The 72,089-nt window shown below is 36.8% G+C and overlaps 1 protein-coding gene across 1 annotated transcript; it reads right to left on the reverse strand.

Moving 5' to 3' along the window:
* Positions 1 to 27,369: 27,369 nt before the first annotated feature.
* On the reverse strand, positions 27,370 to 43,710 carry ANXA1 (annexin A1). Its single transcript, XM_066181312.1, has 13 exons — positions 43,611 to 43,710; positions 39,977 to 40,055; positions 37,707 to 37,800; positions 36,819 to 36,913; positions 35,986 to 36,099; positions 35,328 to 35,418; positions 34,275 to 34,354; positions 33,283 to 33,339; positions 31,793 to 31,886; positions 31,153 to 31,248; positions 30,106 to 30,164; positions 29,114 to 29,236; positions 27,370 to 27,738 (listed from the first exon to the last, which is right to left on the reverse strand). The coding sequence occupies exons 2-13, from the start codon at positions 40,040 to 40,042 to the stop codon at positions 27,679 to 27,681; spliced, it is 1,029 nt and encodes a 342-aa protein (XP_066037409.1). The 5' UTR covers positions 40,043 to 40,055; positions 43,611 to 43,710; the 3' UTR covers positions 27,370 to 27,678.
* Positions 43,711 to 72,089: the final 28,379 nt, after the last annotated feature.

Below are 72,089 nucleotides of genomic sequence, written 5' to 3' on the forward strand. Positions count from 1 at the left end.
AACCTAACCTCCATTAGGGTTTTATTTTTCTAAAGTTTCAATTGCCACGATTTTCAGCATCTCAAGTAACTAGTAATGCTACTGGTATAACAGGTCAAAGACATCTCAGGAAAAACAACCAGAGTCTATCTCGAGAAAATTTTATGGGAAATGTAATGAGAATTTTGTAATTCTGTAGGTGAGCAGGTCACCTTTGGAGACATTTTCTTTAACACTACAAAAGAGAACTTTATTCCTGCATCTTATATGGCTACCAGTGGGATCCTGAAAATAGACTGAATTCAAATATATTAATAAACTGTATAAATAATAACTATAACCAAACTTAAAATTTTAAAACTGGTTGTAGAAGTGCTTTTTTACTGTTTTCTTTTACAGAGCTAAAGGGGAAGAAAATAAAATTATAGACAAAAAAAGATAATGGGCTTATAACCATTATGCAAGTTATCCCTATCTGTGGCAGAATTTGTAACACCTTCTGAAGTCCTGAGATGCTGTGTTTAAACTGGAATGCTTCCTCCAGGCTTTTGTCAGCACTGCTTACATCTTCGAATATCATTTTGACTCCACACAACAGTGTTGTAGTTCATATACTTCTCTGCACTTTTAAATACACAATCCAAGAAAGACAGCTGTCAGAATTGTTGAAAGAAGATCTAGCATTTAAACCAGATCTTTGGAAATAATCAAGATATGAGGAATGCCACTCTGCTTCTCATACTCAGCTTCTACAAAGAGATGAATACTTTAGGGATTAAGTCCCTATGGTTATATCATCAGTACACTTCCAGATTTCACTCCTTTACTGCTTTACATTCTCTTTTGTAACTTTAGAGAGACTAAAAACTTTAATGCCACAAATCATATGAGTATTCTATTTATCTTAAGCAGCATTTTTAAATAATCCACTTTTTATATTTTTCATCAGTACCATTTGATGCCCAAAAGTATTTATTTGAAGTTAAAACATTATCAGATACCTACTGTCCCTCTGTAGTACCTCAGGGGGAATTCAAAACCAGACAGCTTAGATCTCTGCACTTCAAAGAATTTCCCCTGAAACCTTGTTTACAGCCTAAGCTAAAAAAACAAGGTCCCTTTCACCTTTTGTACTACCATTAAACACATTAAAGCACAACACACTGAACAATTCTTCCACAACATACAGACAAATGCCACCATAGTCTAAAATTGGTCAATTGCTTTCCTTTTAGCATGCTAATTTACCACTGCAGAAACCTAATACTGGAGAGACAAGAATGTTTTACAGTAATTTCTGCCCCATACCCTGCTGCTACGTTATTTCACAGCTCCACAGAACTCTAATATATGATACAGTGAGATCTATATTGTAATTAAAAATTCCTTCAAAATAGAAATTTTAAGAATTTTCTTCCTTGGCCTCATGCCTGGACCATCTCAAAGAGATTTATAGCAGTTAATGAAACCTTTTATTGGTCACATCTTTCTTTTAAGTTGTCCTTTTGTTTTATTGTAGTAAAGGTTATGGCTGAATTTAACAGCACATCCTAATTATGTTCCAATAACTTTAACCAGAAAATGAAAAGTTCATACATAAATATATACACTGTACCCCTCCCACCATGTGTGCCAACTCTCCAAAAGCCAGCTACACTTGTAACTATTTGTAGTGGGTTGACTTTGGGTGGCTTTCAGATCCCCACCCAGGTGCTTTCTCTCTAACTCTCCCTAACCCTGAGAAGACACTAGGATGTACAAGCTCATTGGTTGAGATAAAGGGAATCTAATAATGAATTACATGGAATTAAATCAAACCCAGGAAATTTAGTCTCAACTTCCTGTCATCAGTCAGATTTTCAACCACTTCCTGGGCAGCAGAGCCTCATTGTGCATAGGAGTTGCTTGGGATAACAAACATTATAAACTTCAAATTCTTCCTCTTCTTCCTTCCTTCCTTCCCTCCAGCTTCTATTGTTGAGCATGATGTTGTATGGCATGGGAATACCTTTAGTCATTTGAGGCTCCTCCCAGACTCTTGTCCAGCCCCAGGCCTTCTAGTGGCAAAATAAGGGGTGTTTGGTGATCAGCCTTGATGCTGTGTGAGCACTGTGCAGCTACAGCTGAAACATCAGTAAGTGACCAGCACTGTACCTGACATGAAACGCAGCATCACATGGGCCCCTATGAGCAAAATTAGCCATCTTCCAACCAAACAGGTACACTACTGAACAGTATCATAAAGTATGTTACATTTCAGCAGCAGTTTGAAACCTGATGTTTTCTGTCTGCTTGTAACAATCCAAAATCATTCTGATGGATAAATGAGATTTTATACAGGTGTGTACAACTGGTGTAATTTACATGAACAATGAAGCTTGCAACCTTCTACAAGGTTCTAAAAACATGGTACACAAACTAAAAAAGATTGTTGGTTTTTCTTAATTTGATTCACAAGGCTAAAAAGTGGAAACTCACATCCAAAAGATCTCAAATGCATTCAGAAATTTCCCTTGCTGCCTCCACTTTTTCACAGCTAGTTTCTCAGTTGCAAATACAAAGATAATGTTATTGAACCGCTTTGTTTCAATAGTGTGTAAAGTCTTCATATATTTCACTGTACTTAAATTTAAATGACACTAAACCTTTAAAAAATCCATTCCATTAAATATTTCTGATTTTTTAAAATTATATAATTGACCCATCCCTAAAAACAATTTGTCTTCTACCAAGATGAATATCTGTTGAATTTATCTGGTTTCCTTATTTTGCAAGAATAATATTTTCACAGCCATCAAACCCTAGGGCCCTCTCAAGCACAGAAAAACTTGATTTGAAGTTAGAATAAATCTGTACCATTTCTCATTATCCAAAATATTTAATAGTTTATAATTTTATGTAAGAGTATAAAAAGAACTGTAAAGTGGAAATTAATGTATTCTATTAAGCAAAATAAAATGTAGCATCAGTAAAACATGTCATTCATTTATGGCAGATTCTCAAATCCTTTTCTCAATGTTTACAAATTTTTATGCAGATCACTGCCAAGTAAATAATCTCATAAATAATCTCTTCTGACTGCTCTAACATATAAAAATGAAGACAGTCTCCATGTCAATGTTTTTGGCTTATAGATTTGTATATATCTAATGTAATGTAATCAAGCACTTGTGGACAGTTATTTGTTTAGTTGTTCAGTTTTCCTAGAGGAAGCTCATTTGAAAATGACCTTTTTAAACCACCACTGAGATACTCTATCTTTCAAGTATATTGTTACTTATATATTAACATATATTATATGATGTCTAAATTATATTTCAATCCAAATGTCATATTTAAAAGTAACTTCTCTAGATACCTGCTTTGAATACTCAAAATTTTTCCTTTAACCATTCCATGAAAGATTCACTTTAAGACTTCCTTGAATAAATTTAATTTTCTGCCTCTATTAGCTTGTTTTGTTGTAGTCGGTTTGAGATTTTGTTTTGAGTTTGAGTGATTTTTTTACTGTTGTTTATTTATTTGTGAGGTTTCGTTTTTTAATTATTTTTTCCAGCCAAGAGGGATGTTTTTGTACCTGCAGTTATATACTAGGGGAATGATCAATAGGAATAATGGCTCCTTTGTCTAATTTAAATCACAAGGGAAGAAAGAAAGAAAATAAAAAAGGGTGTTTTTTTCTCAGATTAATTCATGAGAAGACAGCAGGTTTTTCTTGTCAGTCAGGAAGATCATTCTCACTAAAGAACAATATTAGTATTTAGTTTTGGTGAGGTGGAGGACATACCATGTGTTTCACTCTTAGTGGAATTAATTGAATGTCACATGCCACAGTTCAGGGTCTGTTGTCCCACAGCTTCTGAATTAATGACAATGAAAGATGTTTTGCACTTGGGAGAGCTGACACAAATTTGTAACTGAAGTTCTCACAAATGAGAAGCAAACAGGGGTTAATGTCTTGACCTCATGCATTCAACTGTGCTCTCAAACCAGAGAGTATTTTTCACCCACTTTGCAGCTATGAACTGCTGCTAATCTTTGATGAAACAGTGACATTTTACCAATCTCAATAACAACTGATAAGTGCCTCCCGTTGACAGTAGTACTGTGTTTTAATGAACAAATAAACAGCTTATGTACCATTCTTCTCAAGAAACCCCATTCACTGAGGCAGAGCACCAGCTCTCCCAGTGTTACTTGGGCTAATTGACTCACTGGATGAAGTTAAATCACACTATCCCCAGTGGGATGTATGTTTCCCAGTAATCAATAGCTCAACAAGATCCACATGGCAGGTAATTAAGTGGAAAGTAATTAATACCAATCAAATGTTTCATTAAGTTTGCCATTCCTTCACTCAGAAGTCACAGTGTACCATAAATAAGCCTCTGAAGAAAAGAATAAATATGCTCTGTTTCCTAACAAGCTAAATATTATTGCTAAATTCTTCACTGCTCTGTGCAACATTTCAAAGTAGCATCTCATACACACAAATGTCCTGATATTACATCCTAGAAGAGATTCTCAGCTCACACTCTCTTAAAGATTTGCCTGCTACCTGAAAAAAAAGGCAGTGCTTCAGTCCAAACCAAAGTAATTACATTAATTGTGGAGAGCATTTGGAGTACTCCTTTTTGCAGTACTATTTTACCTGTCATACAAGTGGGGGAAACGGTGTAAGAAAATGCAACATATTTCATGTTCTCAAAGAGAGCTGGAACAAAACAGTCAAAACCAATTACACTATGTGAGCAGGTGACTAGCTCCCATAGTCCATGCCCCCAGTATTTCTTTAGTGTTCCTTGAACACATTGGAAGAGGACTGATTGCAGTTTTCTATATAGAGTAAGACAGGGATAGATTTCTGCTTTAGAAAATGTCCTGAGTAAATTCTCACCTTGCCCAATGGTCAGCAAAGGTGGAAGCCACCACAGGAAAGGAATCTTTCCCTCATCACAGGATACCTCACTTCTTTCTCTTTTACCAGCCTATTTAGCTGCAGAGGCTAGACTGTTGTTAATATAATTGTTCTAGGACTATTCTGTCTCAGTGCTTCTTGGTTTATATACAGATGAGTGGAAACAATGAATTAGGGAAAAATATTGAATAAAAACCCAGGTGATCAACATATGAGAAGAATGACAACCCTAATGTTTTGCCTCAGCGAATGGGGTTTCTTGCCAAGAATGGTACATAAGCTGTTTATTTGTTCATTGAAACACAGTACTACAGTCAACAGGAGGCTCTTACCAGTTGTTATTGAGATTGGTAAAATGTTACTGCAGACTCCTCTCTGGACAAACCAACTTTTTTTTGTGGGACACAACTACCAGTTTGGATAGACCTTAGCATCTGGAGAGAGAGAGAGAGTCTCCTCTGTATAATAACAATTTACAGGTAGCCCATCCAACAGTGCTCTCAATTATGGAGTAAAATAGGGTGAAAATATGAAATGAAGGGGAAAAAAGCAGTTTCTTACTTTAGCAGTAAATACATTTAGGAATACATTCACAAGCAGCATTTGTAAGTGCAAACAAATTCCATACAAGAAGACACAGTATTCCCAGATTGCTTAGCGTTTCACTCCACATTTTTTCCTCATTAAAAGTCCACAATTTTGGCACTATTTTAACCTGTTACAAGTGTTTTCTCTCTTGCAGGGAGAAAACTGGAAATACCAAAGCCCCAGGTAGAATTTAATCTGGCTACTGCTGTAAAAGACCCAACTAATGTTTTTACAAATACACCAGCAACAAAAGGAGAGCTGAGGAGAATCTCCACCCTTCACTGGATGTAAACAGAAGCATAGTGATGAAGGATAAGGAGAAGCCTGAGATACCTAATGCCTTTTCCCCAGTCTTGAACAGCAAGACTAGTTGTCCTCCGGGCACTCAGCCCCTAAACTGGAAAACAGAGATAGGGAGAAAATGAAGCCCCCATAATCCAGGGTCAGCTATTTTGTCAGTGACCTGATACACCACTTAGACACACACAGACAAGTCTATAGTGTCAGGTGGCATCCACTCAATGGATACTGATGTAGTATCCAAAGTACTGATGGAGCTGATGGAATAATTCACCAAGCCATTTTCCATTTTTTACCAGCAGTCTTGACTAACTGGAGAGGTCCCTGTTCACTGAAAACTATCAGATGTGATGCCCATCTACAAGAAGGGCTGGAAGGAGGATCTGGGGAACTAGAGGCCTGTCAGCCTGACTAGTGCCAATGAAAATCATGGAGCAGATCACCTAAAATGCCATTACATGGCATTTGCAGGACAAACAGAGGAAGTCAGACTCAGACAGCACGGATTTAGGAAAGGCAGGTCTTCTTGATCAACCTGATCTTTCACTACAACAGGATGACCCATTTAGTCCATCTATATGGATGTTGTTTCCTTAGATTTTAGTAAAGTCTTTGACATCATTTCCCACAGGATTCTCCTGGCTTCCCATGTCTGCGACATGTGCACAGTTCACAGGCTGAAATACAGGCCCATAGAGTGACAGTGAATGGAGCTGCCTCCAACTGGCAGCCAGTGTCCCTCTGGTGGTGTTTCCCAGGGCTCAGTCCTGGCACCAGTCCTGCCTGACACCTGTGTCAACCGTCTGGACGAGGGGATGGAGTTCCCCTCAGTGAGTTTGCAGTGATGCCAAGCTGGGTGGGAGTGCTGATCTGCTGGATGGCAGGAGGGATCTACAGAGGGCCTGGACAAACTGGATTGATGGGAGGGTGTTGATGGTTTGAGGCTCACCAAGGCCAAGTGCTGGGTCCTGCCCCGGGTCACAACCGTTCCCTGCAGCATTGCAGACTGGGGAAAGAATGGCTGAAAGCCTGCCCAGTAGAAAGAGAGCTGGGGATGCTGGTCAACAACACTTGACTATGAGCCAGCATGTGCCCAGGTGGCCTAGAGGGCATGGGGCATCTTGGCTTAGATCAAAAAGAATGTGGCCAACAGGACCAGAGCAGTGACTGAACCCCTGTACTTGGCACTAGTAAGGCCACACCTCTAATCCTGTGTTCAGTTTTAGGACCCTCCCTGCAGTAAAGACCTTGAGGTGCTGAAGAGAGTCTATGGAAGGAGCTGGGAAAGGATCTGAGGAGTAAGTCAGACGAAGAGTGCTTGAAGTGTTGGAGGTGTTTAGCCTGAAGAAGAGGAGTCTCAGGGAAGACCTTATCCTTCTCCATGACTGCCTGAAAGGAGGATGAAGACAGATAGGGATCAGTCTCTTCTCCTGAGTAATGAGTGACAGGACAAGAGGAAATGGCCTCAAGTTCCACCAGGGGTATATTGGAAAATATTTCTTCTTTGAAAGGATGGACATTAGAGCAGGCTGTCCAAGAAAGACTTGTTATTACCATTCCTGGAAGTTTTCAAAAGGTGTTTGGATGTGGTACTTGGGGATATTGTTTAGTGGTAAACGAGGTAGTGCTGGGTTAGTGGTTGGACTCGATCTTACAGGCCTTTTTAAATCTTAATGATTCTATGATCCTGTGAACCCACTCTTTGCCAAAATGAGAAATTCTCTATGTTCAGAAGATTGAACTGGGGAAAGCACACACAAATATAAGGCCAAATCTAATGTCACTGTGTAAACATGCTCAGAACACAGTCCAGGTAAGAGGAATACTGTCTCTCATACAAGTACAAGAATTGGAAAATGCAAAAAATAATCACAACTGAAATAAATGGTAATAACACACCCTCTATTTTCTGTTAAAAATATAACTTATAATGTAAGTAAAATATGCTGCATGCCTGTACACCTATTTTAAATCCGTTGTGTCTTGTACACATATGTTGAGAATGCCCTAGTGCAGTCAAATCTACAGAGTAAGATTAACTGGATTTATGGGTAATATTACTATTCTGAACATTTCAGATTTCTTATAATCTCTAGATCTTCCTATACTAAGTACAAAGCATTTAGCTGAACAAAAAATCTGCTCTGATACATCCACACAGAGTTCTTGTTCACCGGTAGGGACAAGAAAGAACCACACTCACTCAGGTTCAGAGGTGAACAGAGAAAGAGAGTTTATTGTCATTTGGGATTTAAATAGGATTTGGAGTTGGATCAAGGATTGGTAGATGAGAGGAACGCCTTTCTGACCCAAGTGGTCAGTTCACCAGTCCATCACAGACTGGTATGAAAACAATCTACTTGTTTATGTTACATTCCTGAGAAACTCCACTAGAAATATGTAAACAGTCATCAGAAGGCTAAAGAATCAAAGTGACAAGTTCCCAGTAATTTCTGCACTGCTGACTTCAATGGCACTTGAATGTGTGTACTGGAGGGCAAAATACAGCTATTTATAGGCTATCATTCCCAGGAAAAATTAGCAGATTGGCTGTCCATTATACTCTCATCTATGGTATCTTTAATGCTTTCTGAATCATCTTCTCTCATTTAATCCAATTCAGAGCAAATGAGCCATAGTAAAAGATATCTTGTAATGAATTGATTTAGCAACAGAAAAACAGAAAATTATGTACTTATCAGCCAGGTTTGAAAGATGAAAATTACAAGTTTTTTCCCTTGTTTCTAAATAATGTTTTTTAGTCACCTTCCACAGATCCCTTGGAATTTCTCTTTTTAGTACAGAAGAATGTGTAGACTTTAACAAAAAGCAAGGCTTCCTCAACTTTGTAAAAATAGCAAAAAGGAAAAAAATCAAATCAATAATTTTCATCTATGCATATTCCTTCTTTTAGAAAGTTATGCAGCCACATGGATGGTCTGCTGCTTCATAATGCTTTTTTGTTACGTCTGTTTATTCCAAAAAAAAAAAAAAAAAAAAAAAAAAAAAAAAAAAAAAAAAGAGAGAGAGAGAGAGAGAGAGAGAAAGGGAAGATACATTCTGAGTTCCAGAATGAAAAAATAGGAAGCCTTTTTTCCTGTGTATAAAATTGTTTCCCACTTCATTTTCAGGCCAAGAGGATCTGATGATTTGCAATTTGAAATCAGAAAGGATGTGTGGGAAAACACCTCTCTATTTTCTGTCTCAGCTTTGTGAACAGAGTATGAGTCTGAACTAGGCTTCAGCGACATCAGACATGTAGTCCTTGAGGAAACAGGAAAAAGAAAATTTATCTTGGGCAAGAACATAGAGGTTCAGAAAAACATAGATATAAACAGTCTTGAAATAAGGCCGAAGTTCAGTTTAACCTGGATGAATTTATCCCTTTCCAACCTTTTTCAGATGCTTGTTCCTTCACCTTCCCCGTCTTCCCCATCTTCCCCATGACTGTTCTGGTAATAGTTGTGTTTGGAATTGTAACACCTTACTGAAACAGAAAAGATCTTGGTTAGGAGTTAGGCTATAGTCTTTAACAAATGCTATTTCTAGAATTCTGCTTATCTATAGGGAGTGGCACCACCAGAAACTTCATATTAAACATTCCTCAGTTTTCAAAGCCATACATTTTACCAGGCTGGAGAGCCTGATGAATAAAATTTTGGAGTTTGATGCTAGGGCATGCCTTCTAAGAACAGCAGGGCTGTGTTTGAAAACCTGCCTCCAGCAACTACAGCAGTGTGTGCCTTCTATAACTACTCAGTAAGGGAAGAGTTGCTAAGAAAATCATGGTCACACCTTCAATGTGAAAAATGGTCACTGGATAGCTGTAAAGCAGGTGCAGGAGAAACAGAGGAAATGTAAAACACCCTAGGCGAAAACCAAACAAAATAAAAACCAAAATACAAGTAAAGAAGTAGCACTACTAAAAAATATGAATGAAAATTGCAGAAGGAATTCTCTCTAAAATACTGCAGTTGCAGAGAAGGTGTTCATTTCAGCTCTGATTCCTCCATGAATCTCTTGGCACAGGTGAAATACCAGGTATTTAAGGACTGATTCTTCTGCCAGATTCTCACCAAGGCAAAAAAAAGTCACTTGAAAAATGCTGTTTTCAAGAACTAAACTTGTTTTCTCAGAAATAAATTGTTAATATCAGGTATTCCAGCTGTCACTAATGCTACGTAGACTGTTTAAATGACCTTTGCAACAGTTAACCTCCACCAAAAGCATCTTCATTCAATCAATTTTAGGATTCCTAAAAGGTGCACTTACATGGCAAAAGTTTTCTAGCACCTCATTAAACAGAACACTCTGTAAAAGTAATTTTAAATCCAGAAAATTTTTTCTGAAGTTGAATTTGTTGAATAACAAATATAATAAATACATATATATTACTGAAAATATTATGTTCCAAGATCATATCCTGATTGAAAAAAGAAGAAAATCATAAAAACATTTCTTTCCAGTGACAGAACTAACATTTTAGGCTCACTAATGTTTCAACCAGCAGAGCAAATCTTTGGTAGCAGTCCGGAAAAATAAAATTTCTTGTAAATTAAATTAAAAGGATGAACTGAAAAATGTGTGCTTTCACATTTTCGCAAAAGTCTCTTTCATCTTCTGTTTTAAATGTAAAGATAGTGCTCTACATAAATTACCTATATGCACACAGCAATTTTACTTTGTTTTTATTGACTGTGTTTCCACAGCAGCATTTCCAAATGAGGGAAAGCAAACTAGCAGAAAATGAGGCAAACAAGCCACACATGTGATTCTTCCCACCACACTGTTCAGGATGATCAAGCACAGGACATGCAAATGGTGTCAAGTGCTAGATTTGTTTGCCCTCTAAAAAAAATGAAAGGCAGGGAAGAGAACTGATGGCCGTACACAGATGCCTAATGAAGTGTTTACAACAAAGCTTGGAGTTTTGTTAGGAAATTCTGGACAAATCCTAGGAGAAACTTTTTCATCATGAGTAGGTTCAAGCAACAGAATAGATTACTCAGAGAAGATGTGAAAACACCTTCTTCACAGACCTTCAAAATTCAGCTGGGCATGGACATGAGCAAGGTATATTAACTGGGCCTCTATTGAGTTGGGTTTGGACTGAATACTCCCCTTGATCTCCCTTGGAAGCTAAAATATTTTTTGGTTGCAAATGTTTACATTAGCTATTCTCAGGCCTGAATAAAAGCTCCATTCCTAATCCTCCTTAGGGACTCCCTCTACAGACTACCAGCATAAAACAGGAATTAACTTAGTTTCACATACTTAGGATCTGGTTACAGCTTTTCATGTCTTTTCTCTTTAAGAAGGATACCACCCAAGTTGAAACTATATCTTCCCCAAATTATTATAAACCTACAATATTTTATAATTAAATCACATCCCCCCCCAGAAAAAAGAGCAAAATCCATACTTATTCTTAGTGAAATTTTCAAACCGTAAAACAGAGAAATATTAAGAAGTCATGCTGTGTTAGTGGAATATACGTGAAATGGAAGAATCTGACGAAAAAATCCTCCCTTGTCTTCATAATGTGGGAGTATGAAAAGGATTTTCTTCAAGGACAATGCACCTAAGTCAAACTAAGAGATATATTCTTTGCCCAGGTTCTTCATAGCTGTTTGAAGTAGCTCTTTTCAAGCCTCCTAAGTGAATTTTGGAGGAGAGGGAAAAAAAGGAAAAAAAAAAAAAAAAAAAAAAATCCACCATAAGATTTACTGCGTTCTGTTACCGTTTTGCAGAATGATCAGTGTTACCATGTTACAACATGCACCCTAAAAGCAGGAATAATAAATGTTCTATTAAATTTTGTCACAAAAACGGAGAAGTGGATGGGAATTATGCTGTATGGTTTTGGCTGGAATTATTTACTGAACTCTTATATTCTTCATTGCTATCCTCTAATTGCTTCAGCAGAGAAAAGCTAAAAACCCACAAAAATCCACTCTCATGTACAGGCATGAATGTATGTAGGGTACCTAAAGCTTGTCCTAAATTTTGTATGCTTACAAACCTAGACCAACAATCTTTGGTTTTCTGGGTTTTATTGCTGAAACATGTGTTTTCCTGTCCTCAGAATATCACATATTAATGTGCATCTGAATAAAGATAAAATAATATGCTCATGTACACAGGCAAAAGTATCTTCCTGGTGAAGAAAAAAAAATCACTGTTTTTCTGTAGGTATCAATGAAGTTCAAAAGATGCTGCAAGAATATGTCAGAGTGAAAAAAAAAGATTCTACCTTGTACTTTGGCTAGCATACAAGATGTTGTAAAGTTTTTCCCAGAATTACAAAGGTAATATTTTTAATCCAATTTGTGTTGATACATAAACAAGTCCCTGATGTACATTTCATGCACTACAGGAAAACAGCATCCCTTTCAAAAGTAGGTCTTCCTGTAGCCAGGCTTAAGCCATTGTAAGCTGTTAGATTTACATAGATGTTTCTTATAAGTTTATTTGTGTGAGTAAGGTGACCTGAAGCTTTAAAGAGCCTTCAAAGACCCTTTAAGTGATTCTTCCATGTTTGTCTACTATCTGCTATAGAGAAAGCAAAAATGTTTTGCTAATGTTTCCTGATGGGAAACTCTTATACAGTGAAAGACCTAAACTTACGTACCTTTTTTCTCCTCTTCCCCTTCACCTTCCCCTTTTCCATTGTCTTTTTTCTTTTTCTCTTTTTCTTCTTTTTTTTCTTTCTTTTTCTTTTTCAATGAGGGGTAAGGACAGCATTGCAAATTGGATTTTCTCAGTAACACTGAGTTCAACAGTGAGAGCAGCAGGAGGAAGAACAGTGGAATCAAATTGTATTTCAGTTTTTCTTCATGTTTTAGAAATCTGTGTGGGGTTTTACATGTTGGTTGTGGCCAATTTTCTCTTTCTCTGAGTTTCTCTTAGGCTCCTTAGTTGTCTTCCTGCCTAGTCACTGAGCTTTGGTGTAGATCTAAAATCAAAAGTTCTTTTTCCTTCTGTTCTTGCCCCTGACTACTTTCAATCAGATCAAAATATATACTGTCACACAGTAAAAAAATAGGAAAAGGTACAAAAGGACACAGGGAGAGAGAGAAAAAAAAAAATGAAAGAACTTCCTCTTTCCTTTAGATAGTTTCAGAAAGAAAAAAGCTCCGGAAAATATTATTTGGGGTTCTTCCCTTTATGAGAGTCTCTTACAGTAAGTGCTTATTTAATAGTGAGAAAGCATAACACAGTGTTTCTCTAGGATCTATGATCTGTCTTAGCTGCATGATTTTGCCTGTGTTTGTCTGATTTTTTCTATTCATGAACAGGAAATAATTTTGCTTGGGGGTTCATTCACATGTCAACTTTGATTTTATGCTGCAGTTGTACAATATAAGCCACAGCATGCAGAGTACAGGTAGTCATTTGTGCTCACTGAGAGGGGGGAGAGGAAGAATATGAGGATGAGAAAAAGGAGTTCATTTGGGGTTTAGGATTTTTTTTTTCAGGTGGTGGGGTTTTTTTTTGGGGGGGAGGGAAGGTGTTGATTGCTTCTTACTATTCAAACAGAAAGTAGCTGGATTCTTAAAATACATTGTAATTTTAAACGGGGAAAAGTAAATATAAGGCCAAGAACACTGCTACAAAGATCTCTGGCTCTTAATCACAATTTGAATGTTTAAAGATGAGCAAATGTGGAAAAAGTGAGGGAGACCACACAGGATCTCTGCAGAGGAGTCTAGCTTGGGAAAAACTTATGGTGGGAGAATAGAAGTAAATAAGGCTGATGCAATTCATTGCTTTGAACTGTAAAATTAAAAAGACCAAGCCACAGTTTAAAATTAAAATATCTAGCGGCCACAATGATCAGCTCCCTCCATCATAAATACCTCTTTTCTGCATTCACAACCCTCCTTCTTTTTAATACAATAGACTCAAACTTTCAATGTCAAGAAAAATATCCTCCTGCTGAGATATTCTTACTCTTAAAATTCTGTGTTATGTCACTAGTTTTGTTAATTGACTTTACTGTTAATGCAAGTCTGGAATTATTATTATCATTACTGTTATTATTATTACTACTATACTTTTAGTAAGCATTCTGAATATACACTTTTTGTTGTGGAAAAGAAACTGATAGGCAAACACTAATGACTACACTTTAGGATCACATTAAAATTTCCTCTTCTGTTTCTGCATGATAAGGCTTCCGTCTCCTCTTTAGCACCAACAGTAGTTGTTAATCTCTGTTAACATCCATACTAAGGATTCACAAAAAAACTTTTTTAAAAACCCCTTATTTTCATATAAGATGCTAAAATGTTTCTTTAGAAAAGCAAGTTTTATTAATTGAGTTTTGCATTCTTTGTAATTTCTACTCTCTTTCCCTTCCCAATAAAAATGCAGTAGAAAAGCACAATGTTTTATTATTTTCCTTTAACTAGTTTTAACTTCAGAAAAGAAATCTTAAGTTAAACCTAATTAAGAAAAAACCTGAAAGTGTTGGGTTTTGGTTATGCTTCTGCTTCCCCCACAGATGTACTTTTTATGTGAAGAAAACCAGTGATGGACACTGGAGGAGAACAGCAAAAAAGAAGTTGTGTGGAATTATGAAAAGAATTTAAAATATGAAAAACAGTTCCATTTGAAGAGACCCCTAATAAAACTAGACTCAGTCTTGAAGAGTAATACTGAAAACGTGTTTTCTAATTTTGCAGACAGTTTTTTTTCTAAAAGCTGCATATTTCTTATTGATTGTAGAAATGTTGTGGCCATCCCAATCCTCCACAATTGCAGACTGTTTAAATGAAAGCAGAAGCAACTAGATCAGAAATAGTCAGCAAGTTTATTTATGAGTTCTAGCAAGACCCATTAAAATATATGAAAAATGTCGTACATTATGATGTCAATGATGCCAAAATTTTTTCATTAATTTGCTTTTTTTCCCTGACATATCTAACAGATGAACTCTTTACAGGTAAGCCCTCTTCAGTTTCACTTTATTTCTCTTCATCATGATATGAATCATGGTTTGAATAAAGTGATGATCAAAAGTCAAAAACACACTTTGAAGCCACAACTGTAGATATTCAATAGGCTGAAAAGGTGCATTCAGGGGCAGACTGGCAACTTACAGTCTTCAAAAACTAGAATTTTTTTAAACTTTTTCTATAAAAAATAGATGTGAAAAATCTGCTGTAGTAAATAGTGGCTCAATGATATTGTAAATTTTCATGCTGGTTGCACCATCATACTCATGAAAACAAACTTAAAAAATCTGGTACCATTAGAACCAAATACTGTGTGCTAGGGACAACTGAAGATAAAGGCTAGTTTTACATCCCAGTTACACCCATTAGTTCTAGCAAGGAAAGAAAAATAAGAAAAATGGGATAGGAAAAGGATATGAGGAAGATGAAGAACAATCTTTTTTAGATTGCTCTTTAGTATTTCGTCTCAGCTATAAAATAATGTCAAATTTCAGCTGAAAAACCAGCATCCTGGAAGCAACCATACAAATAGCAGGAATTTCTAAATGCTCCTTTTGTAATGTTGTGTCATCTGGAGGTCAAAAGTGCCATTCTAGCATAGGCTTTGTTAAATGTTATTTACATAACAGCAGGAGACTCTTCTCCTAGGTTATGACAAGCTCCTACCATGAACAAACCAGCAATCCACACAATGGTCCTTAGAATGAAACAGTGCAAATCAAATAATTACTAGAATAGCATAGCAAAAGGCAGATAAATGCAGAAAACAGGGGGAAAGTGTGGTAAGAGAGGGCTTCCATCTAGTATTTAGGAAGGCTTTGGATTGCCTTAGCTGCAACTCTTAATGATTATTTTTGTAAACCTAAGAGTCATATAGACTGTATCATACAGATTTTGACAATTCACATAAAATAAAATGGCTCAAACTACCATTACAATCAACAGCTATTACAATCAACTGCAGGACATGGTAGGAAGATGCCGAAATGTCTTTTCTGCCAAGTTGTCATTCACTGAGGCTGACCTTGGACCATTTTATTCCCTTGCTGATTAGACCATCTCTTACTGCAGCCAGGACTCCAATTTAATGCACAAGAATAACACAGTAATTCTTTGTGCTGGGATTTTTTATTGTCTTGTCACTTTATGCTGAATTCTAACATTTTACCTATGTCAAGAATGCAGACAAAAGATGTTCAGTATGTTACAATAGATTTTTGGGTGCTGACTGACTACCACTGTCTTTGCTTATTTTATGTCACTGTAATTACAAGCTGGAAAAGGAAAGGGCAACCTTGGCTCTAAAGAGATGGGAACAGGGGCTTTCTTTCATAGGCACCTGAGAGAAACTGCAACTTCCCCCCCAGCCCCCTGTGCCCCTTATTGTCATATGGCAACCTGATGCTCCCTTGCTTTGCCAAGATTTCTTTGCTGTGTCTGAAAACAATGTAGTTGTGATAGGCTTACCTGTTACTGCCTGTTGTATTTTGCTACTGCCAGCTTCTGCCCTTCTGGTATTTTGTTTGCTTGCAAGTACTCTTCTCACCTTTATCCCTGCGAAAGCAGTAGTCCAAACACAGCTCAGGACAGCACAGTACGCTGTTCCCCTAAGCACCCTTCAGAAGAGTAATAACCAGATGAACTAAAGGCCACAACAGACTAGAATGTGGAGTCTAGTGCTTTTTTCTAGCAGCAGGGTTACACAAATGCAATTCTGTTGATGTCAGTGAGCTCAGAAGAAGTGGGAATAGAACTGTGAATTTCAGCTTTAAAAGGAGAGTTGGCTGTTTCACCTCTACAGACATTACATTGGAGATTCTTGTGCTTATTTATTGCAGATTAATTACCATTATGCCTTTGCATTGGATTAGAAAAAGCAGCTGGCTTGAAAGAGAGAATAATAATTTGAGATGATAAGAAAAGTCTGAGATCAGTATTTACTTTTTTAATTTTCTTTCCAATCAATTGTCAATCATTAAATATTCTGTAATTTTCAGGAGCATGTGCTTGTTTACCAATATGTTGCACACAATGTCTGAATATGTATCAGAAGTAGTTATGCTGACTTTCTTACTTCAATGCAAAATGAGGAAAAAAAGAGACAGATTACCTCAGAAAAGACTTGAACATCTTTCTAGGGGATAGGGAGATGGGGGAGTATTCATATCCAGAATAGAGCCAGACAAAGCAACATAGGTTTCTTACAATGCCAGTAGGAATGTTAGATATGTATATTCTATGGGTTTTATGGGCATCCATTTGTCTTAAGCTTTCCCTCAAGAATGCAGGAAAATTGAAAAATTATAGCGATCCCTTTCAGCAATTTTTATTTCCATTAGGTAATCTTTAAATTATTGTTCTTCTGAAAAGAAAAATCAAATTTAATGAGATACATTTCATAAGCAATGGTATTCAATATCACATTTTTGTTCTTTTGCTGTTTCTGTTTCTTAAAGACTATAGAACTAAGATTCTTGGCTAGAGGGACAAAATGCAATTAATTTGTATCATCATCCCTATTCATTGGCATCTGCTGAATGAGTTTTGGGAGTAGTCATATTTCTTCAGCACCAAAACATACAGCTCCATTAAAAAATTAGACAGCCATTGTCTCTGGAATGTATGTGGGCAACACAAATTAGCCTTTTAACTCTTATGCAACTTCTAGAGGATGACATTCTGGAAAGAGGGGGAATTTCAGAGTAAAGGCTGGGCACTCTAGGAGTGCAAAGAGGATTTAAGCAAAATTTCCCATGAGTCCAGAACAAGCATGAAAACACAGCCTCTGCTTTGGATATGGCTTCAAATTTATTCAGGATGTGCTCCAAAACTGTCAATGGAATTAGACACCAATTTGAAAAGGTAAGTGAAATCAGAAAGCAAAAGACATATCAACAGCTACTCTGGACTCTTCTCATCTCCTGCACCACCTGTGTCATTTGCCTCAGCATCAGTCCTTAGCTGTGTTACACAGTGTGTGGTGTCACTCTTCTATATTTTCTGGAATTGAGTGTGTCCTCATGCTTTTATGAATATTTCCAGCAAACTGAAAGCAACTATGCTTTCTACATCCCACAGCAAACAATGTGCTAAATGGCTTCATTACTCTAAACTGTGAGATGTTTTCAGGTGCAGACTTTGGAGACTAATGGGAGCCAAGGAGCTGGCAAGGCATCTGCAGGGGAACTCCAAGGACATTCCTATGTTAAATGAAGATTGACAGTAATTTTGGGGGTGCAATCTGTAATGTAACATCAATGGATAACTACTGTATGTGAGTACATGCTTAGATGTATTATTAAGACAACTTGATACTGTGTAGTTGAGCTGATCTTTTGCTTTTTTCTTGGATCTGTGTAGTTCAGTGTAGGAATACTATAAACCGTACTGTGAAAATATATTCTTGTAAAGTATTCACCGAACAGAATATGGTAATTTTAGTTCTGGTGAAGAATGATAATGCTTGTAAAAAGCCACATATAAAGAAAAGATACTTTTAATTTTGGTTAAAACATCATAAAATCAAGGTGTACCAGTGGATGAGTCCATGCTAAATACCAACAGCCTTGGGCTTGTATTTTTTTGTTGTTTTTTTGTTTGGTTGGTTGGTTTGTTTTGTTTTGTTGGTTTTTGGGGGGGTTTTTTTTGTTGTTGCTTTTTGGGGTTTTTTGTTTCGTTATGAAGCATTCTCTTGTGATCCATAGTGTTATTGTATTCCGTATCTATCTGTGCCCAAAAATTGTCACTATGTTTGTAAGACCCTACAGCCAAATCCCTTGTGCGTGTCTGGCGGTGCTAACATGGGTGTTTTAAAAATTGTCTCCCATGGGGAGCTTCTTTGCCATGTGATATTTGCTTCGTGTGCAGTTTGGTCTTTGCTCAGGCAAAGGTTATTTTCTTCCCTTTTCAGTTTTGGGGGTGTCCCTCATCTCAGAGAGGCTGCAGTAGGGGTCTCAGGCTGCCTTGGGGAGGATCCCGCAGGGGCCTGCCTGCAGTCGGGGCCCTGGCCAGCACAGTGCCGTGGCCCCACTGGGGACAGGGAGCACGGAGCGCTGGCCCAGTGGCTTCGCCTGCCGAGCTCATCCTGCGGGGAGCCCGCCAGCCCTGGATGAGCATTCTTGTCCCTGTGCCCTACAAGCCCGAGGCCGTCCCTGCTGGGCACGGTCTCAGGAAGGGCATTTCCAGCATTTCGTGTCTCTTTGTTGGCGTGGCAGATTGTGAGTTTGTGTTATTTCCCCTTTCCCCTCACCTGCTGGCATTCTGCTACTAAACTGTTATTTTTTCACTTGTATCTACTCATATCTCATTCATCATTGGTGGGAAGAGATTGGTTGGAAACAAGAGGGAGGTTAGTCATTTCAGACTGCCCACCTCTTTAAACTGTTTCAATCCATGACAGGCATTAAAAAATTTGCAGGGTCAAAAAGGCTTTTCACTTACTTGAAGATTGTTAGGTCTAATAATGTTTTTAATACTAAAAGGGGAGTATGTGGCAACAGGCTATTTGAGACTATAACATTATTCTAGGTTCGTAATTTAGGACTTCTTTTTGAACGGGGAGCATTCCTATATTTCTCTTTGGTTCTCTAGATTGAAAGCACTTATACTGACCTGTATCTCACAGGCTTTTTATCAAAGGTCAGGCTCATCACAGTGGGTCAGGCACACGTAACTTTTAGACCACATCACTTTAGTACTCCCTACAACATCCTCAAAAGGCTATTGAAACTCTGATGCTGGATGCAGCTGTCGTTCTATTAAGCTGTGGCAGCTGTAAATAGATCACACTACCTCCATCCTACTTATCTCCACCAGTAGTTCTAAGCATTGACTGTGAGTGCCATAATACGTGCAACTGGGATTCCTATTGTAAGTTGCAGGCACCATGAAGAAAAATCACCTATTCCACCAGTCCAGGGACCAGAAAATTAACATGGGACAGAGCAGACCTTCAGCCATATTCAAACTTTCTTTGTTTCTTGGTACATGAAACACAGTGCAACATCTGTTTCGAATTGGATCAAGCACTTAATTGTAATCATAGCAGCCTAAAAAATTAGTCAGTAGTCAAAGCGAGAGTAGACAGTTTAAATAAATCAAGAATGTTTGTAGTACATTCTATTTGCAGGTGTTTTCCAAGCAATCTCCATTGTGTGGCACCAAACAACTTAATTTCAGAATCAATTTTTTAATTTCTTAATGAATTCCTCTTAATTCAATGGGGAAAAATACACAAAAAATCAAACCAACAAACAAAAAATCCACAAAACCCCAAAAAGCCAAACCACTCCCCTCCCCACCCCAACATTTGGATGTTTGTCCAAAGATTACTGTAAAACAGATGACATTGGTTTCAACAATTGGGTTTTTTCCTTTTCTTTTTTTTTTTTATAAAATGACTGAGTCATTGCTGGAACTTTTAAACTGCAGTGGTTTGTTTTTTTTGCATTTCCAGATATCCAAAGAAAATATGAAAATTAAGCACTCTAGACTTTAAAAAATCCTGTGGACTATACAAAAATGGTGCAAACATAGAGAGCTTGTTTTCATGACCTCTTGTATCATAAACATACAAATCAAAAATGTTTTGTTGTGCCTTTGTATGGGGCAGCACAGAGTTCATGACTCAAGGAGAGCACATCCCAGTTATGAAGTACAATTGCTTCAATCTCTCTTATTGAATACAATGGGGGAAATGTAAGTAAAAATATTACTTCTTATACCCTGATTCACATATTTTGCAGAATAGACATTTCTGTGGTAGTTTTCGTACGATTTCTTAGGCCTGTGTGCATGTTTTGTAATGCAGCTTTTAACTTTGAGACCTAGACCCAACAATGGCAGCAGCTATCTTAAACATGAGGGGAGTGGAGGAAATAGGAGGGAAGAAGAGGAGAAGGGAAACAACCTCTTTTGTGAGACTGGCACAGACAGGGCAAAACTGTGTTGAGGTCAGCAGCACAGCAGGGCCTAGTTTAGTAGAAAGGGTAAAACTGCTGCTGTTTTTCTCCTGCTTCAGAGATTGCAGTGAATTTGCTTTGGCTGAGCAGGGAATGATGCTTAAGAAACCAGTGCACTTCATTATTAACTAAATTCTTCAGGGATTAATTTTCCTTTGAGTTCTAGAGTATCTCATGACAAAATTCCTGTAGCTTTGCTTCTGGATTTCCTTAAATACCTATCATCCTTCCACTGTGGTTTCTTGCATTGATGATCCACTTGGATTGCTGCCTGGACCAGACATTTCCCATGTGATGTCTGGACAAGCTATCATGATGTCTGAACAAGTTATCAAGGCTTCTGCACAAATCAACTGTGAACCATGTAGTCAAAGTGGCACATACAGATATACAAATGTTGATATAAGTGTATTTATAGCACAGCAGTCACTCTAGGGTCTGCATAAAGTCACAGAAGGACAACTGAGAACAGGACATGGGCTCAAAGGACAGGTGCACATGGGAGAACATGACACCCTATATTGCAGGTCTTTTGTATCTGCAGGGTATTCACTTTCATTCAGGTAGGAGTGTAGATGCCAGTCTTCTACCAGTCATTTGTGTATATAACAAAACTCATGTTAATAACAAATAAAACACTTTCACTAACAGTAAACTAAACCCAAAAATTCATGCATCTTTCCCAGTTCTTCAACATTCATAAATGTACATATATGAGTGCTTGTCAACAGTCAGCCATTATTATTCTTCTAAAACTGACACTTGGTTTATACTAAATATTTGTTTGCATTTATAGCTGCAAATGAATAGCAACATCAGATCCCTAGCTCCAGTACTTTTTCATTCACAGGGCGTGAATGAAGCATGGCAACCAGCAAAATGCATGATTCTCTCCACTGCCGTATCCATCTTTTCTGTCTCTTTCTTCCTATATGTACATTTTACAATTACACTCTAGAAAAGCATCTAAATGCAAGTACATGTGCCTGCAAACATACTTGTTTTAATCTTTGCAGAAGAAAATTATACAAAAAGTTTTGTATATACTTACACGTATACCTTATTTTTATTTATAATTTGTTGGATATTTTTATTCCATATGTTATTTGGGTTTTTTTAATTTCATAATTTTCCTAATTAAAATGACATTTGTAGCAAAATTTTACAGAGTGGTACTATCAACATATTTTTAAATATTACAGGTAACTAAAAAAACCCCACCTATTTAAAAGCAATATAAATAAAAGCAATGGGTAACTTTTTAGATGCATTTCCCATGAAAATGGTAAAATGGGATACACAACATTTATAGATGTAACTGAAAATAAAACCCCATAATTTATTTTGATTCAGTTCTACAAGCATTCCCTGATATATTGCCAAGTGGCCACTGAATTCAATAATCTAGACAGATTAGTAGAGGGCTCCTATTTTCAGGGATCCATCTGGTATTGTGGCAATTGCAGCTCATCAGATTATTGCTACGTCCCAGCTATGTAAAATGCATCAATGCTGCAAGAGAAACCTGTCCTGTACCACTCCAGTCACAATGTCAGGCCAATTGCTGGAAGCATATGTGTTAATTTATTTTCAATGGTCATTATTTATAATTAATTCATGAACAGTGATATAATGTTTAAATTTTACACTACCGTTTTGTATTGTGTCTAATGAAGAGGGTCTGACAAATTCAGAGACTGCGAAAAGACCTACATAATATTTTGAGGAAAGCCACATTACGAAGATTTGCTTTAAAAAATCCAAAACATCACTTACATGAACCAAATAATACCCAGCTGGGGAAGGGGAGGAGGAGGGGTGCAGGTAGGCCTGGGTTTGTGTTTGGGTGTGTGCGTTCTTCCTGCTGCAAGCATCAACAGCTACATCTAGTGGTTTTTAGGCAGTATGGACAATTTATCTACAGCCACACCACGTCTTAGAGAAGCATTTTGTATTTTGCATTAAAGAGAAAAGTTAAATTCTTCTCTGGTGTAGAACTTAGCAGCAGCACTCATGCTTCATTGAAAGTACCGTTTTTCCCCAGTTCGTTTTTTGCTAATAAATCTATGGAGACTGTAAGTTCTTTATCTTTGTAAGTTTTCAGTTGTATATTTGTAAGAGTATATATTTGTGTATATTTGTAAGAATATACTATATTTGTGTATTTTACATAATAGTAGGATAAATACGCATATAGATAAAATTATAAATTTCAAATCCTAAGATTTAAATTTTGTGGAGTGGAATTAAACAAGCTTAGGTAACTTGCCACAGGTTCATATCAGAGTACAATAAAAACACTTAACTATCACATTGTTTTTAGACCTAGATGAAACATAGACTAACAAAATCTTCAAGTTTCTAAAATATTAAGTATCCTGTTTTTCAGATACTCAGGAAACATTTGCCTTGACCAGTTAGAGGCAAACATCCTATATTTCAAACAATTCCACATAATAGTCATTTCAGATTTAAAAAAAAAAAAAAAAAAAAAAAAAAAAAAAAAAAAACCAAAAAAAAAACCACCCACACACAAACCTCCAGTCTTTTTTGAAGAACCGGATAGTGTTAGCAGGAATAATCAGCAATGTATGGTATTTATTAATATCCAGTTATTATTTGAAACAAGCAAGTATTTGGAGGTAATATTACCAATTCAGAAGTCAAAAGCATTCATTTGCCAAAAAACTCATGCTAACTGAAATGTTCAATACAAAGAAAAATCTTCTAATCATCTCCATAATTAACATATATGGCTCCACAAAGAGCAAAGAGCTTCACTGTAAAATGGCAGAAATAGCAGAAGAACCTTTACATTTCAACTGGACTACTTGAAGCCTGACATAACCTCCCAAGAAACTTCTAAGATATTTGTCAGTTTTTTAGCAGCCAGGTTCTAGAATAGGTTAGAGTATGGCAAGAGGTGGTTGTGGAAGAAAAAGAAAGTGTTGAAATTAAAAATTGATAAAACTGAGCAATAAGAAATTAAATTTTTTTCTTCATATATTAAATTACATCCATCAACTATTTTGAAAAATCAACTGGCATTTTTTTTATAGTGACCAGTTACCACTTAATGCAGATAAAAAGGAAGGACCAAGAAGAGTTTGAAAGAGAATAAGTTCAATTGCCAAGGTAAGTAATTTTTGCTAGTCACAAATGCATGTTATGCAATACTTACTAACTGCAAGTACTCAGGTGACCTCTGTTAGTATCACAGTATTTTATTGTTTAATATAAAGCTCTGGACAGCATAATCAAGGAACATACAAGATCTAATTTCTGCCTTTCTTTATTCAGACAATGCTAGAAATACTAGGATTCATTGATTTGTGAAGAATAGCATAGAAAACAATAACAAATATGGTAATGGGCAACTTGCCACCACTTTTGCAAATCTGAACTCCTTAGAAGCAGTGTTTAGCTTTTCTTTATTTGGTGTTTAGCTTTTCTATATTTCTGTACATCCCACTGAGTGAAGGAGGGACTTGAATAGGTTGCAAAACAAGACATTAAAAAATGTAATTTTTTAAAATTAAAAAAATTTAAAAGCCCAGATTTTAAAATAATTTTTTTGTCTACATTATTCCAGTGATTTGGAGCAAAATGGGCATACAATGAAAGCACATAGCAATTGATAGAATTGGGCACAGGCCACCTCTGGAATGGAGATGGAAAACCAGCCTAATTTCCCATAACAAATTTATGTCATTTTATCTTTACCCTAGATAGACACAGAGGACTGTTTAGCTGCATCACCTTGCCATAGCACCTTCTGTAGCGGTGTCTATTAGAAGGGTTTTGCCCAAATCTGCTGAATAAGAGGGACATACCTCATTATGCATGAGTCTTTCAAGTACAAGGTTTGTTGTGAGCACCCATACAAGCTTGCTACGGTTTTAGAGAGGTCTGGTGATGCCTTGGGTTTGGGGTTTGTTTTTTTTTCGTATTCTACACCGGTCTGTGTCAGTGCTTTGAGAAACTTCTCTTTGCCTCTCTCCTTGAGAATACATCAGCTAGCTCTTTTTTTTCTACTTGTTCTTTCTGAAACCAGTGTGAAAAAACGGACGCTGGAGCAGGGAGGGAAATAGAAAACCCCCATTTTCCATAATATGCTGAACTACTTTATCTCTCTTTATTATGACAGTTCGGAAACAGTGTCAGTATAAGACCTGCCTCTGTTTGAGACTGAATTTCTGTTGAAATCCCTTGTCCTTGTCCTCGATAGTCACGAGGTGGCACCAGAGCTTAAATTTTTCTGGAAATGCCATTTGGACGCTCGAAATCCTTTTTCTATCCCCCGTAAATCCATTATTTGTTTTGTGAGGGCAAAGAATCAGAAAAGCATTCTCAGTGAAAGAGAACCTGAAGAAACTGTCCAATGCATGCAGCAGATGGCTGACATAAAGTAATAATAAGTAAAATGTGACAAAAGTAGCATTTCCAGTGTATTTTATTAGATAGCCGTGGAAGAATTAGTGCTATTTGAAGGAATGGTTTTCTAATATATTTCTAAACTATTTCAAAGTTACCAGCCCTAAAGAAAGACTTTTCCCGGTGAAGTTACAGGGTGACTCATTCATTTACATATTTGTGTTGAAGCTGTGCCCTTGCAGAAGTTTTCTGCTAAGTACAAGTGTACAGCTTCTTTAAAAATCATATTTCAATCTTCTTTTGGCATTTCTTGTGACCCTTTTGTCTCCTCCTCTAACATCTATTTACAACAAAGCAAAGAAACCGTTCTCATGAATTTCACTATGGCCTTTACTGTAACATATTTATGGCATTCTCCTGACATTTCCTTTTGATTTCACCGCTCACCTCCCATCCACCACCTTTATTTAGCGGGATTGGCCATTCCACATCGAGTGGGTCACCATTCCTCACACGTTTGAATGAAATTTAAATTCTAATTCATGACTTTCCAATAAAATCATACCTTAGTGTCTTTGAAACATGACAGGCTACATTTCTTCTATTCCATATTCATACCTGATTAAAGGCTTCTTTATTTTTGTGGAGTGGTGTGAAATACCTGCCCCATCTCAGAGGAGGGATTATAAAATTCATAAATTGTGTTTCATTAAAATAGTGGTGAAAATTCCAGCACTGTGCCCCAGCAAGCCTTCCTCTGGAGTGTCTGACTAAGCACCAAGAAGTTCTTTACAGTACAACATTCTTGTAGTTGACTTTTTGATTTTGAGATAAGTTTAGAAAAACGTCTTTTTTATTTTGCCTTTTTTTTTTTTTTTCCTTATACTGGTCCTTAATACCTAATACTGGTTGGGAAAACATCTGTGGAAAAATTCTACATGTACTTCCTTCATACAAATCTCTGGACTTGAAGCTCAGCACAGAGAGAAGCATGCTACAGAATGGAGTCCTTAGGGACTTATTAAAACTCATTTGTAGTGATTTTATATGACATTTTCTCCTTTGATGCAAAAAATAGGTACAAAAAAGAAATCCAAATGATCTTTGATTACTCGTCTTCTGTGGTAATCTATTATATTAACAACAATGTGACTAAACCTAGTATATACAGACTTTCACTTACATTTCACTTCTGATGCTCCTATTAATTTGCATTGAAAACGAAGATTATTTGTACTGGTCCATTTAATTCTCTGTCTCACCCCTTTACTGTGCAGCATAGCTCTTCAAGACAAGGATTGTCTTTCTTAATGCCAGGAAATGATCTTTCCATTTATGTTAGCATACCTAAAAGTCTTTATTTTATTTTGTGGGGTTTTTTGTTTAGAAACTTCTCTTACTTCTACTCAGAACGTCATGGGGACTTCTGGCAGTGAAACAGATGGTGCTCTGTTTCACAAGCATTAACCTCAGTCCTATTTTTTGCAGTATGAAAGTTTCCACACTGTAATAATGGGCTGCAGGTTTCCATGGCAATAAATAGATAATAACATTTAAAACAATTGTGAAACATCCATATGAAAGAGCCATATGAATAGAATTCTTTAAAAAAACTTCTGTTTTTTTAAATATTTAAGGAAGTAGTTCCCTAACTGTACTGAAACTTGTGCCTCTCAGACAGAAGTGAATGCCTAGGGGGATTGAGCTGGCTTGCAGTAAAATTGTGACTTCTCCTTTATACAGCACTACACAAACCAATCCTTCCTCTTCAAAACAATCAGCATTTGCATTTTAGAAGTAGACAAAAATAGAATACAATCAAAACTACTACTTCAACTACTCTTGCCTCTAGCTAAGATGCATACATACAATACTTCAAAAATAGTGAGATGCTTTAAAGTTAGGAGAAGTGCTTCAAATTAGCAATCCACAGTAAACATTTCCTCTGTTGCATGGTCCTGCAAAGCCCCTGTAATCAGATAACAGCTGTTTTCAAATTAATAATATGTTTATCATCTCCTTTACTCTAAATAAAAACTCTTAATTGGTCCTTCAATCCCATTTTGAAGTTGAATAGTTAGGCTGAGCTCTTACAAAGGACACATTCCTGCTGAAACCCTCTTGCACTCTGCCAAAAAGAAATCTTTTCCAATCAGAGCTATACTTGATATTACTACATTCTTTCTTGATTAAGCTGTTTACTGATTTTTCCCTCACACACTGTACTCACATAACTTGAAATTAAATGCAGAATAGCAACAAAGGATATAAAAAGTTACACATGGGTGAATTTTATTTTTAAAAGTTTATTTGCTTAGCATGGAAAAAAACTTTACGATTTTCATAATTAATCATGTGAATAGAAACTTCAGGGCATTCTTTCACTTTGGAAAAATAATGGCAATCAGAAATATTGATGCCATTCAGAGTAAGGATATTGAAAAAAATACATTTGGGTTAAAGGTTTTAAACATAATACAGATGCACTAGGTGCTATTCCACAGAAACCTCTGTGTGTAAAGCCTGTGTTTTACATAGACATGCAAATATAAAGATATTCAGCAGTTGGGCTTGAGTGCATTTCAGGAGCACTGAAAACTTAGTTATCACTTCCGCATAAAGCCACCAGGATGGTTTCATAATCCCCTTTGAGTTCATCCTGTAAATTTAAGCATGAAAAACCCACAATTGTTAGAATAATGGTAAAATAAATCTCAAAAAACATTCAATATATATTGATCAAATATTAGTGCTCCATCTCTATAAATTAATTCCTTAATAAGACATCAGTTAGTCACAGACTGAGCTGGAACCAAGCACCCTCACTGAAGTTATTTGCATGAAATAAAGGCAAGCATTTTCAGAGTAGAGCATAGGTAGACAAGGCCAGTGAAAAAGCTGGGAGGTCTAGTGAAGAAGAGAAGCACAGAAGACTTTTATCTATCCAGGAGGTTAGGCTTTTACTCTAAATAAAGTGAAACTTTCTTTCCTGATCAGTGGTGTCCAATGCTCATTAATATTACAACACTTTGTGTATATGCGTTGTGTCTAACAGCATCTCATACAAAGGCTAACAGTACAGTGATACTCTACTCACCATGGGATTGCTTATTTAGATTGGTAAAAATGGATAATATGCATTAAGTATGTAGCATAATTATTACATGCATTTCTTGTTCTCTCTAATTTGAATCTGGTTTTCAGAGACATAAGAATTGTTTATTGTAGCCAAAATATGCCTCAAGACATTTTCATGCAATCACCACTTTGCAACATGATGAGGCGGTGTATTTACATATCAAATTACAGGTCATATACACACTTAAGGGAAGATTAAAAGTAACCTGCAGCATCTAACTGAAAAAGTAGAAGACATCAATAAAAATCCAGAAGGCATTTTCATACATGTAGGGAGTATGTTTCTACTCCAATCAAGACATCTTTTCAGTAATGTTTACTACTCTCCCACAAAGGTTCTTTGCTGGTTTAGTTTCTTTCAAGTCCCTCACCACTTGACTTTTCTGCAAAGGACATTGGGTGGTCAGTCCCTTTTAACAAAATATTTTTGTTAGCTTAACTCATTTACTTAGGTCATAGGGAAAACAGGCCAAATAAATGTTAGTAAAATTAAAAATTCATTTACTGGAGTACCCCAAATGTTAAAAGCCAATGCCAAGTTGTGTCAAATATCTCCCCTACAGCTGTCATGAAAATCACCCCCACTCTCCTGCTGAGGTACTGCTTAAGAATTTGGGGATATTGTACTCTCCATTCAGCTCTTGGATTCTACTCTAAGATGATATTCTGAGACATGTATCACTACTATTTCTATAGCTCTTTTGACAAAAACTGTGACATAGAAAAGGAATTAGTTCTCCCAGCCTGTGGGCCATTGGAAACATAAGGTATTCATCTACAGTGAGGTACGCAGGATGAACCAGTGACTGAGGAGCAGAAAATTAACAGGTCTTTACTGGGCTTCAGAAATCATCCAACTGTTTTGTGTTTCATGTGTCACATAGGAGAAAACCTACCATGATGGCTTGGCGGAGAGAGATGCCATACAGGCTCTTGTAATAGCCTTTGATCTCATGCATATCCACTTCATGGCGTGAAACCATGATTCTGATGAGGTCTTTGTGCCGGGTCCCAGAACCCTATCAAAAGAAACAAAGAAAAAAAGGGGAGAAAAAAGAATTATGCTACTTTCGTCACTGAAATACCTTTAATCAAATTCTGTGTGTTAATCCATTAGACTGCTTTACAGATGAACATACCCCTTCCTTTCCCTTTAGTATCTCTCGTAACAAGGAGGTCTCATATGTGCCTTATGTTCCCTATGAGTACAATTCACTTCTGATAGGCTCCCTCCACCTTGTTGTTTCTGGGGTATTTTAAATATTTCTAAATATTTCTTTTAGCTTTTTCCTAAAAACAGACATCTCCTTCACTGTTCTTGCTAGACATTAGGGACAGCCTAGAGTTTACTGCCTTTTTTCATTACTTTTTTAATAGTACAATGATCTGCATTTTCATAATGTTTCACTCTATTTTTCACATACTGCTCCTAACCAAGTCTCAGGAGTTATGACAATACCTACATACTAGACCGTTTCATGATCTCCAGCTGCCTCACTAACTTTCCAGAAGGATCGTGGATATCTCATTATAGATTAAGCTTCCACAAGGTTCCTGCCAAGATCTATAATTGCTTTCCTTTTCCCTTATTACTATAGCTGTTGTTTTGTAAGAAGGGCTCCAGTCTCCTTCCTGTCACTGTAACAGTAAAAGATATGTGTAGATGGACAGATGCATGCCTGGACACACAACAGCAAATAGACAACTCCTCTAACAGAAAGTATAAGGTTTCAAAGGAAGGAACAAAAGGAGTGATAGAAATTCTCTGAATTTCCCTCTACAGTCTTTTCCTGTCACACATAGGGCCTAGAGACCTCTAGCTAACGTTTTATTTTTCAGCTTATAAAGCAACTCATGTTTACAAAGAGGAGATCTTTATTTAGATTACCTTTATCGCCAAATGGAGTTTTTCTGCAAAGAAAGCTGGCTTGCTTGTGGCACACTTCACTGTAATGAAGCAGTGAGACAAGGTTACTTCTGCTATACATGTAATAAAAGTCTACCAATAAAACACTTTCAAAACCTGTTCATTTCTCTTACCCGCATACCCTATTTGTGTACTTTGTTACCTTTCTTCATAGTGTATGAGGACAAAAAAGATCCTTTCCTCTGTTTATTTAGAAAGCAATTCAATCAGGGGAGAACAATTACCATAAAAACAACACGTTTCTCCTTAGTTTACTGCCACAAATTTAAGGAAGGTGTTGCAGTTCCCAAGAGGAAAATTGTGAAAGCATTTATGCCTTCTATAGCACAGCTGGAGGTTATAATCTGATATTTGTTAACAAAATTATAGTTGAATTTTGATATGAAGAGGGATCTGATAGAAATTATTCTTTTATTCAAAGTAGGTTTGACTGTGATATAAAAGCTAAGAACAAGATGGGTATCTGACTCCCAATTAGATCCCTGATCCAGTGGTAAGAGGGAGTCCCTTCCTTACCTTTTTGTTCCTGAACAATGGTCACTAGCTTTATATGAATGTTTTCTTGAAAAAAAAACAATGAAGGATTTTTTCTATGTTTTTAATAATCAATATTATAAGTATTCTTGCAACATGAAACTTGGAGAAGAGTGACTTTGGTTGAAGACGGGTTTAAAACTATTGGATTTTTGATACAAACTATACCTGTTCTGACAGCTATTTTTGGCATATTGATTTCTTGTACAGGACTTCCTGTGTTGGCAACCCATCTGTTCTCCTTAAAAGATCTTTCCAAATATCAGGAGAGGTATTTCTACTCATTCACGAACTTCAGCTGATTTTAGGTGTCAATTAAATCACTATGATTAGGTTAGACTTTCCAAGGTATTATTTAGCAAGCTTCTCAATGAAGCAGGGTAAGTACAGAACAGTTTCTGATGAGAGCAAATATGGCAGAAATAAAAGTTTAGTGAGAACATACAGTAAGTTTCAGTCTGCAGAACCACTTACCAAGGGCAGTGAGGCAATTCTCAGTATCACCTTTCAGCTCCAAATCCAGTACCTTGTTCATGTCATGCTTGCTGTATTTGGTGTACTTCTGAAAGACTAAATAATGGGGAAAAAAACCAGTATTCTCCCTGCACTCTCTGCGCCCTATTCTGTCCTCACTGCTGCAGCAGAAGGCTGTTTGAGGGCCATTTTCTCACTTTCTTCAGACAGCTCAGTGTAAAGACCAGTGTCACTGCACAGACTGATGGGGTCAGGATATGGAATGGGACTTTGGCAGGATGGAAGGGTTCATTTCCCATTGGCTGGGGTAGAGGCGGCCAACTGACTGAACCAGGGCTTGTGACACTGTGTGACAGCCCCCCGTCTAGGGCAAACTGGCTAAGAAGCCAGGCCATTTTGGGGAGCTCTTATTGCTTGGCATTGTGATCAGGACCCAGCTGAGACTTCAGTTTTGTTGACAGCCTAAATAATATTGCTCATCTCTACTACTGAAAGAACAGCTAGGCTGCCACCACACCCTTAGTCAGCAACCATACTTCCAGTTAGAGTCATGTGTTGATAATCTGTGTCTTCTCTGAATTCATGGCCAGGAGATGTTCAAAAATCATCCCAGAGAGGCATGAAGCTCTGTTCAACTTACCCCTTCGAAGATGCGGGTAGCTTCTTGTCGTAAGAACATTTATAAACACAGCAGTGTCTGTTCCTTTCCTTTTCTCTCCTGCTTCATACAAGGCCTGTCATAAAAAAAAAAAAAGAAGGTGGCAAGGTCAATATTGGAATAGTAAAGCTCAAACAGGAATACTGTCTTTTGAAGGCCATTGCTTATTAGTAATGAAAACTTTCCCTTGACACAATACAGATCAAAACTGTACCCTACCTGAGACTAACTCCAGTTCTGTCAAGTAATACTTCATACATCACTTACATCATAATAGTACCTATTGAACACTGTGCAGCTAGAAAACATATTTTCAGACATTTTACAATCACCATCTAGCTTTCCTGGGCATACTACATTCTTGAATGAAGTTCTTTTTCATTTGTCATGATAGCAGTCTTCATGAAAGCTTGGGACTGGTAGGATTTCTTAAGATTGACAAAACAATGGAAGTTCAGAACTGGTAGGATTTCATAAGACTGACTAAATTATTTCTGCAACTAACTGGTGCAATATGCAGGAGAAACCTATGTAATAAGTATTTCCTCATCTTTCCAGGAATGACTTTTACTTCCAGAAAGTAAAAACCAAATCAATCTCCTCTATTTTTCCCACTTCTTCAAACCTCTTTAAGAGTAATAATAAAAGACCTCAACACAGCTTGAAGATTTAACACTCTGCATCAAGATAAATAGTACTGAACTCTTGAACTTAGCAGAAGTATTAATTTACTTTCATATGATGACAGAACTAAACTTACGTAACAGGAATTAAAGCAGTATTTCTCAATGGCCTTTTCTTGGCTGGGGTTTTTTAAAAAATCAATTTGAAGTCATTTAAACTTGAATTTTAACTGTGATGTAGCATTTTATAGGTGAAAACTCAGCAACAACTGCTAATTTTTATCAAGATTTTAGCAAAGACAGTCCCACTAATGTTGGAAGAAATAAGAAAAAAGATCAGATGTTTATTTCAGAATTATTGAGAAAATGACTTTTTCTTATTGAGAAAACGACTGTGAGGTTTACCAATAATCTTGAAAGGTTTGTCGCTAAAAAGCAAAATTTATATCTAACATATTGCAGAGTTCACACTGGTCATTGTATGGCAGCTAATTCTGCACATAGATGAGCACACCCTTGTCCCTTAATTCAAGAACTGTTTTATAAACAAAAGCAAGACTGGGTCTGATTCCTCCGTTTGTTGACTTGTAACTCCAATGGTCTGCATGCTTTTCATGAACTAGACGAGGTATTGCAGAAATGTTTCCAAAGCTAGATTTTAGGGTGAAGATCTAATTTCCTTCATATAATTAGCTTGCATTAACTTTGTAAAATACTATCTCCTCAGAAATGATTGCTGTATGACATTGAAATCTCTGTTAGGTCTGCAATGCACAGGATCCAGACAGCCAGTGGAAGCTCAAGTAAGTCAGAAGGAGAAGTTCTGCAAAGTGACAAGTATGATCTTACCCTGGCATCATTGTCAGCAAGTTCATCATTCACATGATGATTTTCACACCGATCACCCTACATAAAGAAATAAATAAAATTTCACTGGTACTCACAATCATTCAGGTCACTAAAGCTTCACATTTGAGAGTTCTGCAGCACCATTCTCATACATAAACCAATACATAACTGAAAATAGGTGCAATTATGTCAATTATCCTGTGAATAAAACTGTTGTATTTGTAATCAGAGAACATACTTCTACAGCCATCAGCAACTTACTTCTTAATTCCCACCTAAAAATCCACAGGAAGTATTTATTTATTGACATGAAACTACAGGCTTCAAACCTGTGACCTGCTCGCTGATGATCATTCAACTCCTTCCAAGTTGATTTGAAATTTAAAACTGGAAATCCAAACCATGAAAATGGATGTATCAAAAAATTAACCTGTATGCAAGTACAAGGTTCATATACATATCCTCAAAAATCAAATATTTATTAATTTTAAAAGTGTGTTTTTATTGGGAAGGTCCACTGTTTGAACTCATGTACTTTTGAATGTAAATTTACAAAACACTTAACAGTTTGTCCGCTTGTTAACTCCCCACCCTTGTCCCATTATCTAACTACTAGAAACATACATTAACAGCAAAAAAGTTTGTATCTCTAATTGTAAATATTTCTTATTTTTCTAATCAATTGACATAACATTGTGCCTGATGCTTTTTCTAACACTTTAAGATAGCACAAAAAAGTCTTAAAAGCATAACTGATAAAAAGGAAATACTGTTTTACAATAATGTTTTTTAAAAGGCGTTTGAGACAAGATCTCATCATACTTTGTCTAAGAACAGTTTCTAATGGTCTAGGATATAAAAGTAAAAAAAGCAACACAAAGAAATAAATATTGCATAAATCTTCACTTTTTGCAAGTCTCTCTAAAATAGTCTTGAGAACATTAATTTTTGATTATAGATATTGTCACTCAAAGTGCTTAAGCATAGCATACCTTGGCAAGAGCAACCAACACCTTTTGAAAGTCTCCAGATGTGTCCGAGATGATATCTTGTGTCAGATCTCTCTTCAGCACTGCAATCCAATAATTTGTTTTGAAGTCATCAACTTAGTTGACTACATAATCTTTAAAGGTCCCATCAAATCAATCTACGATCTTTTCCACCATTTCCTTAATTTCCCACTTAAATATGCCCACTAGAAATGTGGTTTTTTATTTTCTCTCGTTTGATTTCAAGCAAAGAAGTTTATTTGTAACCTACCCTTTAAATCCTGAGATGTGCCATGAAACTGGAGGTTAAACCTAAAATGTGCTGAAAAATGTCCATATCTAAGGTTTTGTGGGGAGCAATGTTTGGATTTCTGCATGTAAAATACACAAACCTTTTTCTGAGCCTTTTTCTTTTTTGTCTTTACTTCTGGCTGTTCTTATCAATATTGAACTCAATCACAAAACTCTCCCAAAAAATCAAGCTTTTAATATAGGCATCTCAAAAAATGTCTTGGTAAAAGTTACCTCATCATCTCAGAAAATATGATTCAATTAGACAACACAATAAACTTGACATATAAGAGAAACACCACATTACTCTGTAATTTCAGGTATTTTCCCCCTATAGTTCACTGGTTGCTCCTACTGCTAACATGTCCATGTTGTGAATTCAGTAAGATTTTTTTTTTTTCAAACCTGTGCTTTTATCTTAAAATGTCAGCCAAGGTTTAGTTACAGGGGAAGAAAAGTAGCTTGGCTTTGCATGCATCTGAGAAAATGTCTAAATGTGTGACTTATTCCATGAGACACCCACAATTCCAGCAGTGGTGATGTATCTTTTCCTTCACTATTGGGATCTACATAGGTCAGCAAAAGTCACCACGACCTCCCTTCCCCAGAAACCCTGTCAAATTTTTGTGAAGCTTCATTTGCTTCCTAAATTGTTCTCAGTTCCTCATACTATGTGAAGCTGTGACTCTAATTGTTTGTTATAGGGTTATATGATGGTATAACTTCTTTCTTGCTTCTTAATGCTTATTTCTTGCTCTGAATCACCTTCCTTGTAGTATCTGCTGGTGTCTCTGATCTCTTGGTTGCTTCTTGAGGCCAGAATCTCAATTAAGGCATCTTCATCAGTTCCAAGCCCCTAATAAAAACAATTGAAGTTTTAGGGATGTTATTCAATAGAACTTAATATTCTTATCATAAATAAAAATTACTGCCTTGGCTTTGAAGGCACCTCATGGGAAGAGAAATGAAAAATAAAAATATTGTGCTTCCATATAATGTAATTTCAGCTCTTTTGGAATTAAATTTTTATCACATTCTATATACTGGTGCCAAGAAGTGCTAAAGGGATCAAACAATGCACATAAAAGATAAGGATCTAAAATCTATGGGAAAAAACATCTCCTTCCCTTTTTTTCATTCTCCTATGTAAACATGAATGTAAATGCTATGATTCCCATTAGCAACCAGTTTTCAGAAGGCAGAAAGAATTCATTCAAACAAAAGGATCTCCTCCTCCAACTCTAAAATTCAGCAGGGATTACTGGGTCTTGTTCTCACAAACTGAGTTACCAATAGAGATTTATTTAACAAAATGAATCTAAAATAAAGATAATTCACAAGCCTTGAAATCTGTGTCCAGTGTTATTTATGATAACTACAGGTGGCTCTCTAGGAAAGTTTTTCTCCAAAGATTTTGCCTTGCCTTCATAGACGCTCTTAATTCTTCAGCATCAAATTGAGCTGGAGTTTTGAGCAAAGCCACAACAACATCTTCTAGATGGCCTTTCAGAGCTTTCTTCAAAGCCTCTTCTAGACTCTGTTTCAGGAAGAATAAGAAACAAACTAAGTTAATGAACGGTTAAAAGTGTAGCTGCTGCTTAGCAGCAGTTCAAAAATTACTCACCTCTGATCAATCTCAGGCTATGTCATTCCTATATCTAAAATACAAAGAATTATGAAGCCCTACTTCTAGTTACAAATTTGTTGTATTTGACACTTAATATTAATTGAAGTGCCAGGGAGGGTTTTTCAGTAAGTATTCTGGAGTGCTTTCACACATTGCAGTTCAGCTATATTGGAACAGTTACAGCATCAGAAGAAGACTCAAAATAGGCTTCACGTTCTTCAAGTGAAGACAATGCCATATCACTCTTAAAATTATGACTCAGTTGCTTATTTGTATAACATTTGAACTCATTGTTTACTGCATGAAGTTTGAAGTGAACATATATAATATCACCCTAAACAAAAACAAAAGTTCTAGAGATAAAGGTAATGTTTCAATTTGACCTAAATTTAAGTGGGGTGAAAAAAACCCCTAAAAATCTGATTTATTCTGCTGCCTATCTAAAAATGTTCTAAAAAACACTGGAAGCCCCTCCCTATACCAGTGCTGGCATACTTGGGGAGCAGTGTCATGGTCCTACAACTCTCCTATCCAATTCAGTATTCTATCTTTACTCACATATACCATTTGAGCCAGGAGAAACTTTGATATTCTGGGTGAAAAGTAAGCTTGGTTTGAACATACTTTACCTTCCCCTTAGCCTGCTGATAGGCAGCTTTGATCTGCTGTCGCTGAGCATTCGTTCTCTTAGTCAAGATGTCAATGATGGTGGCTTCATCCACACCTATGAATCATCAAACAAAACTCCAACATAGTCAGAATATATGTCATTTAGCCAGTTAATTTTTTAAATTATTATCCACTTTATGTCATATCTAGATTTCTCAACAAACTCAAATATAACCAAAGGAAAATCTGTAATCATCTACAGACTCACAAGATTAGTGATGTAGCTAAGAAACCAAATAAATAAATCTATCCAGGACACAGATATTTCATGCAAAAAGTCTTAAAGTGTTCTGAGTGTAGGTCTTCTACTAAACTGAAAAAAACCTAAAAAACACCAAACAAACAGAAACCTACACTCAAAAACAAACTAGATGGCATATACTCCTTTAATCTCAGTGAGTCAAACTGAAAAACCTTTTGAAGTAGAGGCAAAGTGCCAAATGTGAATTTCATTAAAAGAGAGAAAAGTAACAGAAGCATACAATATATTATCAGCATAATCACTGCCTCTTGCAGGAATTTTATGGAAATCAAACCAAAAAGTATTAGTATCGTATGTTGCAATGTTATTTCCTTCACGAAGATCTAAATTTTTAAAACCCTTCCTTCAACACATTCAAGTACTTTAATATAGTATTGAGGTCTGAAACCATAATACAACATCAGGCTACCAAAGAGCTGCGATTCTTCACCAAGTAGCATAAATTAATGTATTGCCAAGCTTTTAAAAGTAGAGGCACCTCTCCTGCTTGCCCCTGCCTCTTGCTCTGATATTTTATTCAGTGCTATTCCCAAAATTTTCTAAAGAAGAATCCTAATGTACTAAGCTAAATATTTACTCCTCTTACCCTTTACAGTAATAGCTCTGTCCAAAGCAACAACATCAGCTGATGGATCAAAATTTGGGTATGTCTGTACTCCACGGATATTTTTTGAACTCTTCTGCAGAGGGGGGAAAAAAAAAATTGCTCATTCCGAAGAATATTTTTGTGCAGAAGCAGATTTGAATGCCCAAATAAACTATGCATTTGAGATTGCCTTTTATCATCAAGGAACATACAGTTTTGTAGCTACAGGTAATTGAACAGGTTGAATAATGGATAATTGTATCTATTCCTTTCACAAATCTCAGATTAAACAAAAAAGTACTTCATAAATTGTTTTAGGTACCTGAACACCTATTTCTTAGTGTGAGTTAGATTGCATAAGAAAATATTCAACTGTCATAATTAGGAAATTGTGCTCAAATTTTATAGGCTCTAAACTCACAATTAAGTCCTACAGGCACTTCCAGTAAAATGCTAATTTCTTTGCTCACTTTATGCAAACTGACTGTGTGTCACATTATGGGTGTCCTGAGGTGCTTCATATCTAAGCTTTCAAACACTTCTTGCATTCAAGATCTTGGGGAAGTGTTCAAGCCTAACCCTACAAGGAAGTGGAGACCTCTTGGCCAGATTCTTTGAAACTTCAGACAAAAGCCACAGTTTTCGCAAAGCATTATCCACTGGCAGATTATCCACTGGTGAATCTACTCCTAGGTGGGCACTCCCTAGTCAGCATCTGAAAATCTCTGGGGACTGTACAACAGATCATTTGGCTTGCCCTGTGTCAGCAACATGACACATCAAGTTATGGGTAGGACCTAACAGCACTAAGTAAGTCATTCAGCACTCAACTCAACACCACTAAATAACTGATTCTAGTCTACCGCTATTACAGAACTACAAAATGCTCCAAGATGCTTGGATGAAAGATTAATAGAAAATTCCCATTGTTGTGATATATGGTTAGATTTCTTATTAGAAGACACCAGCACTTCAGCTAGGAGTGATCCAGAATCACCTATTGTCTTTCTTGTTTCAAAAACTAGTATTTTAATTTTTTTAATCCTTTGCCGTTAAAAGAAAATATCCCAAGAGAAAGGGCAAGGTTTTATGAATACATGTTTTACACACAACAATTTGTATTGAATTTTGTACATTTCTAGCATCTGATAATTAAATATTATCTCTTTACACAACTGTCTCACTAGGAGTTGTAAAAGAGCAGACAGACTGCCTACTTAGATCAGTCTCTTGCATACTTTTCAAGAGATCATTGTGTCTTGTGTGCTAAGCAAACAAAGGAATGGGACTCTCTCACTGCTTGTTTCTCAATCTTGCAGGCGAACCTTTGTATACTGGTTTCAATGCCAAACTTATCTACCAGCAATACAAAAATCTCTGTAACCATCATAGCCAAGAACGTCTCAGGACCCTGGGAATGGAAGGGGGATAGGATGTAGGACCCAAAGATTTGTGCACAAAATGTTGTGGAGTCAAAATTACAAAACCTACAGGGGCCTAGAGCAGAAAACTTTTGTTTACTGAAATTTCCCTTATATAATTTTGTTTTCAAAATGTAAGGTTTTTTAGGGAACTTGTGTGACTTTATGGTGTACTTCTTTACCTTTGCTTTCATTTCAATATCTTCACTTCATCATCATAAAGATTCTGCATATCATCCTAGCACAGTAACTCTTGACTACTCACAACTATATCCCTCCCTGTAATGTGTGACAGTACTCATTATCTGAGGCTTTTTATTAAGTGCTGTGGCTCGTTCCACCATGACAGTGACATGTGATATTGCAGCTAGGATATATACTAGTGACTTTACTTCCTCCTTTACATTCCTGGGTTCCAACTCATGGCTTCCTCAGCCAAAGAGTCCCTGTTTTTTTCAGGGACTCTTTTGTGCGTTGTCTGAACATGCTCATACACGTTCACCCAACTCAGCATCAGATTTACCACATTAAAGAAGCCCATCTGAAGTGATTCAGTGACTGGTCACTGGGAATTACATTTTAATCACACTAACTAGTTCTGCCTAAGAATTGATAACTAGACTGATAGGTGCAAATAGGAGCAATTTTTCATCTTGTAGCAAACTTCCTATGTTATATGGTTACATTAGATTATACACCACTAAAATTGGGTTCCAGTTCTAATCTGCTAGAGTTTTGCCATTGTTTTTCTTCCATTTGCAGTTATGAGAGATGTTTAAATGCTTTTAAACCACTTGTTAAGAGTACAGGAAAATAAGGATGGTGCTTTCAAAAACTGGTAATACTTACAATGCATTCCTGCTCCTGATTGTCCATGAACCATGCCTGCTTCAGAAATTCTGATACCATGGCCATGTTGACAGAGTTTCTGGGAAGAGATGCATCAAGTTACAAACCATTTTTCATCATTTTCAGCACCAGTGCAACTCAAGATTTTTCACCCCTAAAAACACTTCTCTAGCACAATGACATGTCGTGGTTAAAGTCCCACATGGTAACTGGCCTGTGCTATTGGAGGGAGGTAACTTTGATGTTTCATGAGTGATGTGATGATCCACAGCTGCTTGCTCACCCCTACACTCTTAGCTACCTTCAGAAGTTTTAGATAAAAGTAGTTTTATCAGTAGTACTATTTGTTTTATCAGTAGTACAATTTGCTTATACAAATACATTAGCACTAGCACTTACTTACAAAGAGCAGTTACTAGAAACCAATCAGTCTGTCTTTCTCATTAGTTAACCTATCGTTTATGCCCATTTAGTTTGATCATTTTGAAATTCACTGATAAACAAGGGTTCTTGTCTCATCATTTACTGCGGTTGGAGTTCTTGTACATTATGTTAGGAAAAAAGATATTCTCTTGTTAAATATTCTTTCATGTGATTTCTTTGACTAGACATTTTCTAAGGAAGATAAGTAATTCTGGATAGTTTTATACACATTGATTTTTCTTACATATTTTCTACAATTTCTACAAAATAATAATAAAGCATTACCAATTTAAGAAGAGGAAAGAAAAACAAGTTTTGCTTTTTTACCACTCTAAAAGAAAGTCCACCCAGCTTTCCCAAAAGTCACTATGCAGAAAAGGAAAAAAATGAGAGGTCACGTAACATTAAGTACTCAAAAATAATGAGTTGCCTCATAACAACTTCTTTTGTTGGTATGGGAAATACTCTGTTTGCTAACAGAAATAGCGAGGAAATAGAAAGAAGAAATCAATGGTTTATCATATAAAGTCATTCAAACTAGATTATTATTGTAAAATACTTTTCATCCACATGCTCTAGGAAAGACTTGGATTTAAAGCATACTGTTTAAGCAGTAACCAGAGATAAGGTTGCTGAGTAAACCAGACTGATTTTGAAACTGGTGTTAAGAGACAAAATTCTGTTTGCAGTCTTGGAGTACAGAACATATATACAATTATAAAAAAATTATGTTAGTTGTACTGGTAACATACCCGCTCAGTACTGTAGGAAGGACAGAGACCAGTCTTTTGAATTGATACAAAGTTTAGGATCAAGGGGTGCAGCTGCAGCCCAGCTTTTTCTTACCCTCACAGTAAAACTGTAGTTTGCTTCTGAATTCAGAAACTAACAAAGTGACAAATACCTCACACAGCCTGCCTGCAGCTCTCTCCAAAGTAAGAGCCAGCCATATTCCCTCTTCCCAAAAAAATTCTTGCTTTTGCTTCCTTCCCTCAGGAAGGGATTTAGCTCTGTCTATGCTGCCAGAAAAGCTGAAACTGATTTAAAATCTGTATGTTATTTACAGTAGGTCTCAATATAGGGTATTTACAGTAGGTCTCAACATAGGTCTCAAGTAGGGTAATCGACAGAATATTCAGTCAGATTTAAGGACCAACTTTTATGACCTGCTATTTATTCAGGACCAGAAAAGCATGCTCACATCACAATTGCAACCTCCACTTTTCTCAAGTTGTCAGAGTGACTCCTGAACATTTCTACTGACAGAAGCTAACAACAAGGGCAGTTGAAGCAAAACAGTACCTGAAATTCCTCTGCATTTTGTAACAGCACACGAGGGCCATATGCAGCAGGATGGAAACAGTTAAACGTTTCTATACTGGGTACACTGAGTCATCAACGAGGACATGTCCTGGTATGTCTGCTGGCTGACTGAATCACAGAGCAGAGAAACACCCCAAGCTACGGAACAAGATTCAGTCTCCCAGCACCAAATCTGAGAAAAGGTGTGTTCTGCCTGATAAAGTAACCCTTTTCAGGGAGAGCAGGCTTTAGGAAGCACTGCTAACACATCCCTTTCTTCTACAAATCCACACACCCACCCTTGACACCAAGCTCTAAAGCTTTTGATGCCTTTAGGGCTGGCTGGAGCAGAAGGCTACTAGGCTACACTAAATTGGATTTATTAAGCTTCTAAAACTTCATTTTTTATTATTTAAATTATACAGTAAGAAAAAAGTCTGTGCCATAAAAACTTTTAAAAGTATTTTCTCCTCTTTCGAAATAAAGACGCTGGCATGTAGATCCATCTATTTCCATCTAGTAAAGAAATAATGCAATTTTAATATCAGTCAAAGTAGTCAATGGCTAAAGACCTTAGTCTGCTTGAATTAGTTTAGCAAAGTAAGAAACCAATTTACATATAAAACCCTTCTCCTGCTTTGGAAGAAATTACAGCTGATAAGAAAAAAGAAGACTGGAATCTAGAAAGACAGCCAGCCCCCTGATGGAGACGAAGTCTTGCCCTATACTCTGTCCTGCCACTCTAAAATGCAAAGAGATCATGTAAACAGTGCCTAGATCCAGGAGGGTTACATTCAGTCCAGATATTACTTTAATGCAGTATGAAAAGGACTGGAGCAACTGATTCCCAATTGGAATGATCAACATCACAATGGAATTGAAAAGTCAGTCAGACATCCAGACTGAAATCCCTAACTACTTTTTCACAAAAATCACCATAATATCCCTGTCTGGCCCTTAATCCCCTGAAGATGCACTCTTGAACAGGATCAACCAAAACTTTTTTAATGTTATTAAAAATATTTGAAGATACAAACTAGGTTCTTACACTACAGTCTGTGTCAAATGACACCATTGATCTATGCTTCTTTAACTAAATGACACATTTATCTGTGCTTTTTTAACCATATCATGAAGCATGTCGGATGCCTGGTTACGTTCAAAGGCTCAATACCAGGATCTTGATGTAAATTACAGTCATGACACACAGTCAGAAAAACAAACAGAAGATCTAATAGAGTAATTAACTACGCAGTAGAAAGTCTGCTGATTATGGAAACATCAGAGAGGAAAAGCAATCTCATCCTTGTAAAATTCTATGGAAAAATTGAGCAGAAAGAACCCCAGATGATACAGCTTTTGCGTGGCTTTGCCAAGTTTTTAGTCAGAAAAGCAGCATTTTGCTCCCATGTTTCTAAAAGGTTGGTTTGATTTCTAAAATTTTACTTCTGATTTGCTTTCTAAGAGAGTTGATTCTCATCAGTTTCATGAATTCCTCTAATGCAGCAAACTGTGGTTGAAGTAACAACAGCTGTTTCTATTTTTTAAGTCTACATACACAGCATAGTAGTTTTATAGAAACTCCAGTTTTACTGCAGATTTCTACAGCAGGCTACCAAAAAGGCAAAGAGAAAGTATGTGAAATTATCAACTCCAAATAACTTTGCATCTGAAGTTTTAACCATTTTTATTCCCTTTTTCAATTGCATTAAATAAAGGCAACAATTGTCCAAGACCTTCTGTAAAATGTTCCAGAATGGAAAGAATTTCTCCTGCCCACACCCGTCTTTTTCCCTGACAGCAAGTCCAACCCACAGAAAGTTTGCTTAATTTGTCAAAGTCACTTAAGCATACAATTTCTAAAATGTGCTGGGTCTATAGGGAGCAATAATGAACTACAAAATCCTACCTTCCTTCTCACAAACACTGCCTTGCAGCGCTGCACAGTCAGGAGAAAAGGAGCAGAGGGTTCTCAAAGCTTTTATACTCTGTGCAGGAAACCCCACCCAGCAACCAGTGTTTCCACAGTCCTAGTAATCATCTGCAGCAGCTGTATCTGGGTGCCACCCAAAGTGGAGAAACATTAGGGGGGAAAAAAAAAAGAGTCATTGCGAAACTATGTGCTGGCAAAAATATAAGCAGATTTCAGAACGGAAAAGATAACAAATGAGCAACCCATGGTAGCTCTCCTCTCCTGCCCTGACCACATCCTTGGTTTTAATAAATTGCATAAATCTTTTGGGATCGTATGATTAAATATTAAGAAAAATAAACTTGAGTTATTTTCTTCACATTTTGACATGTCTGATATAATTCCAAAAGTGATATAAGATATACCTTTGCTCAGTGAAACTTTGAGAGAAGAAAGGGTGAAGAGTCAAGGCAGCATCCTCACTCTGCTGAGATCTGGTGGCTATCAGCTCTGCATCTTTTGCATGTGGGCCCATGACAGAAATAACCCAGGAATAAAACAAATCTAGTATTTCATATAAATAACTTTTTCTTCTTGGAAAGAAACACATGGGAAAAGGCAGGCTTAATATAGGGGCAATAATTAGCATCTACATAATTAGAAAGAGATTGAAGCAATCAGATTAAACTCTTGAAGTTCAAAGTGAGAGTGGTTTGCACAAGAGGAGGGTATATCTGCTAGAAGTGGTTTTCTGCGAGCACTTCCTTGCCCAGCCAGCACAGAACAACACCATGCATATCACTAATATCTCAGGTTGTCCTGAAGCATGATGTCCAGTGAAGAAATACCTGTTCCTGAACCAGAAGTGTTTGCAGTGGGTAGACATGGCTCCCAGCAGATATCCTCCTCCTCCTCCTGACTGGCTGCAATGCATAGGTACCCTTAGTATGGTTGATCTGCTTTGCATGAGCATACATGAAACGCAGCCTGCCCTTGAAACCTGTGTCTAACAATTAATTATATGAGGAGGAAGAGGAACAGACTGGTGGTAATTATTAGAGGGGACCCTCACAAATTTCTCAAATGTAACATAACATACATGCACATTCCAACATAGCTTACATCTTCCTCCCTACACCAAAATATGGGGTGCTCGGAGTAATCTGCTCATCACAACCAAGGATGCCCCCATCCCAGCAGCCTGAGGGGTGAGCCTCCAGGGGTGCTGAAGGACATAGCAGTCAGTACACCCTAGCCCCAGGATCTGCCCTCAGCAGTGGCTTCAGCCCTCATTCCCCACTTGAGCCACTGCCCTGCCGCCTTACAGAAGGCTGGGACTGAAAGTGGGACCCAGCCTACGGGCTGATGGCCTGTCACATTCTCATCCCCAGTGAGGTGCCAAATGCCTGGAGCTTGAGCTGCCTACAGTGCCCACCCCAGGCATCCTGCACCTGCCTGGGGTGATGGGACAGGAGGGCTGCCAGGCCCTGCCCGCTGACCCCCATGGGAACACTTCTGGCCCCCAGGGAATCCCCAACCCCCCTGATTCTCTGAGAACAATTTTCTCCTATGCTATGTAATTTCTTTTCCCTCTGTACATTTAATATATCATTTCACAAAATTATTTTAGATGTTTTTAGTAAGCTGAATAATCGAAGGGATCTACCAGCTGACAATGATACAGTGAGCAACTGTCAGGTGTATGTTGATTTGTTTATTTAATTATGAGGTGTGATTAGTCTAGCCCACTCGAATTCCATGTCAGGATGACACTAGCAATCTAATTTCACTTGGGTCAGGTGTTAGCCGGAATCTCTGGTTTTGCTCTTTTTCTGGGACTGTTTCCCCCGCCTATTAATGAGCACAGTCAAGGGTGGGAATCAGTGTGCTACAAGTGCACGGTATGACACACCTCCATGTCAACTCTTTTTTCTAATACACTTTTTCTATAATCAGATTACTATCCCATTTTTATCACAGTGTTTTTTAACTTCTGATTAATTCTTTTCTTTTTTTTTTTTAATCTAATTCTATTGTCTTTCAGGCCCATGTTTCCACCTTCAGAGTGATATCACAAGAAGGCATTGTGCTACTACTCGTTGCAAAAGTTGTTTGCATTTGCTTTTCCTCCTTCCTAATGGGTGGGCAGATATTGGTTGACTCACTGTCTTCCTGGAGCTTGACTGAGTCACCATCTGCACTAGAGGGCTTTGTTGTCCAAAATGCTGGACTTAAAAAAATGTACTTTAATTAGATAGAGCTCTTAACAATTGTTTATTGTTAAGTTTTTAACTGTTACTCCATCATTTGTTTCATAAATCTATCACAGTTTGTATATTTTTTATTGTTGAGTTGTCATTATTTATTCAGAAGTGGCAGAGCACACAGCCACTGGTTTAGGGGCTCAAATGTCTCAAAAGTGACAAAAATAAGTACATCTGTTTACAACACTCAGAGCATGGAATGCAGATGAGGGAAACAGAAATGTTCAGTGAATATAGAAAAGAAAAATGTTCACTTGATAAACTGCCAGATTTGGCCATGCCAAATATTTCTCTTAAGGCTAGTGATAACATACATTTCAGTTGGGAAGATGGGATTTCCCCAAGCAATCCATCCTACGCAAAATGAGGGGAAAATGAATCAGGAATTTTCAAGGAGTTTGAGAGCAAGAGCAGCAGCCCTTACATCTATTTCAGTCTGCTACCAACCTGCTGTAACTCTGTGTTTATTCTACCCAAGGTGCCTTAAAGAAGAGTTGGGTTTGGGGAAATTTAGCAAATAATGATTCTACCTACACTAAACCAAAGACCCCATTTTACAAATGACCTTCCGACTGCCTATGAGATAAACTCTATGAAAAAATTGATGGTCACAAATGGCATTGTTATGAAATAGCATTATCCTGAAAGAGTTCCTGACAGTATGGTCAGGTGATAAATCATGAAACAGAGCTCTGCCTGTTTCATGCCAGAACAGCCATCCATTTTGAACCATCTGACAGAAATCCAGAGCTAACTGGAATCTGCCTCACACATCTTTTGTACCTTATGACTTCATTTATCCTCAGTAACTTTTGTCCACCCCCTAAAAACTGAGAAGGAACACATTATTTGATTTCCTTAGGCACCCAGGACCTTCGGTGTAGCCCCTGTACTCAGGTTTCAGGCAACAGAGACATTAATATTGATAATACCAATCTAAGAGCATGTATGATGTACAGCAGGCCTACTGAAGTCAGTAAAACTTCCAAGAAGACATTCCAGAGAAAATGCTGTGTTTTCACTAACACATATTTACCAATTCCTCTACAAATTCTGTTTCAGGAAGTGTCTCAGTTACATTATTCAGAAAAATATCTTTCCTGCATACTGAGGTTTAGAGCCTCCTCAGACCTTCTTCTCTTCCTTCGAAATAACGAGATAAAATCTGAAATTCAGTGAGAACAGCTACACTATCTATTAATTTGCACCTCATCTGCATGATTCTAGTTAGGTCCACCTAGAGTCAGGTTGTGATTATGTGTATCCCTGTGATCCTATATAATGGGCTAGATTGCTTCAAATCTAGATAGGCAATTTCTTTTTTAGTTTCATGCTTAAACAAAAAAAATACATTCATTAGACACAATAGGACATATTCAAAACTGTTTAATATCTCTTATGGATTCTCTGTGTAGCATCTCTTATGGATTCCCTGTTAAAGAATTTTCATTAATATTTTCATTTTATTTTTATTAATATTGTATTTCCCATTCAGACTTATTTCAGTTCTAAACCTCTTTACAAGCTTGCAAATAGGGAAAAGATTGAGCAACATGCATTTGTTGATACTGATGCAAAACAAATCATAAATATTTTTGAGGAGTTTTCTAACAAGGATTCATTTTATTTACACTGCATAAAGTATTTAACACCTCTGTCTTTTAACATGGATTTGCATTTTGTTATTGCCTCATGAAATACTGATTTAGCAATAATTGCCAGGCAACAGGAATTCCATGGTTTAATCAAGCATGCATCTGTTTCTATAATCAACTTTAATACTTACTTCTCTCTTAGTTGCAGTAAATACATTTCTGGAGTTCCATAATTTTTTAGAAGTGTATGGGATATTCTGAGTCTCATGATTAAACGTGGCTTGGCTATCCAGAAGACAAAAAACGTTAGTGAGCAGCCCCTGCACAGAGAAATAAAAATAGTCCACCCTCTCATAGAAAAAACAGAGTAGCAGCATGAGAAATCATATCAAGGTAACATCATTTTGGAGATTAGAAATCTCACTCAGTTTAAATGAACTCAAGTTCAGATGAATGTTTCCAGAAGCTTTTCAATATCTCAGACTGCCTTCCAGACAAGAATCTCTAGAACTGTGTGCCAGAGTAATTTATATGAGGAAAATGGGGACCTTCTAGGCAGCCTCTAGAAAAAAAAAAAAAATTGGAAATCCTTGTTACACACATCTTCTTCCAAATCACAGTAGAGCAAAACAGACCTGTTTGATGATGAAGCTGTGACAAAAATAGTAAATAACGGTGGAAGGTAAAACTCAGTGCACATTCAGGGAAAAGTGCTAAGGGGACAAGAAAAAGTTGGAATGCATGAGCTTTTTACTGTCCTATGCAGTGTACCATGCTAATCAGGGGGTGTAAGTAATAACAGAAGAGTCACTCAAGTCAAGGGAACACAAGTGACATCAACAATTCAACTGTTCATAAAAGATGTGGAATGGTCGGTGCCCTTAATGAAGAAAATTTCCAAACCTCCTCCCTGACAAAAAAACAAAACAAGAGAGTTGATGGCATGTCACAACTGATCTTAGGAGGAATGGAACTGGGCTGTCTCTTCCATGAAACCAAGCAGCAGGATGAGCAGTCCTCAGATTTACAAGAGACTGAACCCTGCTGCACAATTAAGTTGCTGCAACTTCAAAGAAAGAAGAGACAACGCTAATTAACAAAAAATTAACCACCTGTGGTACTGCATTATGCAGGTTAAATTTAGCCATCTGGGATTTCCCAGTTTATTTGGCATTTTGAAATTGATTCTTTGAAGCAGCTTTACATCTACTGCCACTCCTGTGACACTTTTTCTTTTAAAGAAAATTCATATTATAAACATTTATTAATATGCCCTTAGCAAACTGTGCTGCTTTGAGATACTGCTGTTGAGATACATACCAGTGAGTGGATCTATTGAAAAAAAATGTCTGGGTTAAAACATATCTTAATAAAACAGACCTTATTCCCTATCTACAACATGGAGCAAATGTTATGCTCTGAATTTTCAGAATCACTTCAGTCAAGGTGATATTCTTCTGAGTGGCATAGCCCTGATTTGGGCTATGAAGAAACAAGAATTACATAATAAGTGCATAATAGTAAATCATGTTTTGCTCATTGTCTAAGTTCAAGGTGTGATAAGAACAGTCATAAATAACCTGAGGAAACTGTACATTCCATTCATTATTGTAACATCTTGTTCCCAGAATATTGGGTTGGTTTGCAGTTGGGAGAAGTTTTTGAAGACTGCTTGGCCTTTACTATTTCACTCAGCAGTTTACCTGCCAAAATTATGAGACAGAACTAATTCACCATTAGTCAGTGATTGCAAAACTTATTTGCTTCTATGGAACATTAGAATAGTTTAACCTCAGACAAAATAAAGCTTTTCATGTACCTTTCCCTCAAATATTCACAAAACCCAAGTATTGATAGTGAAAAATCTAAACTGCAGTATTCCATTTGAAAAAGCTTTTTTTTCCCCTCCTCCATTTTATGTGGTTTTTTCCTCAGTTTAAATATAGGTTTATTGTTGACTTTTTTCATCAAAATATGATTTGTATCCAGGAGATTTCCTGCAGACTTCTGTTCTGTGATGTTGAACAGAAATTCCTTATTGTGTTTCCAGATAAAACTGCAGAAAAGTCCTGTTCTTTTGTTTCAGTTTTACTCTAGGCTGGATTGCCTCAAACTGCTGGGGAAGAAATACCACTAGGCCACAATGGGTGACACGGCGTGAGTCACAGTTATTAAAGGGAAATTTTAAAGTGTTTAAGCCTGTTTCTGTTTCAGAGAGAACAAGGTTCAAGGCATGTTTGTATTTGTTGTAATTTGTCCCATTGTAGAACTGTCTAAAGATACGTAACTCAGAGTTTGATTTGCATTTGATTTTCCTCAAAAGAGAAAAATGCAGATGCAACATTTCAAACGTAGCCCAGCTATATACCAGTGTAAATTATTTATCCATGGACCTGTTATAGGTTTCTAAAGATAATCAAAGTCATTGGAACATACAAAGAGGAACATGAAACTCCTAGCCATAGAAATTTATCTTCACATAATTGTGCATGAACTTTGATGGATAACAAAATATTACAGACAAGAGTGGTATAGTGAGTCCCAATGATGGAAATTTAAGAAAAAAACATACAGTATAATTAATTACTGTAAGGATCTTTTGAAGGGTATTTTCAGTAAAAATTTGTCAGGTAAAGATTCTTCTTAAAGTAAAATTAGCAAGAATACCAGCCAAAACAAACATACTTAAAGGAGTGATCTCAAGATATCTGTGGCACTACCCATCTGTTTCATTGTGTTTGTTTAATAACTAGCACAGTCATATTCTAGTTCAAGAATGGGACTACTATACAGCCCTCAAAAATTAAACAAAGCAAGAAACATAGCAGTGTAAGCTAAAAATTTAAACAGAATCCTAAAATTCCCTATTTAAATACAGCTGGGAGTCTAGTATTTTCTGTTTGCTTTGCCTATTTCTTCACTTAGCAGTAGCTGTTGTGCTAATGTGCCTTACAGAATTTATTACTGTAAAAATAATTTGGAAATACAACCTGTCAAATATGTTTTTATTTTTGTAAGATTGTGAATATTTAAAATTAAACACTCTCATTTGTTCACATGGTTGATTTTCTATTGTTTCTTTTTCTCTTTTTCCATTTTTTATTCTTTTATTTCCCCTGTGGTAAGAGGAAAGAGGAAGGAAGGCAAAAACACCCTTTGCTATCATAAAAAAGAAAAATTATAAAATAGTTCCTTTAAAAGAAAAAAACTCTCTCATAAAAGCCTTTTTTTTAGGTCCCATGCTGTGTTCTTTACATCCCAGTGAAGCTATAAAATATTCAAATTAGCACAGTAGAGCAAATAGTCATAGAAATTAAATTAGTTGTGGATTATTTGCAGAAAGGTTCACATGGAAGCTGCTCCCTGTAAACTCACAGCGAAACTGCTCATTGGGTGAGTGATACCAAAAGCCGTCCCTTTGTACTATAATCTCAAGGCAGGTTCCTGGATTTAGTCCTTTTTGTCATAAGGGTGGGGTACACAAAAATAACAGTGAGGTAGAAATCCTGAGCCACTGGTCTCACCTGCCTGGGCTGGATCACATCAGCCTGCAAACTTCATTTTTTTCTTTTGCAATTGCTAAATAGTACTTGCTTCTCCTTATTTCTGCTGCTGTTTTGTTCATAACAGTATAGGAATATATCAGAAATTTTGTGCCTGGAATTATTCCATGAGACTTAGGGTTTGAATTACAGTTCAAAACATGCCTGTCTCAGCCGAGGCCGGTCACAGCATAGCAGCATAGTCAGTGATAAAAGTCTGGGCTTGTTTTACCTTCAATTAGCAGAGAAGGGAAATGGCAATACACTTCCTTGAAAAAATTTGTAAAAAACAGGAAGAACTTTGTTCCAATGTAGTAACAGCATCATCTGGACCAATTTAATCACTCAGTTCAGGTAAAAATAGAGCTGAAATTGTATAAAATACAGCTTGGAACTCTATCAATTTAACTGTTCCTGGAAGTGTAGCAAGAGAATCATGTTTCAGATTCTTCCAGCTGAAACAAGTGTAGAGATCAATAAATTATTCTACTGAAACCCTTCTCATCTTGTGGGTACTTTTGCTTTCACATATATATATATAGAACTAACATGTCTTTTTTTCACTTATAGTTAAGTTTCCTACAGCTTTGAGTTTCATCTAGTTTTAGTCTGCTGGCAAAACAGATTGCCTGACACAGGAGTCGGTGAAAAGAAATCTGATCCGTTACTATTTTACTTTCTGCAGGTATCTTGTTGCCTAGTGTGGCTCTTGCTTTTTTTGCAGGTTAAATATTTATGTACACAGTGTGGGAGATTTTCAGAAAATACCAGAAGTTAACTCTGATCTCTCTGGAAACCCTGAGAAATAAACGGATAACCATGGATGAAGGTAATTATTTAGGACTTAGTATATATTTAGTAAAAGCAAGAAATGTTTGTGTATGTTACATTATGACACACAGCTATTGAGAGTGGAAGGATGGAGCCAGGCCACTATTTTCTCAAATAAACTGAGTGCAAAGTCTGAAGAGGACAACCATCTGTTTTTCAGGGAAAGAAAAGAACTCACGCATATAAAATACATACTGAAACAGCTAAGTCGATTACATAGCAGAAAGATAAGCACAAATGAATGAGAATAGTTTTAAATACAGCTAATTATTTTTCAAAAGCTGTCTTGCTAACCTAGCAAATACGTGTTTGAATGCTAGGGGTAATTTGGAAAGCTGTACATGTGTCTTCATAAACATTTGGAAAAGTGTGATTAATTAAGGTCTTCTAAGTAAAGTCACTGCAGGTTTTACAAATAGTTTGTGATTTTTTAGAAAAATAGGCCTTACTTTTCACAGTTCAACAAATTGTTGAGTATTTCAGGCACAATACTCATGTCGTTTCAGGAAATGCAATCTTAGAATGAGCAAGAGAGATTGTACAGGGAAATCATCAAAGGACCGATGAATGTGGCTTCGGGTGAATGTCTGAAAAGTGGAATAATGGTCTAATAATGTTAGAATCTTTAGTTATTTCTCAGGAGACAGTTCAGAAATCTTCAAAAATCATCAATTTGACTGTAGAACAGGAAGCATTGAATTTAAGGAAAGGGAGTTTCAATTGGATTTTAAACATAAATCGTTTTCACAATTAAGTAGTTAAAATGGGTTAAATAGGTCTTAATTTCTTTTTTACCATTATTTTATCTAGGAAATTTTTTTTCTTGCAAACTTAGACCTTTTCTCAAAGTCTCACATCCCTGCTGCTTATTTCTTCCCTGAAATTTTAACTCCTGTTTGCTGAAAAAATTAATCTGCAAGGCAAATAAAGTTTCCCAGAGGATTCTGCCTCAAAGAAAAGATGATGATGTTACAACAAAAGAAAAAAGTTTGAGGTTTTTAATATAAAAAAAAGTTGTGTTTATTTTTTTTTTGGTTGAGGGTTGAAAGTTGTGGGTTTCCTCCTAGATTTTCCACAGAGATAACATGTATCCTAACAGTGACATCTTAAAATTGTCTTTAAATTGCACTTGTTCTCTTAAAATAATTTTTGTTATGCAGACTACCTCCTACAAAAACTATTGTGACTGTTCAGGCTTCATTTTTTTTTCTAATACAAACCCGGGTGTGGCCATATTTGAGGGCTGGCAGGTAACCAAGGTTGGGTGTCCAAAACTGAAACATTCAGCATCCACAATCACTGATAGTTTGAGACTTTTACTAAGTATGTGTTTAGGGTTGGGATAAGTGAAAGAAGAAGGCCAGATTCTATAATTCCTTTTCAAAGTGTATAATTAAAAAATAAATGAGCAGTTATGCAAAACCTGTAACAAAGATGCTGGGTGGTTTGCCTTGCCCCACCTTAGGGAGCAGGGTGCTGAAAAACAGTACAGGGAAAGACGAGGAAGATTTACAGCTTATTCTATGCAGCCTGCAGATTCTGTCCATAAATCATGAGGTAATAGTCTTCTCTTACCTAATATTGGGCCTTCCCATACACAAAAATATTTGTAAAAGTACTTTTTCCCCACGTGTCCAACACAGTTCTCAAGCATTATGTTTAAAATTTAAATGCAATAGTAAAGATTAAGATTGAATCGCCATGTCTGATTTAGAGATGAATAGCACCACTGGTGGGGCACTGTGGTCTGTTTGTAGTGTCAGGCTGCTGACTAGTGAGTGAGCAGACTGGTAATACCATGGAATCCCAGGTCTAACCAACCTGAAGGAACAACTCTATCAACAGAGACAAAAACACACATCTTTTTCCAAGAAAAGTTAAATCTACACTCTTGCACTTTGTCCAGCATCTTTGTGACTTATAGTGCAAAATGCATGCCTTAATTTTCAAGATGAAAGATCAACAAAATACAGCAAGAAAGGCTTTGCTGTCTGTAGTAGTGAGCTGGAATATCAACTTTTGACATGGGTATTTTCCTCCATATGGGGAACTTATCAGGTGATACCTCCTATATATTCTCTTCTTCTTGCCAATATACTATATGTGTATATATGTACATATATATATCCATACATATATATATCCATATATATATACATATCCATATATATATATATATATATATATATGGATATCCTTATATATATAACCTTCACACCAGAACTGAAGAATAAAACGTTAAACACATTTGATTGTCAGCTCTGTTGAGCAATACACCTGGGCAAGCTTGTAACTTAAGGCAGCGTAACCTGAGAATGTTAGAGACAAAAATGTGGTTTGACCAGAGTAAAAAGAAAATGTTTGCACAATACATTTCCATCAGGAAAATAATTGAATTATAGCTTGTAGCAATGTAAATAAACAAGCCTTTACTTGTAATACACTGTCCAAGTTTATTGTTAAATCACTTTCAGGGGATGAGGTGGAGTTGTGAAAGATATTCTGGTATGAATCTTCGTACCAGCTGATACCAATGTGATGCAGCACTAATGAGGAATGAGTGAACTTCAGAAACAATCCAGGCAGTTGGTAAATAGAAGAGAAAGCCACTATTCCATGCACAAAAAAGAGATGAGTGCTCAGAAGGCCCAACCACTAGATACACTAGCAACTATGTTCCTACATTCCTGCTTCTCTGAGTGAGCAGCAGAAGGGATAAAAATTTTCCATTTTTTGTAAGCCACAAAGGGAAACAATATGGTCTTGCTTATCAGGAAATTGGGAGAACAGTTACTCTATATGCACATCAAGTTTCATGCTCCATTTTCCACATGATGAAGAAGGAAGCACTCTTTATATCTCTCTGCCCAAGTCCAGAAGCCGTGGTCTTCTCTTTCACTCTAGCTGTTCTTAAGAACCACACTTTCAGGACACTCCCACCAGTCCTCTCTCACACTGCTGTTGTTTGTTTTGTATCACAGCACAGAGGGTGGGATAGGTTCTGTTCAGTCTGCTGATACTATAAGAAAGCCTAGTTCATGCAATTGCACTATGGGTAATGTTGAATAGTAGAGAGTTTATGTGTCAATAGAAAGTGCTGTAACAAGAAGCAAAAAAGAAACTTGCTCTCAGACAGCCTCTCTACACAAAGTTATTAAATGAGTGCTCGTTTTATGTTCTTGGGCAGTTTTACACTATGAGAGCGTGGTGTGTGGTTTAGGAGTGTCTTGGTCCAGGCACTGAACTGGGAACTACCATTCCTAAACAGCAACACCATTCAAAGGGATATCCTGTGCCATACAATATTGTGTGGAGCAATAAAAATTTAGAGTTAAGAGGGAAAAAAAAGATTTTTTGAGTTATGGAATTTGTCTTTTAAGTAATAATTATATGCAATGGAGCCCTGCCTTCCTGTAGGTGACTAAAGGTTGACTTACCAATGGGAAGAAGTGAATTAATTCCTTATTATGTTTTGCTTGCATGTAGCTCTTTGTTTTACCCATTAAACTCTCTTCAACTCAACCCATGATTTTTATCTTTTATCCTGATTCATTCACCCATCACTGTGGGGGAGTGAGGAAGCAGTTGCATGGGCCTGAGCTGCTAGATAGCAGAAGCTGGGATCAATCTAGCAACATATTCTTGTGCTGCTTCTTTGGGTAGTGCTACTTACTAAATTGATCAAGGAAATGTTAAAAAAAATTTCAAGTTGTAGTGATAGGAGGGAAGGATTAGTGCTGCATTTCTGAGCTGCATTTCTCAATCTATCACATAGAAACAATTCTGTCAGCTTCATTAGCTATTTAGAACTTCAACTGGTCCATGGTCACTTCAATAAAATTTTGCTATTGTCATGATTCTTTATGACCACTTTTCAGTGTAATTTTCAGGCCTTTTCAGTGGGCACAAGCCAAGTTTTAAAGGCTTTAACACTTTTTTTGATGTTGACAGGCAGTGAGCAAGTCCCAAGGCTGACAACCCTAGCCAGACAGCTGAAATTACTGCAATGACAGTTGCTGAACTTACAGTCACCTACATTTTCATTCCTGTGCCTATGCTCTAATTGCTTCCCAAAAGGCCTGTCATTTGTATTTCATGATCAGAATCAAGAATTTATTTTCTTCCTGGCTGTTGCATAAACCTTGAAGAGCTAGAAAAGCAACATGTTTCTGTATGGAACTTATGAGGTTGGCAAAGTATTTGAAAAAAAAAAGTCATTTTGCTCATAAATATCTTTAGTTTCCCTAAAATTCATCAAGAAAACTTTTCTATGGGCAAACAGAAATCAATCATAAAAAAGGAGATCAAATATCTTAGAGATATCCAGAGACAAAAAGTTGGCCAAGAGTTATGCATTGAGGAGTGTGTTTGAGATGTGGTTTTGGATGGAAGCTGAATGAGACTTGCCAGGTTTTATTCAGGATAGATGGTGAATTCTGACTACTTTATTTTATAGACCTTGATGTGCTTTACTAATTCAGCTAAATCTGACAGTCAAACCAAGATTAAATCACCATATCATGTTAGATTTAAAAAAAGACAGAGGGGAAAGATTCAAAATTAAAGGTTTGCTCTGATCAGTTTCTGAGAAAGTCACCCAGGTTTAATTAAACTGCTGACAGTTTGCCGTATTTTGATCTTAAATCCATTTTGGTGTGTGATATTACAGATCTTGTCTTGTTTCACAAAATTTGTTTTAAAGATTCTCAACTGAATGCCTTGTTCTAGCATTTTATTAAAAACAATTATGTTGCCTGTTTTTCAGAAGCATGGGTGCAAAGTGTTGACCTTTCAAGCTGGCAAGTCCCCAAAGATTCAGTACAAATTGATCCTGAAACTAAACCACAGACCACCACACACTCCACTGTTCTTCTACCAGGCAGCGTTATTGATTATTCAGAGGACATACAGGAACACCCTTCGTGTGTGATTGAAAGTGTTGTGGTAGAAGACACACCTGAGGAGGGTAAGTTGTACTAGTAGTGCCTCAAATGCTCAGAATGAGATTGTACTTCACTGATTTCCACAAAAGGTAGTGGTAGTATCTGTGCTGTAGAGTCACAGAAGCAGAACTGCATAGACATTGTAGTCCACATTGCCATCAGTGCTGATATACCCTGAATATGGGTAAAATCAGTGCGGACTAAGTAGAAGAGTTCCGGTCATGATTCATATATAGCTTATGGACATGATCTTCAAGGTCCTCGTGTACAACAGATGCATAGTGGTTTTGTGCCTGTTAAAATTAAAGCCATCAGAACAGGACTTGATTTTTTATATGGTCTATACCTGTAACTTCTAAAACAAAGTGTGCAATCTCTCTGAAACTGTCAAAAAGTACAGTTGTAGTTATTCAGAAATAGTGATGTAGCTGCCTAGACTCTACTGGATGCTTTCATTGTAGCTGTATTCTGAGAGGGACCTCTGGTTTGAGGAGCCTTGCATTCTGAAGGACTTAAACTGCAAGAAGTTATCGTACCTGGAGTGCCCTTTGAGAGCACTCTGCCCAGAGGCTTTGGAAAGAAATGGAAAGAACTGATGTTACAGATGTCTCCTCCCTGGCACACCACAGAGTTCTGTGTGAGTTAACTCACACGAATGGTGTGAAAAGTAGCTTTGAGAGTTACATGCTCTGTGAAATGCTAAGTTAAACAGAAGACTGATTTCAGCATTCATTAATTAACCAGTTGGAGTTTCAAATATTTTTCCTCCCAATGGTCTATCTAGATTGAAGACAAACTTTGCAGTTGCATCAGTACATGATATAGTAATGTATTTTTTAAGTTAAAAATGAAATCTGGATGTCTGATTATTCTTTATCCCAAGGAAAATATAGACCCTATGCTCTTGGCCTACAAGCATTCATACATAAGTGGCCAATTTTGCCTAAACTAGGATTATGTGAAGTGAAGGGCTGCTATGAGTCTCCAAGATGGCAGAGAGAAAACAAAATGTGAACCAAAAGGATGTAGATGTGAGATGTCAAGTCTTTCAAAAAGCAGCTGTTCTATACAGACTTTGTGTCCTTCAATGACATTATTAGCAGAATAAAAGCTGATATCTTTGTATATGTAATGTATAGCGATTAAAAAAATGGATTCAGATAAAAGAATAGCTTGAGCCAAAGCTATTCTTTTCGACATGTATTTTATATATTACATAAATCACCAAAATTGGACCTTGAAAAATAAGACTCTTATGGCTGTACCTGAACAGGATCTGATGATCCTTATAGTAGCTGGACAGATTGTATTTTAGAACAGCATCCTCTTACAATACAGCTAGTAAAAGCAACATGCAGAGACAGATATTTGTTAGTATGAAATAAATGCAGTAGGTAACTAAATGAGAATTGTGTTAGGAACTCAGGAAAAGTTTACATTTAAATTCCCCAGTGCACAAAATTTCTAAATTTCTGATAATTGTATTGGCTAATTCAAAGAGTCAGAGGAATTCTTTCAGGCACTGTTTTCTCTTTCACATAAGAACATTCAAAGGCATTGTGTCTTGGTTTTCTCTCAGCAGAAGTGTTGCATGCATCAAGAGTGCTCATAAATAAACCTGAGTCAGACACACCTCATGTAACAATATGATGCAACCCCACCTCTTAATAAACACACACATTCACACTCACATTTTCCAAGATATTGGGCAAATCCAGTTTATTTTATAATTTTTTACATAACATTTTGAAAACATTCCTACAGAAGATGAGAAAAAAGTCCAGCATATAGCCTTTGCATTCCATATCTCCATTTTCAGGATCAAGTGGAACCATTCAAGTCTCACAGAAGTCCTCACATCCTTCTCATGCTTGTGGTTTTCTCAATTACTTCCCAGTCTCTCACATTTTGTTTAATTACTTAGAACACTTTTTAGCCAAAGAGAATCAGAGCAAGAATATCAAGGATTTTCACAATATTTTAGCACTTGAATTTTGTTAACAGATGGAGAGGGAAACTCATGGTTGCACAAGCTTGGAATGAATATAAACAAGTGGTCATTTCTGAATTCCATGATTGGATGGAGTGAAGACAGAACTCAAGACAAAGGTATATTTACAAAGCAAATATTATTCTTGCTTTCTGGAGCAGGTAATACCTTAAACAAAATTAGGAGGTTTATTCTTTTGTTTTCCCTTGTACATGAGCTCTGATTGAATTAAGCTGTGTTTTTTGGATTTTCAGATAAAATTCTTTAGCTTAGATATACACAAGTCACTATTCTAGATAATTACATCAGTATTTTTGAACTTATATTCCTGTTAGTTAATAATGATACTGGGTTGAGAATTTTGATACTTAAATTTCTTTTCCAGTAGGAAGTCAGATACTGTATTAAGCCAGAGCAATCTGACTGGGAGGAAAAGAAGTAATTTTATGTTCTTATTTAACAAAAAGGAAGAATAGAAAAAAATTAAAACGCATATCATACTCTGATAAAAAAATGTGTCTATCAAATAACTTTTAAAAGGTAGTTTCCCACGATGTAAAGTGTCCTCTTAGTTGTGGTAAAAGCTAGTTTTCTTAAGAGGCAACATGTTTATGCATGGGTTTTTTGACCTGATTTTTAACTTTTAGTATTAATGACATAAACATATTTAAGTAATGAATATCAGAGTATTCAGGAACAAGTAGTTGTCAAACATAAGTTTGCATGATTGTGTCCAGAGATAAAAGCTGTCAAGTCTGAGTTTCTATATTTCTCCTCCCAGGAGCCTATTTTGTTATTAGAAAAAAAGAAAAGAAAAAAAAAAGAAAAAAAAATTAAAAAAAAAAAAAAAAAAAAAGATAGCTAATGCCTTAAGTAAAAAAATTAAAATGTAATATATACCTATGTACCTGTGCAGCTGCAGTGCATTTCAGTTGATAAGGTAAATTTTGTTTTACACTAGATCAGTTTACCACATCTGGAGTTTGTTCTGCTGCTGATCACAAAGCAACTGAGTTGGAGGAGTGTACAACCAAAGAAGTGCCATACATTCCCTACAGCTTAGCTAGACTGCATATCACCAAGGTAAAAAACCTAAACAAACATCCCCTTCCGTCAAAGAAAGTCCCCACTGATTGAATAGTTTACAATATTTTAAAATTGACATTTTAATCCAATGTCTCTTTTCTTAGGGTAAACAGGATGAATTGTCATAATTCAATTGTCATTGTAGGAACTCAATTCACACAATCCCTTGGTTCAGTAGGTTGGGTTTTTCATTCACATTCGGAAGTGTGCCGTTAAATTTTGAATATTGTATAAAAGTGCGAACATTATTATCAAAGTACCATCTGAACTTAGATCAGATTGTAAGTTGCTTAAATGCCTTTCCCAGGTAGGTGTCTAAAGATAAAAACTCCCTTGTAACTGTGTAACATCTTTTATATAAATTTCTCATCATTATTCTTGATTGCTGGAAGTGGTATGTGACTGGAAGTCTGAGGTTTTTTTCCTATTACAATATTTTTGGGGCCAGAAACTAGAATAACTTCTGATTTTGTATTTAGCCATATTTAAGTTATGGAACAACATACATGCACATTCATCTGTGTATAAAATAAATACAAATATATGTATATCCTGGTTTACTGGTTTCCTTGCTTTATTTATTCCACTAAATATGTTCTTGTATTCTTGATCTTTTAGTATGAGTCAAAAAAGTTCAGTGGTGATTTCTTTTGTACATTTCTTTTGTACATACAAACTGTTGAGCTAGCTGTAAGACACAAGTTAAATACCTGAAGCAAGTTCCTAAAATGACTCAGACCTCTGTGGGTAGAGATATTTGGAGCCCATCTGGAGCTTTTCAATCTTCTCCTGAAAGAGGCTTTTCTTGTGTCTTAAATTTTTGATTGTGTCTCTTTAAAATTCCTCTACTTCCACAGTTGTGTTTGTGGATGAAGGATAAATAGAAGAGTATATTTCAAGACTGCATTGCTGCTTGATAAGTTAAGTCATTTGAACCGTGACAGTGTCAGATGTTAGAGATTCCTTACTCGCAAGTCAACTCCTTGTAAATATTCATGAAGATTTAATCTGTCAGCCTAGATCCATGGTAACAACCACAACTATTTTCAAATAATGCATCAGCAACAATAAATAATCTGAGATTTTATTCTTTTAGTTTTAATTAGGCTGAGCTGCTCACTGTCAGCAGAATATGCATCATGTGAAGCTTAAATGAAGAACTGAAACAAAGCAAATCTCTGGAATAGTTCTAGATTTTTATAATTTACGTATGATCGTGTTCATTACTGCTGTAATTGACTGAGCAGTATCTGTTAGTCTCATTCACGTGTCAGTGAAATTTGACATTGCACCTACCAGAGAAGCATGTCAAAAAACGTGGACAGAAGAGTCTAGGATGGGAGCTGGTGGGATTAGCCTTTACAGACTATTATGAATTGAATTAAAAACAAAATTAATTAAAGAGATTCATTGAGGAACCTGATGCAATTTAAAGCTTAAATGATTCGCTTTCAAACAGGAAAGTGCTCAATTTGTCCATCCTTCATGTACTTCTCTTTTTATTAGTCATTAAAAATGCCAGTGTACCTTAAAGTTATATCAATTTTGTAGGATTTCAAATTATTTTAATGAAATACAAAATAAAATAGAGTATACTCTGTAACCACTTTGTTTTTCTAACTATTAAATGCAAAAATGCGACCTTTCTCACTTCCCTTTTTTTTCCCAGTTATAGGCCTCAAAATGCTACTCTTCTTTTTCAAGAACTTTAGAATTACTATAATGACTATGTCTTCCATTTTCTATTTAGATCTCAGCATTAAAAAGCTAGAAGTGGAAGTGTAATGCTAGGACCAAAAGAGAAATTCCATTTCAAATTATTCACAAACTTTTATTCAATAGAGTAACATACTTTCTACTATTGAAGCCTGAAATTTTTGGCCTGCAGTTCTATTGACTATTCATATCTGGTTCAATACAACTGGTGTTGCAAGTCCTCTGAGTTTATAATTTCTTTCTTCCTCTACAGATTGTAAAAGACATGCAGCAAATGAAAAACAGACACATGAAGCTGATCAGAAACCTAGACGATATAAGGAAAGAAAAGCAGGTAATTATCCTGAAGCATTAGGACCGTTGACCATTAACCAAAGTGATACAGAGAGATAAAATCTACTTCATTCAAATTACATCTCCATCGTGTACCATTCTTAGTGTCTGTAAATAATGTCAGTGTATCTTGAAATGTATTTTATCTTACATCTTTGTGAAGTCTGGTTTTACCTTTTATCTGGCACAATGGCAGGGATTTTTCTAAAATTTATTTGTTACTAAAATTTTCTCTTAATAACACCTTTATGTCATGACTGACACCATGGTTTCAATATTTGCATTTCTGTAGGCTGTGCCTCTCAAGAATGACTGCATTGTTTAGGGTTGTGCCAGCCTGTATTGCCTTTATGGCTTTTTTTTCCCCTGTGGGTTTTTTTTGTCTACTTTTTATTTAGTTTGGTTTTAGCCTTGCAATATTTTGTCAGTATATTATACAGCATAGCAGAATCTCTTCACCTGTAAACTCCTCCAAGGTGACAATCTTGGTGGACAAGAATCCAGAGATGCCATTCCTGTGACCAAAATTCCACAATACCTCTCTTTCCTTAGTGGAAGCATTTCTGCGTTCCGTTAGTCAATAATTCTCAAAAAAAAAGATGGAATTAACTACATCATCTTTCACTACTCTGTTCTGGAATCTTTTCTTGCACTTACCGCTTAACGTTTCTGTTAGTTTGTCACATCATTCTCTGTCTTAGATTGCAATGCAGGATGTAACCAAAAGATGTGTATTCTATTACCAGCTGTTAAAACCAGGTGGGGCAGTGTCCTTTATTTCTTTCATGACCCATCCTCCCTCCAGGGGGACATCTTCTCTTGGGCCATTGAGTCTCATGGGAGGACTGGTAAAATTATATCATCCCACTGGGAGATGTTCCACCCAGGGGGAGGAGCCAAGTAGTCCTACCTGGATGTGATCTGAGGTTTGGAGCACCACAGTCAGCCTTTTTCCACTGGATTCCCAGAGGAAGACCAGACCCATCAACACCACCACTGGACCTTCAGAGGACAACTTCACGCTTCTACAAGTGTGCTTGTAGAACTGCTTCAACAGAACTCCATCTGTCACTCCAGGAGGACTGCAGTCACCATTTAAACAGACTGCTACCAACATCCTGACTGACAGGGTGTCAGGTTGTATTCGAACTCTGTCAGTGTTTTTGCACTGCTGCATTTTATTTTAATTTTCCTATTAAATTGCAGTTCTGACTTGGGATCTCGCACTGGTTTGCTTTCAAAGCAGCACATTATCCCTTTCTGATCCAGAGTAAGACAGGCACTTAGTTCCTATAAAGAGGAATGATTTCCACACAAATAAAGTTTACTCTGGGCACACAGAAAGAGGATATTCAGAAATTACTCTAAAGCCACCAAGGGGAAGTGAACAAACTCTTCAGACTGTCAAGTAAAATCTGGAGAATCTCCTGCATGTAGTGTACAAAGGCTAGATACCCTTTGGTGTAGAACAGTATTTCATCTTGTTCTCAGGTTGTCACATCTGCACAAGCATTGCAATGCCAGTGTTAAGTCCACTTGTGCACTTCGGTAGGGATGTAACCCTGGCAGAGTCACATCTTCCACTTTCAACTGACAACACATCACTAAGGGAAGAGAAAGACAACAGGGAAGAACACAGATGCATAGCAAGACACAACAGCATGCTGGGCAGTGATATAAACACAGAGATTGTAATGATTTTACTTCACAGAATCACTCTCATTTTGGTTGCTGTATGGATTTTTTATGCTACTTCTAAAGTTTCCCTGTCTGAGCTAAATTTAATTTCTTTAAAATTGCTTAGCTGTGCTTGCATGAATTCATTCTGATCTGCTCTGAGAAAGGCTTTGGTTTTTATTTCTGCAGAAAAATACATAAAATATGTTATTTTAGCAGTAAGTTTTGCTTGAAGTCTGCAATGAATGAGACTAAAAACCTCCTGTGATCAATAGTAAATATTTGCAGACAATATAAAACATTGAATAAAGGGAGCTTGATGTGGAAACTGTTTCCTTTATCATGCCTGACTTTCTGTTCTCATTCTCTATTTATTTTCTCAATAATATTTTTTTATAAAGGAAGAGACTACAATTACTATAAAGAAACATTACAGTGAGAAAATGAGGTGTCTGAAATCCCAGTTACAAGCTTACCAAGAGCTGATGAACAAAAGCAACATACACTGGCAAGATACAGTTAAGGTAAACAAGTATTTATGTTTTACATGGGAATAAGCACTTCAAGTGCTTACGGAGGTTGCAGGAACAGGGTTTATAATTGATGCTATCTTCTTATAGACAGCCAGTTAAATGAAGACATGCACTTTGTATAATTTTATTCAAAAATAAGCCATGGTTTTCTCCTTCTGGAGTTGAATAAATCTTTGCACAGTATACTTCCAAACTAGTTTTCGTAGCTTGACCTAGTGTGCTATGCATTTGGAAATAGCTCTGCTTTCACGTAAATAATGTGTGAAGGATATTCCTGGAATATATAAGATGTGTGCTGCTTATTTGGTGATGAATAGATATCAAGATTTATCCTGTTCCTCCTTCTGTTCTGCTACTGAGGAAAAGATTCAGGGTCCTCGAGCATTTAGAAAGGGTCTTCAGGAACACACAACCTCTGGCCACAGATGTTCATTGCTAAAAGAGGAATTTTAATTTTTTTAACGTCTACAGGCCATAGCAGCCTGGTCCAAATGTTATGACTTTTCGTGGTATGGATCAAAAAGAACTCAAACTGGATGCCTTTCTGAAAAATGGTGTTGCAATTGTCATGCCTTTTGCCTTTTGTTATTGCCTTCAGAACCTGAGAGAAAGAAACAGACAACTGATCCAAGAGAAGGAAGATCTTCTTTACCAAATGAAACAAAGAACAGAGAACTGGAGAGAAGAAAAAGTAAAGAAACAGAGTTTATGTTTTCTTTTTGGAGTCAGATGGTATTTATGCTATTATTTTCAGAGTGTGCTTTTTTGCCTGCCTGTCTAGCTTTACACATATACATCTAAACTGGTGAAGATTTAACTACTATGCACTTGTTTTCCTTTTTTTCAGAGAAAATTTTAGGTTTTCACCCTTTAAACAGCAATGAAGATGACATATACTGTTTTGTCTTACAATATTTTCTTTCCACTAAAAGTTATTAGATGGTCATTTCTCTTTCATTCCACATTTTATGTCTTTTTTGAAGAATTTTAAAATTACAGTATGGCACATTGCTTCTTCCTTGTTTAGCAGTTGAAATTAAAAATCAAAAAAAGCCTCTCATTGTCTAAGTCATTGCAATATTGCATTTCAGCTGGCTGACACAGCAGCAAAACTACCTTATTTGGTAGTCTGCGAAAAAAAACTCTCTAAAGTTCCTGAGGCTTTCCAAATTTGTCTGTAGTGATGACACTTTAATTTATTAACAGCATAGATGTAAAAAAAATTATTTATTGGGATTTTCAGAGATAGCAGTGGTACACATGGCCTGGTATTTGTTATTTTTTGTGCAGGTTCTGTTCAATATGTGCAGTTCCTCCTTTAATTTTGCAACACTGCTCTGTTATAGCCAGTTTTCATTGCAGTTCTCCAAGACACGAATTCAGGAAGATCTGACCCAACCTTGTTCTGGGGAGTGATGGGGGTGGGAAGGAGTCTGAGGGCGGGGTCTGTGAGGCAAACTATTTTTTAATTCTTGAAACTCCGTGCAGATTTCTGTCTGATTTCTGAGAGAGGGTATCAGGCAGGTTTTTTAGTTTCTCTTTTCAAGTGTCTTAGCACCACCTTCCGTTTAAGTTTTGTATGGCAGCAGCGTTTAAAATGAGGGGTTTTCACTTTTCAAACACATTGAGCTGCGCCCACTCTTATAATATCCTATGCCTAACTGATAAACTGCAAAAAAAAAAAAACCTGTGGGGTTTACAGATCATTTGACCTAATTTTATATATCGAGGAAATGTAGCAAAAGTATTATAATGAAGAGTTAAAAGTGATGAGGATACTATGTTCCAAGGCTTGTGGCAAGAAGGAATATTTTCTGTTAGGCAATAATGCTGGTAAGATTTGGCATGCACAGCCTTTTCTGCAGAGTTGCTGTAGGAATCCTTCCAAGAACTTTTGTTATTCAACTATTTCAGGAGAATCAATCACTTTTTCTCTGTTATCATTTCAGTAGTGTGAACAAATGCCTAAGAAAGTATAAATATAGGACCCCTTGACCGAGGCTCCTGTGAAAATACTAGTGCCTGAGCAGGGTCTGGTTTATTTCTGTATTTTATTTTCCAGTGACATCTAATTACTGCTCAATAACCCATTTTGTATAGGTTGTATACATAAGTAGCAACAACATTATTTCCATATTATTGATTATTCTCCCCAAGGAAATATAATGAAAAGTGGTAGAGTATTAATTTCCTGCTATCCTTTTCCTGTCTTGCAGGTTTGGATTCTAGGGATTTTGTGTAAAAAGCTAGATTACCTTTATACACAGCACACACTGAGTGAGTGTTTCACAGTTTTCTTTCTTCACTGTTTGTTTTTATTCCTTACACTGAACTGCATACTTGCTGATGTCAATATAAATATTTCCTTTTCACTACTTTGTGCACAGATTGAATAATAAAAGAATATTGAAGCTACAAATACCGCCAGTATTGACTTCAAACTTTTTAGCACATGTTGCTTTTTACAGTCAGCATAGTTTCTCAGTAGGTTTATTTCAACACTTGTAGCCTTTCCTTTGGAAATGCAAAGCAAAACAAGGCATGAATCCTTAATAATTTTTTAAGTTTAAATAAATTGAGTTATTGATAATAATGGAATATTGATTATAAAATTTATTGGTTTGTGATAAAGTTTTGATTTCTAAAGGGAGATAATTTCACAGTATTGTTGGAATTGCAGACTAGAAATGCTGAAGTTATTCTTACCTGGTTTTCTACTGTTTTCAATTCAGCTTTACAGGAACTACACAACATCAGTTTACATGTGAAAAGATTGCAAGATCTCATGAATTTCCAGACAAAAATTCTTCAACAAAAGTCTGAAAAGGCAGAAGGAGAAAATTCAGATGTGTCAGAGGTTTTAGTACTAAAAATAGAACAAGTGAGCACAAAAATGGAAATTTAACTGGTTCTTTATGGGATAACTGCAGGTATTTCAACGGCAATCAGGCTGATTCCAGCAAAAGCTGAAATCAACCATGGGCCTAACTGATAGTAATTAAGGTGTGCATATATTTATATATAGCTTAAGAATGATACAGTTATGATGAATGATTAAAACATCACAACAATGAAACAAACTCATTGGTTCAGGAATCCTCAATAGTGTGGTATGGCTGTTTTTATATATTTGATAGTAGACATTTTGCTACACAATGCTTTTACATATCCACCTCTTTCACTTATAAAAACTATTCTGAGTGTTGCAACCAAGGAAAGCATCTTATTCAATATTTCATTTGCTTTTCTCCATTTCTACTCCACCTTGCTCATTAAAATCTTGGTAGTTTTGTATGAAAGCAAGCAAAATTTAGATCTTGGCTTAGTGTATAAGAGTTATCTTTGTTGCCTGCAGGCAGCTAATGGAGAAGGGAAGACTGACTGGTCAGTGGAACAGGAATATCTTTGGCAGGCACACAACATCGTGCAAGAGATAAAAGAATCCTTACAGAAACGAGAGAGGGAAGTCACTGAGCTCCTACAAAGTGAAAGAAGATTTAACAAGGCAATGAAACCTCAAATGACAGTGCTAACATTCCTGAAATCTCTTATCAAGATGGTAAGAATACAGCTTCTGCAAAGATGAAAGTTTATTTAATGGGTTTTCTAAGAAGTTCATTAAAGAAAAAGAGTGCAAGTTTAGTTTATTAATGTTACAGTCTTAAAAATGCCAAAGTGTTATTTTGTATACATTAATTTACAGGTAAGATTTTCAGAATAACACATGGAATTAAAGACCTACTTGAGCGCTCATTATTTGGCAATGTTTTTAAAGATAAACAATGAAGCATGAGAATGGTACCATGGGAAAACCATGTTTTCCCAGCCTTTCAGTTATGTGAACTACATGAACTGCAATTTTTTATCCATGTTAGGTTCACACCATATACTGTGATGTCCCTGGGGCACAACAATGCATCCATGAACTTATCAGGAAGAACGAGGATGAAAGAGCTGATCTGGAAGAAGTTTTTAATAATGCTCAGGCTGACATGCTGTCCTATGAAATATTTTGTGGAAATGAACTTATGGATGACACAAGGTATATTGAATAGTTAATAAAACAAAGATAGAAATAACATAGAAAAATAACGAGGTCTTTCCACAGAGGGAAAGAATGCTGTTATAGCTTCCATGTCTATTTATGACGTAAAGTATTAAACTAGGGTCTACATCTGTATTGTGAAAGTAATCAATAACATAGAAATACCTTGTATAAAAAGCAGAAAAACTTTTCAACTTAAGTGGTTTGTGTAAGTTTCATCCATTGTATTATAAAATATGCTGGAACAAGCTAATTTGGCAGCCCTGGGCTACATCAATGTCTTCTCTTCCTACCTTTTCTGCAGGAAGTTCCTTGCAAATTAGTTACTTTACAAATTAACTTCCTTACAAGTAACATCTACTTTTTTTCTTTTTCTTTCTTTTTTTTTCTTTCTTTTTCTTTTTTTTTTTTTTTCTTTTTAATGCTAGGACACACCTCCCAATGAAGCTTTTCAGAAACATTGGGAAAGCAAAGTCTGATTTAGAATATGTTGAAACAGAAAAAATTGTGTTTGATTGTATTCAGACAGGAGAAATCCCCAACTGGATTAAAAGGGATTGTCTTTACGTAGCCTGGTCAGGTGAGAAATCCTCTTGTCAAATCACAGCAGCTTAACTATCCTCAGCCAACATACTTTTGAATGCATAAAACAGTAATGCAGCAATAAAAAAATGTTGTTGCCATGCCTTAAAGGTTTCCATGCCACATCTTCCATTTTGTGCATTTTAGTGAGCTATTATATGAATTGTAATAGTGGGTCATGGGTTGTAAACACACAGGGCACAGGGCTTCCAAATTTATACCCCACCATGCATATTTTCTTTGGTATCTTTATAATTTTGAAAATATATGTCTTTTTATATTGTGTCTAAATATCTCAATGCATGTTCTAGGTAGATGCACCCAGAATCTTCCCAGATTTGGCAGACATACATTGAATGAAATAACAAATGTGGAATTCACTAGGCAGTAACCCCTTTTCAAGAAAACTTTAAAATATCCATTGCATGGTTTAACACAATATGCTCTTCTAGTGGGACTAGCAGAAAATCTTTCTTCAAATATTTGATTTGCTTTTTCTATGACTCAGTAACACAAAGCCTGGTCTTCGTGATTTAAGGAAAGGAAGGTTAATGTGTTCTTCTATTTGAAAAAAAAGATTATTTTTAATTTAGAAGATTTACTGGGTAATACATTGATCCTGTGTAACTATATAATTATGGCAACTCTCCAGAAGACCCTGCAATATGCTCTGAGGAGAGAGAGACACCATTCTGAGGAACTCATTCAGAAGTTTAAAATGGAAATCAAGGTAATACATTACAATGTATTACCCAACATGGTTTTAAAGAAGTTATTAATGTGCTAATTTTCCTGGCTATTTTTAAGGGATTTGAGATTTGCTTTTTTTCTGTAGTGTCTAAGCACATTTACATCCAAAAATGACGTAGTTTTTCTAACTAGAGAATTACAGGGTTACAGTTTTCTGTGTATGAAAGGATTATCCTGTTCTATTTTGCACCTGTGTATCTATTTTGCTGTTCATGTACCAGTTTTTATGCATCTTGGTGGCCCTTGATGTCTATTACAAGTAAAATATATTAGAATCATAGAACACTTAAGGTTGGAAATGACCCTTATGATCATTCAGTCCAACCATTAACCCAGCACTGTCAAGTCGACTACTAAACCACGTCACTAAGTGCCACATCTACGTAGTTTTTGAATACCTCCAGCTATGGTGATTCAACCAGTCCCCTGGACAAACTGTTCCAGTGCTTGGCAACCCTTTACATGAAGAAATTTTCCCTAATGTCCAATCTAAATCTCCCGTGGCTCAACTTGTGGCCATTCCTATGGTCTTGTCATTTGTTTCCTGGGAGAAGAGCTCCTTCTCCACCACACTCCCACCTCCTTTCATGTAGTTGCAGAGAGGAATAAGGTCTCCCCTGAGCCTGCTTTTCTACTAGCTAAAAACCCACAGTTGCCTCAGTCAATTCTCATGATACCTGTGATTCACGCCCTTCACCAGCTTCATTGCTTTTCTCTGGACATGCTCCAGCAGCTCTGGTTTCATATATCTAATGATTTGGGATACATGGATTCCTTGCTCATTAAAGAAGAAGGCTAGGTTTAAAAAGAAGCGTTGCCTCATGTAAATTTACATCAGAGTAAATAACTGAAAAAAGTAACTGTTTGAACTGAGTTTTCTCACACTGGGCAAATGACATCCACGAGTCCGCGGACCCTGGCAGGATGCACCCACGAGTGCTGAGAGAGTTGGCATAAATCATGGCAAGGTTGTTCACCATCATCTCTGAAAGGTCATGGAGTTGGGTAGAGGTGCCTGAAGAAAGCAAATGTCACCCCAGTTTTCATAAAGGACTAGAAGGAGTGCACAGAGAACAATCACCTCAATTCCTAGAAATGCAATGGAACTCCTCATTCTGGAGGCCATCTCTATCCATGTGGACAAAGAGGTGATCAGGAGCAGTCAGAATAGATTCACTAAAGGTAAATTATGCTTAACCAACCTGACAACTTTCTATGATGAAACAACTACCTGGATAGATCTCCTGGGGAGAGAGAAGTGGATGTTGTCTAACTCGACTTCTGCAAGGTTTAACACACCATCTCACAACTTCCTGATAGGCAAACTCAGGGAGTGTGGACTGGGTTAGTAGGCAGTGAGGTGGATAGAGAATTGACTGAAGGGCTGATCCCAGAGGGTCATAATCAGTGGCACAGTGTCAGGTTGGAGGTCTGTCACTAGAGGTGTCCCTCAAGGTTCGATACTGGGCCTGGTGTTGTTTAACTTATTTTTCAATGGATATGATGGAGGGGCAGATATCTCCTCAGAAAATTTGCTGATGACTCTGAACTGGGAGCAGAGGCTTGTACCACTGCTGTGGTGTGCTTCAGAAGGACCTCTACAGACTGAAGATATAGGCAGAGAAGAGCTGTCTGAAGTTCTGCAAAGGCAGGTGCAGGGTGCTGCACCTGAGAAGGAACAACCCCAGGCACTAGCACAGGCTGGGGGCTGAACAGCTGGAGAGCTGATCTGTGGAGAAGGACCTGGAGATCCTGGCGGACAACAAGCTATCCATGAGCCAGCAGTGTGCCCTTGTGGCCAAGAGGGCCAATATTGTCCTGGGGTGCATTAGGAAGAGCTCTGTCAGCAGCTCCAGGGAGGTGATCCTGCCCCTCTACTGAGCCCTGGTGAGGCACATCTGGAGTGCAGCTGTGTCCAGCTCTGGGCTCCTCAGCACAACAGGGACATGGACCTCCTGGAATGGATCCAGGGGAGGAGCGCAAAAAAGATCAAGGGACCAGAACATCTCTCTTAGGAGGAAAGGCTGAGGTCGATGGGCCTGCTCAGCCTCAAGAAGGGGCAACTGAGAGGCAGTCTCATCAATGTCTGCAAGTACTTGAAAGGAGGGTGTCAAGGAAACGGAACCAGGCTCTTCTTGGGGGTGCTGAGCAATGGGACAAGAGGCAATGGGTGGAAGCTGATGCAGAGGGAGTTCCACCTGAACATGAGGATGAATTCTTTACTGTGCCGGTGACTGGAACAGATTGCCCAGAGAAGGTGTGGAGTCTCCATCACTGCAGACACTCAAGAACTGTCTAAACACAGTCTCGTGCAATGCGCTGTGGGACAACTCTGCTTAATCAGGGCGGTTGCACCATATCATCCATTGTGGTCCCTTCCAACCTGACTCATTCTGTGATTCTCTGCTGAAATTGACCAAACTATGTACATTAAAAATGCATCAAAAGCCAGAGTGCAGAAATGCATTTATGATATTTTGGTTGTTGAATCTCAAAGTAAAGAGAGGCTCAAAAGAACAATAAATAATTACTTACCCTACATAGATAAGTAGGGCAAGACAATGATAAGATAACAGCCATCATCTCAAG

The sequence above is a fragment of the Chamaea fasciata genome, unplaced genomic scaffold (genome assembly GCF_029207755.1).
Source record: "Chamaea fasciata isolate MVZ Bird 193981 ecotype frontalis unplaced genomic scaffold, bChaFas1.0.hap1 SCAF_4, whole genome shotgun sequence".
Lineage (NCBI taxonomy): Eukaryota > Metazoa > Chordata > Aves > Passeriformes > Sylviidae > Chamaea > Chamaea fasciata.

What these genes read in the sequence shown, in the direction of transcription:
- ANXA1 (XM_066181312.1), bottom strand. Translation starts at nt 40,042, where the DNA reads ATGGCCATGGTATCAGAATTTCTGAAGCAGGCATGGTTCATGGACAAT. An exon ending in ATCAGGAGCAGGAATGCATT is followed by an intron (nt 37,801 to 39,976) that starts GTAAGTATTACC and finishes CCCCCTCTGCAG; the next exon opens with AAGAGTTCAAAAAATATCCG. An exon ending in AACTCCATTTGGCGATAAAG is followed by an intron (nt 29,237 to 30,105) that starts GTAATCTAAATA and finishes TTCTTTTGATAG; the next exon opens with GGTTCTGGGACCCGGCACAA.